Source organism: Tachypleus tridentatus, chromosome 12 (genome assembly GCF_004210375.1).
Source record: "Tachypleus tridentatus isolate NWPU-2018 chromosome 12, ASM421037v1, whole genome shotgun sequence".
Taxonomy (NCBI): domain Eukaryota; kingdom Metazoa; phylum Arthropoda; class Merostomata; order Xiphosura; family Limulidae; genus Tachypleus; species Tachypleus tridentatus.
In genome coordinates, this window is record NC_134836.1 from 64,123,705 (window position 1) to 64,190,374 (window position 66,670).

Genomic DNA, 66,670 nt, shown 5'->3' on the forward strand with positions numbered 1-66,670 from the left:
TAATGCAGAAAGACAATCATTATTATGGAATAAATTGGAATAGTAATATAAGTCATTCCTATACATGGATTTGGCGTACTAATAGGTTTATATTAGTTAGCTGGGAAAGATATGGCATTTATATCTGAATATGAAAGTAATATTTATCACGTATTGAGAAAATGAACAGTTAAATTTACATTTATTTAACGTGTATTTACCACTATATGACGATAAAACATACAAATCATATGTTTAACTGGAGATATTATTGTAACATTAAATACAGGACTGTACCGTATACCTTCTGGAGAACATAGATTTCCTATGGTTGATAGATTTGATAAATCAGTTTGATTTGTTCAATGTTTTTCGATATATTCATTCCCCAAACGAAGGAATATACTTGAACCGCAAAAAGGAAAGGCATTGTATTATAAATCAGACTGGATATGTTACACATTAATTTTATTATCTTGACGAGAATTGTCGGATTGTCGTATATACGATACACAGAGGTTTAGAATAGGAAAAGGAATGGCGGGGATTATTTGAGTTGTAATAATACATCATTGGACAAAACCAAATATATATGTTAAATTAATTAAATTATAATAGATTTTCAAACACGACAAAAAGGAAAACTTTTAAAAATGTTAGAGTTTGGTGGGATCGTTTGAAAGGCGTAATCAAAGCACATACCCAATTATTTCAAACAAAAACAGGTGGTAAAAATAAAAGGGATGTAGAACGTCTAGAAATCAAGCTATCTAAATTATCACTGAGTGATCATATGTATCATATGTATCAATCGAACTAAACGCTGTGAGATTTATAAACGAATCCAAAGAATCGGATACTTTGATAACCCTACATCTTATTTGTTCATATTAGTACAAACACCAAGTACACAAAATGCTGTATAAATAGTTTTAGAATGAAAATGGTTGGATAACTCAGAATTGAAACTAAGTAACTTATATAATTGCTGATCTTTATTATATTTAGAAGAAGTGATAAAGGAAATTAAGGATTCTTTCTTTGAAGGCTTACCAAGGTTACCAAGATTACCAAAGTTACCACGGTTATCAAGGTTACCAAATGTAAAAGGGTCTCTAGATGCTCCGTTAACGCTTACAGAAATAACCACTTCTTACCAAATCATTAGCAAAAGACAAGTCCCCAAAACTGATGGCATAACAATTTAATGGTTAGTAAAGTTTTGACCTGAGATTGGCATTTCTCTATTTGAAGTTTTAAGGAATCCCAAACCACAGGTGAATGTTTTACAAGTGTGAAAATCAATAATAATGTGAATACCTAAAAGGGATATTTCACGAAATCACTATTTAGTGATATAAAGTACTTTCGAAACCCATAACAAACATAATAATAAAACTTTATGAGAGTCAGACATACCCTGTTTTAGGTCGATGCATCTTTGATAATATACATGTTATACGTGATATAATAAACCTCACAAATCAAAACATCGAACGTTTAGCTATTGTAAATTTAGATAAAATAGAAGGTTTATTAATTTAAAAATAGTCTAGCAGAAGAGTTTAGCTCAAAGAAGTGATTTATTAAGTTATCTGCAGCACATGATTTAAAACCGCAAAAAACAGGCAGAGCAAAGTCGAGTCGGTTATCCTGCGAGATGCGTTACAGAAGTCCTCATCGCACAAACAAACTTCCTTACTCAGTCCAGCAGACAAATCTTGTTCAAAACACTGCCCCTTTTCTTTGGATCTTGCACACATCCAGGTGACGTTTAATGGTATCCCTGGAACATACAAACACAGGTAATAAAGATACACAACCTAGTACTGCACACATCCAGGTAACGTTTAGTGGTATCCCTGGAACATACAAACACAGGTAATAAAGATACACAACCTAGTACTGCACACATCCAGGTAATGTTTAGTGGTATCCCTGGAACATACAAATACGGGTAATAAAGATACACAACCTAGTACTGCACACATGCAAGTAACGTTTAGTGGTATCCCTGGAACATACATTTCAGCTAATTATCAATACAATTACTGATGAAATAATGAATGAGATTTCATCATACTATCACATAATTATTATTAAAAATACATAACAAGTATTGAGTGGCATTACATCATTCACTTCAATTAATTTTAATTAAAAGTACAGATCAATTATCAAGTGAGACTGCGTCATTCATTCAACTAACTATCATTTGCAGCATTTTTTTGTTTTATTTGATTAAATTAATGAAAACTGATCAACACTTTTCTGAATTTCTCTTCCAAATTATCTTTCATTAAAATAAATTGTAATAATGTACAGAAGTAACAAACATGAATTTAGTATTGTTTAAATGATTATCGTATAAAGAATTTGTTTTTACGAAAACTCTGAGTAGCTTCAAACGCAATCACGAAAAACGTTTGATTATTTTGATTCACCTGCTGATAGAAAAGCCCACCGAACACAAATTCCTCCAAGCATTGTACAGTTTTGACATTCTCTGTACAGTATGTGTTGGTTCGGAACTTCAGGGATTTTGTTCTTTCCGAAAAAAGGAAGAGTAAATGGATTGTCAACTTCTTCCATTTCCTCCATCTCTTCCAGCTGTTCCTTTAGTTGTTCTTCATCTTTCTCCCATCTCTCAGTCACACCGTCCCAAGAACACTGATGACAGTTGATGGCAAGAGACACAACTAAGACAAAAAAACCAATATAAACTAGTTTATAACACCATCCAAAGAACACTGATGACAGTTGATGGCAAGAGACAGAACTAAGACATATAATCCAATATAAACTAGTTTATAACACCATCCAAAGAACACTGATGACAGTTGATGGCAAGAGACACAACTAAGACATATAAACCAATACAAACTAGGTTATAACACCATCCAAAGAACACTGATGACACTTGACGACAAAAGACACAACTAAGACATATAAACCAATATAAACTAGGTTATAACACCATCCAAAAAACACTGATGACAGTTGATGGAAAGAGACACAACTAAGACATATAAACCAATATAAACTAGGTTATAACACCATCCAAAGAACACTGATAACAGTTGACGACAAAAGACACAACTAAGACATATAAACCAATATAAACTAGGTTATAATATCATCCCAAGAACACTGATGACAGTTGATGGCAAGAGACACAACTAAGACATATAAACCAATACAAACTAGGTTATAACACCATCCAAAGAACACTGATGACACTTGACGACAAAAGACACAACTAAGACACATAAACCAATACAAACTAGGTTATAACACCATCCAAAGAACACTGATGGCAGTTGACGACAAAAGACACAACTAAGACATATAAACCAATATAAACTAGGTTATAACACCATCCAAAGAACACTGATGACAGTTGATGGCAAGAAACATAACTAAGACATATAAACCAATATAAACTAGGTTATAACACCGTCCAAAGAACACTGATGACAGTTGATGGCAAGAGACACAACTAAGACATATAAACCAATATAAACAAGTTTATAACACCATCCAAAGAACACTGATGACACTTGACGATAAAAGACACAACTAAGACATATAAACCAATATAAACTAGGTTATAACACCATCCAAAGAACACTGATGACAGTTGATGGCAAGAGACACAACTAAGACATATAAACCAATATAAACTAGGTTATAATACCGTCCAAAGAACACTGATGACAGTTGATGGCAAGAGACACAACTAAGACATATAAACCAATATAAACTAGGTTATAACACCGTCCAAAGAACACTGATGACAGTTGATGGCAAAAGACACAACTACGACATATAAACCAATATAAACTAGTTTATAACACCATCCAAAGAACACTGATGACAGTTGATGGCAAAAGACACAACTAAGACAAAAAAACCAATATAAACTAGTTTATAACACCATCCAAAGAACACTGATGACAGTTGATAACAAGAGACACAACTAAGACATATAAACCAATATAAACTAGTTTATAACACCATCCAAAGAACACTGATGACAGTTGATGGCAAGAGACACAACTAAGACATATAAACCAATATAAACTAGGTTATAACACCGTCCAAAGAACACTGATGACAGTTGATGGCAAGAGACACAACTAAGACATATAAACCAATATAAACTAGTTTATAACACCATCCAAAGAACACTGATGACGCTTGACGACAAAAGACACAACTAAGACATATAAACCAATACAAACTAGGTTATAACACCATCCAAAAAACACTCATGATAATTGATGGCAAGAGACACAACTAAGACATATAAACCAATACAAACTAGGTTATAACCCCATCCAAAGAACACTGATGACACTTGACGACAAAAGACACAACTAAGACATATAAACCAATATAAACTAGGTTATAACACCATCCAAAGAACACTGATGACAGTTGATGGAAAGAGACACAACTAAGACATATAAACCAATATAAACTAGGTTATAACACCATCCAAAGAACACTGATAACAGTTGACGACAAAAGACACAACTAAGACATATAAACCAATATAAACTAGGTTATAATATCATCCCAAGAACACTGATGACAGTTGATGGCAAGAGACACAACTAAGACATATAAACCAATACAAACTAGGTTATAACACCATCCAAAGAACACTGATGACACTTGACGACAAAAGACACAACTAAGACATAAAACCAATATAAACTAGGTTATAATATCATCCCAAGAACACTGATGACAGTTGATGGCAAGAGACACAACTAAGACATATAAACCAACACAAACTAGGTTATAACACCATCCAAAGAACACTGATGACAGTTGATGGCAAGAGACACAACTAAGACATATAAACCAATATAAACTAGTTTATAACACCATCCAAAGAACACTGATGACAGTTGATGGCAAGAGACATAACTAAGACATATAAACCAATATAAACTAGTTTATAACACCATCCAAAGAACACTGATGACACTTGACGACAAAAGACACAACTAAGACATATAAACCAATACAAACTAGGTTATAACACCATCCAAAGAACACTGATGGCAGTTGACGACAAGAGACACAACTACGACATATAAACCAATATAAACTAGTTTATAACACCATCCAAAGAACACTGATGACACTTGACGACAAAAGACACAACTAAGACATATAAACCAATATAAACTAGGTTATAACACCATCCAAAGAACACTGATGACACTTGACGACAAAAGACACAACTAAGACATATAAACCAATATAAACTAGGTTATAACACCATCCAAAGAACACTGATGACAGTTGATGGCAAGAGACACGACTAAGACATATAAACCAATATAAACTAGGTTATAATACCGTCCAAAGAACACTGATGACAGTTGATGGCAAGAGACACAACTAAGACATATAAACCAATATAAACTAGGTTATAAGACCGTCCAAAGAACACTGATGACAGTTGATGGCAAGAGACACAACTACGACATATAAACCAATATAAACTAGTTTATAACACCATCCAAAGAACACTGATGACAGTTGATGGCAAGAGACACAACTAAGACATATAAACCAATATAAACTAGGTTATAACACCATCCAAAGAACACTGATGACAGTTGATAACAAGAGACACAACTAAGACATATAAACCAATATAAACTAGTTTATAACACCATCCAAAGAACACTGATGACAGTTGATGGCAAGAGACACAACTAAGACATATAAACCAATATAAACTAGGTTATAACACCGTCCAAAGAACACTGATGACAGTTGATGGCAAGAGACACAACTAAGACATATAAACCAATATAAACTAGTTTATAACACCATCCAAAGAACACTGATGACGCTTGACGACAAAAGACACAACTAAGACATATAAACCAATACAAACTAGGTTATAACACCATCCAAAAAACACTCATGATAATTGATGGCAAGAGACACAACTAAGACATATAAACCAATACAAACTAGGTTATAACCCCATCCAAAGAACACTGATGACACTTGACGACAAAAGACACAACTAAGACATATAAACCAATATAAACTAGGTTATAACACCATCCAAAGAACACTGATGACAGTTGATGGAAAGAGACACAACTAAGACATATAAACCAATATAAACTAGGTTATAACACCATCCAAAGAACACTGATAACAGTTGACGACAAAAGACACAACTAAGACATATAAACCAATATAAACTAGGTTATAATATCATCCCAAGAACACTGATGACAATTGATGGCAAGAGACACAACTAAAACATATAAACCAATACAAACTAGGTTATAACACCATCCAAAGAACACTGATGACACTTGACGACAAAAGACACAACTAAGACATAAAAACCAATATAAACTAGGTTATAATATCATCCCAAGAACACTGATGACAGTTGATGGCAAGAGACACAACTAAGACATATAAACCAATATAAACTAGGTTATAATACCGTCCAAAGAACACTGATGACAGTTGATGGCAAGAGACACAACTAAGACATATAAACCAATATAAACTAGGTTATAACACCGTCCAAAGAACACTGATGACAGTTGATGGCAAGAGACACAACTACGACATATAAACCAATATAAACTAGTTTATAACACCATCCAAAGAACACTGATGACAGTTGATGGCAAGAGACACAACTAAGACAAAAAACCAATATAAACTAGTTTATAACACCATCCAAAGAACACTGATGACAGTTGATAACAAGAGACACAACTAAGACATATAAACCAATATAAACTAGTTTATAACACCATCCAAAGAACACTGATGACAGTTGATGGCAAGAGACACAACTAAGACATATAAACCAATATAAACTAGGTTATAACACCGTCCAAAGAACACTGATGACAGTTGATGGCAAGAGACACAACTAAGACATATAAACCAATATAAACTAGTTTATAACACCATCCAAAGAACACTGATGACGCTTGACGACAAAAGACACAACTAAGACATATAAACCAATACAAACTAGGTTATAACACCATCCAAAGAACACTCATGATAATTGATGGCAAGAGACACAACTAAGACATATAAACCAATACAAACTAGGTTATAACACCATCCAAAGAACACTGATGACACTTGACGACAAAAGACACAACTAAGACATATAAACCAATATAAACTAGGTTATAACACCATCCAAAAAACACTGATGACAGTTGATGGAAAGAGACACAACTAAGACATATAAACCAATATAAACTAGGTTATAACACCATCCAAAGAACACTGATAACAGTTGACGACAAAAGACACAACTAAGACATATAAACCAATATAAACTAGGTTATAATATCATCCCAAGAACACTGATGACAGTTGATGGCAAGAGACACAACTAAGACATATAAACCAATACAAACTAGGTTATAACACCATCCAAAGAACACTGATGACACTTGACGACAAAAGACACAACTAAGACATAAAAACCAATATAAACTAGGTTATAATATCATCCCAAGAACACTGATGACAGTTGATGGCAAGAGACACAACTAAGACATATAAACCAATATAAACTAGGTTATAATACCGTCCAAAGAACACTGATGACAGTTGATGGCAAGAGACACAACTAAGACATATAAACCAATATAAACTACGTTATAACACCGTCCAAAGAACACTGATGACAGTTGATGGCAAGAGACACAACTACGACATATAAACCAATATAAACTAGTTTATAACACCATCCAAAGAACACTGATGACAGTTGATGGCAAGAGACACAACTAAGACAAAAAAACCAATATAAACTAGTTTATAACACCATCCAAAGAACACTGATGACAGTTGATAACAAGAGACACAACTAAGACATATAAACCAATATAAACTAGTTTATAACACCATCCAAAGAACACTGATGACAGTTGACGACAAAAGACACAACTAAGACATATAAACCAATATAAACTAGGTTATAACACCGTCCAAAGAACACTGATGACAGTTGATGGCAAGAGACACAACTAAGACATATAAACCAATATAAACTAGTTTATAACACCATCCAAAGAACACTGATGACGCTTGACGACAAAAGACACAACTAAGACATATAAACCAATACAAACTAGGTTATAACACCATCCAAAGAACACTCATGATAATTGATGGCAAGATACACAACTAAGACATATAAACCAATACAAACTAGGTTATAACACCATCCAAAGAACACTGATGACACTTGACGACAAAAGACACAACTAAGACATATAAACCAATATAAACTAGGTTATAACACCATCCAAAAAACACTGATGACAGTTGATGGCAAGAGACACAACTAAGACATATAAACCAATATAAACTAGGTTATAATACCGTCCAAAGAACACTGATGACAGTTGATGGCAAGAGACACAACTAAGACATATAAACCAATATAAACTACGTTATAACACCGTCCAAAGAACACTGATGACAGTTGATGGCAAGAGACACAACTACGACATATAAACCAATATAAACTAGTTTATAACACCATCCAAAGAACACTGATGACAGTTGATGGCAAGAGACACAACTAAGACAAAAAACCAATATAAACTAGTTTATAACACCATCCAAAGAACACTGATGACAGTTGATAACAAGAGACACAACTAAGACATATAAACCAATATAAACTAGTTTATAACACCATCCAAAGAACACTGATGACAGTTGATGGCAAGAGACACAACTAAGACATATAAACCAATATAAACTAGGTTATAACACCGTCCAAAGAACACTGATGACAGTTGATGGCAAGAGACACAACTAAGACATATAAACCAATATAAACTAGTTTATAACACCATCCAAAGAACACTGATGACGCTTGACGACAAAAGACACAACTAAGACATATAAACCAATACAAACTAGGTTATAACATCATCCAAAGAAAACTCATGATAATTGATGGCAAGAGACACAACTAAGACATATAAACCAATACAAACTAGGTTATAACACCATCCAAAGAACACTGATGACACTTGACGACAAAAGACACAACTAAGACATATAAACCAATATAAACTAGGTTATAACACCATCCAAAAAACACTGATGACAGTTGATGGAAAGAGACACAACTAAGACATATAAACCAATATAAACTAGGTTATAACACCATCCAAAGAACACTGATAACAGTTGACGACAAAAGACACAACTAAGACATATAAACCAATATAAACTAGGTTATAATATCATCCCAAGAACACTGATGACAGTTGATGGCAAGAGACACAACTAAGACATATAAACCAATATAAACTAGGTTATAACACCGTCCAAAGAACACTGATGACAGTTGATGGCAAGAGACACAACTAAGACATATAAACCAATATAAACTAGTTTATAACACCATCCAAAGAACACTGATGACGCTTGACGACAAAAGACACAACTAAGACATATAAACCAATACAAACTAGGTTATAACACCATCCAAAGAACACTCATGATAATTGATGGCAAGATACACAACTAAGACATATAAACCAATACAAACTAGGTTATAACACCATCCAAAGAACACTGATGACACTTGACGACAAAAGACACAACTAAGACATATAAACCAATATAAACTAGGTTATAACACCATCCAAAAAACACTGATGACAGTTGATGGAAAGAGACACAACTAAGACATATAAACCAATATAAACTAGGTTATAACACCATCCAAAGAACACTGATAACAGTTGACGACAAAAGACACAACTAAGACATATAAACCAATATAAACTAGGTTATAATATCATCCCAAGAACACTGATGACAGTTGATGGCAAGAGACACAACTAAGACATATAAACCAATACAAACTAGGTTATAACACCATCCAAAGAACACTGATGACACTTGACGACAAAAGACACAACTAAGACATAAAACCAATATAAACTAGGTTATAATATCATCCCAAGAACACTGATGACAGTTGATGGCAAGAGACACAACTAAGACATATAAACCAATATAAACTAGGTTATAATACCGTCCAAAGAACACTGATGACAGTTGATGGCAAGAGACACAACTAAGACATATAAACCAATATAAACAAGGTTATAACACCGTCCAAAGAACACTGATGACAGTTGATGGCAAGAGACACAACTACGACATATAAACCAATATAAACTAGTTTATAACACCATCCAAAGAACACTGATGACAGTTGATGGCAAGAGACACAACTAAGACAAAAAAACCAATATAAACTAGTTTATAACACCATCCAAAGAACACTGATGACAGTTGATAACAAGAGACACAACTAAGACATATAAACCAATATAAACTAGTTTATAACACCATCCAAAGAACACTGATGACAGTTGATGGCAAGAGACACAACTAAGACATATAAACCAATATAAACTAGGTTATAACACCGTCCAAAGAACACTGATGACAGTTGATGGCAAGAGACACAACTAAGACATATAAACCAATATAAACTAGTTTATAACACCATCCAAAGAACACTGATGACGCTTGACGACAAAAGACACAACTAAGACATATAAACCAATACAAACTAGGTTATAACACCATCCAAAGAAAACTCATGATAATTGATGGCAAGAGACACAACTAAGACATATAAACCAATACAAACTAGGTTATAACACCATCCAAAGAACACTGATGACACTTGACGACAAAAGACACAACTAAGACATATAAACCAATATAAACTAGGTTATAACACCATCCAAAAAACACTGATGACAGTTGATGGAAAGAGACACAACTAAGACATATAAACCAATATAAACTAGGTTATAACACCATCCAAAGAACACTGATAACAGTTGACGACAAAAGACACAACTAAGACATATAAACCAATATAAACTAGGTTATAATATCATCCCAAGAACACTGATGACAGTTGATGGCAAGAGACACAACTAAGACATATAAACCAATACAAACTAGGTTATAACACCATCCAAAGAACACTGATGACACTTGACGACAAAAGACACAATAAAGACATATAAACCAATATAAACTAGGTTATAATATCATCCCAAGAACACTGATGACAGTTGATGGCAAGAGACACAACTAAGACATATAAACCAACACAAACTAGGTTATAACACCATCCAAAGAACACTGATGACAGTTGATGGCAAGAGACACAACTAAGACATATAAACCAATATAAACTAGTTTATAACACCATCCAAAGAACACTGATGACAGTTGATGGCAAGAGACACAACTACGACATATAAACCAATATAAACTAGTTTATAACACCATCCAAAGAACACTGATGACAGTTGATGGCAAGAGACACAACTAAGACAAAAAAACCAATATAAACTAGTTTATAACACCATCCAAAGAACACTGATGACAGTTGATAACAAGAGACACAACTAAGACATATAAACCAATATAAACTAGTTTATAACACCATCCAAAGAACACTGATGACAGTTGATGGCAAGAGACACAACTAAGACATATAAACCAATATAAACTAGGTTATAACACCGTCCAAAGAACACTGATGACAGTTGATGGCAAGAGACACAACTAAGACATATAAACCAATATAAACTAGTTTATAACACCATCCAAAGAACACTGATGACGCTTGACGACAAAAGACACAACTAAGACATATAAACCAATACAAACTAGGTTATAACACCATCCAAAGAACACTCATGATAATTGATGGCAAGAGACACAACTAAGACATATAAACCAATACAAACTAGGTTATAACACCATCCAAAGAACACTGATGACACTTGACGACAAAAGACACAACTAAGACATATAAACCAATATAAACTAGGTTATAACACCATCCAAAGAACACTGATGACAGTTGATGGAAAGAGACACAACTAAGACATATAAACCAATATAAACTAGGTTATAACACCATCCAAAGAACACTGATAACAGTTGACGACAAAAGACACAACTAAGACATATAAACCAATATAAACTAGGTTATAATATCATCCCAAGAACACTGATGACAGTTGATGGCAAGAGACACAACTAAGACATATAAACCAATACAAACTAGGTTATAACACCATCCAAAGAACACTGATGACACTTGACGACAAAAGACACAACTAAGACATATAAACCAATATAAACTAGGTTATAATATCATCCCAAGAACACTGATGACAGTTGATGGCAAGAGACACAACTAAGACATATAAACCAACACAAACTAGGTTATAACACCATCCAAAGAACACTGATGACAGTTGATGGCAAGAGACACAACTAAGACATATAAACCAATATAAACTAGTTTATAACACCATCCAAAGAACACTGATGACAGATGATGGCAAGAGACATAACTAAGACATATAAACCAATATAAACTAGTTTATAACACCATCCAAAGAACACTGATGACACTTGACGACAAAAGACACAACTAAGACATATAAACCAATACAAACTAGGTTATAACACCATCCAAAGAACACTGATGGCAGTTGACGACAAGAGACACAACTACGACATATAAACCAATATAAACTAGTTTATAACACCATCCAAAGAACACTGATGACAGTTGATGGCAAGAGACACAACTAAGACATATAAACCAATATAAACTAGGTTATAACACCGTCCAAAGAACACTGATGACAGTTGATGGCAAGAGACACAACTACGACATATAAACCAATATAAACTAGTTTATAACACCATCCAAAGAACACTGATGACAGTTGATGGCAAGAGACACAACTAAAACAAAAAAACCAATATAAACTAGTTTATAACACCATCCAAAGAACACTGATGACAATTGATGGCAAGAGACACAACTAAGACATATAAATCAATATAAACTAGTTTATAACACCATCCAAAGAACACTGATGGCAGTTGACGACAAGAGACACAACTACGACATATAAACCAATATAAACTAGTTTATAACACCATCCAAAGAACACTGATGACAGTTGATGGCAAGAGACACAACTAAGACATATAAACCAATATAATCTAGGTTATAACACCGTCCAAAGAACACTGATGACAGTTGATGGCAAGAGACACAACTAAGACATATAAACCAATACAAACTAGGTTATAACACCATCCAAAGAACACTGATGACAGTTGATGGCAAGAGACACAACTAAGACATATAAACCAATACAAACTAGGTTATAACACCATCCAAAGAACACTGATGACACTTGACGACAAAAGACACAACTAAGACATATAAACCAATATAAACTAGGTTATAATATCATCCCAAGAACACTGATGACAGTTGATGGCAAGAGACACAACTAAGACATATAAACCAATACAAACTAGGTTATAACACCATCCAAAGAACACTGATGACACTTGACGACAAAAGACACAACTAAGACATATAAACCAATATAAACTAGGTTATAATATCATCCCAAGAACACTGATGACAGTTGATGGCAAGAGACACAACTAAGACATATAAACCAACACAAAGTAGGTTATAACACCATCCAAAGAACACTGATGACAGTTGATGGCAAGAGACACAACTAAGACATATAAACCAATATAAACTAGTTTATAACACCATCCAAAGAACACTGATGACAGTTGATGGCAAGAGACATAACTAAGACATATAAACCAATATAAACTAGTTTATAACACCATCCAAAGAACACTGATGACACTTGACGACAAAAGACACAACTAAGACATATAAACCAATACAAACTAGTTTATAACACCATCCAAAGAACACTGATGGCAGTTGACGACAAGAGACACAACTACGACATATAAACCAATATAAACTAGTTTATAACACCATCCAAAGAACACTGATGACAGTTGATGGCAAGAGACACAACTAAGACATATAAACCAATATAAACTAGGTTATAACACCGTCCAAAGAACACTGATGACAGTTGATGGCAAGAGACACAACTACGACATATAAACCAATATAAACTAGTTTATAACACCATCCAAAGAATACTGATGACAGTTGATGGCAAGAGACACAACTAAAACAAAAAAACCAATATAAACTAGTTTATAACACCATCCAAAGAACACTGATGACAATTGATGGCAAGAGACACAACTAAGACATATAAACCAATATAAACTAGTTTATAACACCATCCAAAGAACACTGATGGCAGTTGACGACAAGAGACACAACTAAGACATATAAACCAATACAAACTAGGTTATAACACCATCCAAAGAACACTGATGGCAGTTGACGACAAGAGACACAACTACGACATATAAACCAATATAAACTAGTTTATAACACCATCCAAAGAACACTGATGACAGTTGATGGCAAGAGACACAACTAAGACATATAAACCAATATAAACTAGGTTATAACACCGTCCAAAGAACACTGATGACAGTTGATGGCAAGAGACACAACTACGACATATAAACCAATATAAACTAGTTTATAACACCATCCAAAGAATACTGATGACAGTTGATGGCAAGAGACACAACTAAAACAAAAAAACCAATATAAACTAGTTTATAACACCATCCAAAGAACACTGATGACAATTGATGGCAAGAGACACAACTAAGACATATAAACCAATATAAACTAGTTTATAACACCATCCAAAGAACACTGATGGCAGTTGACGACAAGAGACACAACTACGACATATAAACCAATATAAACTAGTTTATAACACCATCCAAAGAACACTGATGACAGTTGATGGCAAGGGACACAACTAAGACATATAAACCAATATAATCTAGGTTATAACACCGTCCAAAGAACACTGATGACAGTTGATGGCAAGAGACACAACTAAGACATATAAACCAATATAAATTAGGTTATAACACCGTCCAAAGAACACTGATGACAGTTGATGGCAAGAGACACAACTAAGACATATAAACCAATATAAACTAGTTTATAACACCATCCAAAGAACACTGATGACGCTTGACGACAAAAGACACAACTAAGACATATAAACCAATACAAACTAGGTTATAACACCATCCAAAGAACACTGATGACAGTTGATGGCAAGAGACGCAACTAAGACATATAAACCAATACAAACTAGGTTATAATACCATACAAAGAACACTGATGACACTTGACGACAAAAGAAACAACTAAGACATATAAACCAATATAAACTAGGTTATAACACCATCACAAGAATACTGAGGGTTGTTGATGACAAGAGACACAACTAAGACATATAAACCAATATAAACTAGGTTATAACACCATCCAAAGAACACTGATGACAGTTGACGACAAAAGACACAACTAAGACATATAAACCAATACAAACTAGGTTATAACACCATCCAAAGAACACTGATGACAGTTGATGGCAAGAGACACAATTAAGACATATAAACCAATATAAACTAGGTTATAACACCATCCAAAGAACACTGATAACAGTTGACGACAAAAGACACAACTAAGACATATAAACCAATATAAACTAGGTTATAATATCATCCCAAGAACACTGATGACAGTTGATGGCAAGAGACACAACTACGACATATAAACCAATATAAACTAGTTTATAACACCATCCAAAGAACACTGATGACACTTGACGACAAAAGACACAACTAAGACATATAAACCAATATAAACTAGGTTATAACACCATCCAAAGAACACTGATGACGCTTGACGACAAAAGACACAACTAAGACATATAAACCAATACAAACTAGGTTATAACACCATCCAAAGAACACTGATGATAATTGATGGCAAGAGACACAACTAAGACATATAAACCAATACAAACTAGGTTATAACACCATCCAAAGAACACTGATGACACTTGACGACAAAAGACACAACTAAGACATATAAACCAATATAAACTAGGTTATAACACCATCCAAAGAACACTGATGACAGTTGATGGAAAGAGACACAACTAAGACATATAAACCAATATAAACTAGGTTATAACACCATCCAAAGAACACTGATAACAGTTGACGACAAAAGACACAACTAAGACATATAAACCAATATAAACTAGGTTATAATATCATCCCAAGAACACTGATGACAGTTGATGGCAAGAGACACAACTAAGACATATAAACCAATACAAACTAGGTTATAACATCATCCAAAGAACACTGATGACACTTGACGACAAAAGACACAACTAAGACATATAAACCAATATAAACTAGGTTATAATATCATCCCAAGAACACTGATGACAGTTGATGGCAAGAGACACAACTAAGACATATAAACCAACACAAACTAGGTTATAACACCATCCAAAGAACACTGATGACAGTTGATGGCAAGAGACACAACTAAGACATATAAACCAATATAAACTAGTTTATAACACCATCCAAAGAACACTGATGACAGTTGATGGCAAGAGACATAACTAAGACATATAAACCAATATAAACTAGTTTATAACACCATCCAAAGAACACTGATGACAGTTGATGGCAAGAGACACAACTAAGACATATAAACCAATATAAACTAGGTTATAACACCGTCCAAAGAACACTGATGACAGTTGATGGCAAGAGACACAACTACGACATATAAACCAATATAAACTAGTTTATAACACCATCCAAAGAATACTGATGACAGTTGATGGCAAGAGACACAACTAAAACAAAAAAACCAATATAAACTAGTTTATAACACCATCCAAAGAACACTGATGACAATTGATGGCAAGAGACACAACTAAGACATATAAACCAATATAAACTAGTTTATAACACCATCCAAAGAACACTGATGGCAGTTGACGACAAGAGACACAACTAAGACATATAAACCAATACAAACTAGGTTATAACACCATCCAAAGAACACTGATGGCAGTTGACGACAAGAGACACAACTACGACATATAAACCAATATAAACTAGTTTATAACACCATCCAAAGAACACTGATGACAGTTGATGGCAAGAGACACAACTAAGACATATAAACCAATATAAACTAGGTTATAACACCGTCCAAAGAACACTGATGACAGTTGATGGCAAGAGACACAACTACGACATATATAAACCAATATAAACTAGTTTATAACACCATCCAAAGAATACTGATGACAGTTGATGGCAAGAGACACAACTAAAACATAAAAACCAATATAAACTAGTTTATAACACCATCCAAAGAACACTGATGACAATTGATGGCAAGAGACACAACTAAGACATATAAACCAATATAAACTAGTTTATAACACCATCCAAAGAACACTGATGGCAGTTGACGACAAGAGACACAACTACGACATATAAACCAATATAAACTAGTTTATAACACCATCCAAAGAACACTGATGACAGTTGATGGCAAGAGACACAACTAAGACATATAAACCAATATAATCTAGGTTATAACACCGTCCAAAGAACACTGATGACAGTTGATGGCAAGAGACACAACTAAGACATATAAACCAATATAAACTAGGTTATAACACCGTCCAAAGAACACTGATGACAGTTGATGGCAAGAGACACAACTAAGACATATAAACCAATATAAACTAGTTTATAACACCATCCAAAGAACACTGATGACGCTTGACGACAAAGACACAACTAAGACATATAAACCAATACAAACTAGGTTATAACACCATCCAAAGAACACTGATGACAGTTGATGGCAAGAGACACAACTAAGACATATAAACCAATACAAACTAGGTTATAATACCATACAAAGAACACTGATGACACTTGACGACAAAAGAAACAACTAAGACATATAAACCAATATAAACTAGGTTATAACACCATCACAAGAATACTGATGGTTGTTGATGACAAGAGACACAACTAAGACATATAAACCAATATAAACTAGGTTATAACACCATCCAAAGAACACTGATGACAGTTGACGACAAAAGACACAACTAAGACATATAAACCAATACAAACTAGGTTATAACACCATCCAAAGAACACTGATGACAGTTGATGGCAAGAGACACAACTAAGACATATAAACCAATATAAACTAGGTTATAACACCATCCAAAGAACACTGATAACAGTTGACGACAAAAGACACAACTAAGACATATAAACCAATATAAACTAGGTTATAATATCATCCCAAGAACACTGATGACAGTTGATGGCAAGAGACACAACTACGACATATAAACCAATATAAACTAGTTTATAACACCATCCAAAGAACACTGATGACACTTGACGACAAAGACACAACTAAGACATATAAACCAATATAAACTAGGTTATAACACCATCCAAAGAACACTGATGACGCTTGACGACAAAAGACACAACTAAGACATATAAACCAATACAAACTAGGTTATAACACCATCCAAAGAACACTCATGATAATTGATGGCAAGAGACACAACTAAGACATATAAACCAATACAAACTAGGTTATAACACCATCCAAAGAACACTGATGACACTTGACGACAAAAGACACAACTAAGACATATAAACCAATATAAACTAGGTTATAACACCATCCAAAGAACACTGATGACAGTTGATGGAAAGAGACACAACTAAGACATATAAACCAATATAAACTAGGTTATAACACCATCCAAAGAACACTGATAACAGTTGACGACAAAAGACACAACTAAGACATATAAACCAATATAAACTAGGTTATAATATCATCCCAAGAACACTGATGACAGTTGATGGCAAGAGACACAACTAAGACATATAAACCAATACAAACTAGGTTATAACATCATCCAAAGAACACTGATGACACTTGACGACAAAAGACACAACTAAGACATATAAACCAATATAAACTAGGTTATAATATCATCCCAAGAACACTGATGACAGTTGATGGCAAGAGACACAACTAAGACATATAAACCAACACAAACTAGGTTATAACACCATCCAAAGAACACTGATGACAGTTGATGGCAAGAGACACAACTAAGACATATAAACCAATATAAACTAGTTTATAACACCATCCAAAGAACACTGATGACAGTTGATGGCAAGAGACATAACTAAGACATATAAACCAATATAAACTAGTTTATAACACCATCCAAAGAACACTGATGACACTTGACGACAAAAGACACAACTAAGACATATAAACCAATACAAACTAGGTTATAACACCATCCAAAGAACACTGATGGCAGTTGACGACAAGAGACACAACTACGACATATAAACCAATATAAACTAGTTTATAACACCATCCAAAGAACACTGATGACAGTTGATGGCAAGAGACACAACTAAGACATATAAACCAATATAAACTAGGTTATAACACCGTCCAAAGAACACTGATGACAGTTGATGGCAAGAGACACAACTACGACATATAAACCAATATAAACTAGTTTATAACACCATCCAAAGAACACTGATGACAGTTGATGGCAAGAGACACAACTAAAACAAAAAAACCAATATAAACTAGTTTATAACACCATCCAAAGAACACTGATGACAATTGATGGCAAGAGACACAACTAAGACATATAAACCAATATAAACTAGTTTATAACACCATCCAAAGAACACTGATGGCAGTTGACGACAAGAGACACAACTACGACATATAAACCAATATAAACTAGTTTATAACACCATCCAAAGAACACTGATGACAGTTGATGGCAAGAGACACAACTAAGACATATAAACCAATATAAACTAGGTTATAACACCGTCCAAAGAACACTGATGACAGTTGATGGCAAGAGACACAACTAAGACATATAAACCAATACAAACTAGGTTATAACACCATCCAAAGAACACTGATGACAGTTGATGGCAAGAGACACAACTAAGACATATAAACCAATACAAACTAGGTTATAACACCATCCAAAGAACACTGATGACACTTGACGACAAAAGACACAACTAAGACATATAAACCAATATAAACTAGGTTATAATATCATCCCAAGAACACTGATGACAGTTGATGGCAAGAGACACAACTAAGACATATAAACCAATACAAACTAGGTTATAACACCATCCAAAAAACACTGATGACACTTGACGACAAAAGACACAACTAAGACATATAAACCAATATAAACTAGGTTATAATATCATCCCAAGAACACTGATGACAGTTGATGGCAAGAGACACAACTAAGACATATAAACCAATACAAACTAGGTTATAACACCATCCAAAGAACACTGATGACAGTTGATGGCAAGAGACACAACTAAGACATATAAACCAATATAAACTAGTTTATAACACCATCCAAAGAACACTGATGACAGTTGATGGCAAGAGACATAACTAAGACATATAAACCAATATAAACTAGTTTATAACACCATCCAAAGAACACTGATGACACTTGACGACAAAAGACACAACTAAGACATATAAACCAATACAAACTAGGTTATAACACCATCCAAAGAACACTGATGGCAGTTGACGACAAGAGACACAACTACGACATATAAACCAATATAAACTAGTTTATAACACCATCCAAAGAACACTGATGACAGTTGATGGCAAGAGACACAACTAAGACATATAAACCAATATAAACTAGGTTATAACACCGTCCAAAGAACACTGATGACAGTTGATGGCAAGAGACACAACTACGACATATAAACCAATATAAACTAGTTTATAACACCATCCAAAGAATACTGATGACAGTTGATGGCAAGAGACACAACTAAAACAAAAAAACCAATATAAAAATAGGTTATAACACCGTCCAAAGAACACTGATGACAGTTGATGGCAAGAGACACAACTACGACATATAAACCAATATAAACTAGTTTATAACACCATCCAAAGAATACTGATGACAGTTGATGGCAAGAGACACAACTAAAACAAAAAAAACCAATATAAACTAGTTTATAACACCATCCATAGAACACTGATGACAATTGATGGCAAGAGACACAACTAAGACATATAAACCAATATAAACTAGTTTATAACACCATCCAAAGAACACTGATGGCAGTTGACGACAAGAGACACAACTACGACATATAAACCAATATAAACTAGTTTATAACACCATCCAAAGAACACTGATGACAGTTGATGGCAAGAGACACAACTAAGACATATAAACCAATATAAACTAGGTTATAACACCGTCCAAAGAACACTGATGACAGTTGATGGCAAGAGACACAACTAAGACATATAAACCAATATAAATTAGGTTATAACACCGTCCAAAGAACACTGATGACAGTTGATGGCAAGAGACACAACTAAGACATATAAACCAATATAAACTAGTTTATAACACCATCCAAAGAACACTGATGACGCTTGACGACAAAAGACACAACTAAGACATATAAACCAATACAAACTAGGTTATAACACCATCCAAAGAACACTGATGACAGTTGATGGCAAGAGACACAACTAAGACATATAAACCAATACAAACTAGGTTATAACACCATACAAAGAACACTGATGACACTTGACGACAAAAGAAACAACTAAGACATATAAACCAATATAAACTAGGTTATAACACCATCACAAGAATACTGAGGGTTGTTGATGACAAGAGACACAACTAAGACATATAAACCAATATAAACTAGGTTATAACACCATCCAAAGAACACTGATGACAGTTGACGACAAAAGACACAACTAAGACATATAAACCAATACAAACTAGGTTATAACACCATCCAAAGAACACTGATGACAGTTGATGGCAAGAGACACAATTAAGACATATAAACCAATATAAACTAGGTTATAACACCATCCAAAGAACACTGATAACAGTTGACGACAAAAGACACAACTAAGACATATAAACCAATATAAACTAGGTTATAATATCATCCCAAGAACACTGATGACAGTTGATGGCAAGAGACACAACTACGACATATAAACCAATATAAACTAGTTTATAACACCATCCAAAGAACACTGATGACACTTGACGACAAAAGACACAACTAAGACATATAAACCAATATAAACTAGGTTATAACACCATCCAAAGAACACTGATGACAGTTGATGGCAAGAGACACAATTAAGACATATAAACCAATATAAACTAGGTTATAACACCGTCCAAAGAACACTGATGACAGTTGATGGCAAGAGACACAACTAAAACATATAAACCAATATAAACTAGTTTATAACACCATTCAAAGAACACTGATGACACTTGACTACAAAAGACACAACTAAGACATATAAACCAATACAAACTAGGTTATAACACCATCCAAAAAACACTGATGGCAGTTGACGACAAGAGACACAACTACGACATATAAACCAATATAAACTAGTTTATAACACCATCCAAAGAACACTGATGACACTTGACGACAAAAGACACAACTAAGACATATAAACCAATATAAACTAGGTTATAACACCATCCAAAGAACACTGATGACAGTTGATGGCAAGAGACACAACTAAGACATATAAACCAATATAAACTAGGTTATAATACCGTGCAAAGAACACTGATGACAGTTGATGGCAAGAGACACAACTAAGACATATAAACCAATATAAACTAGGTTATAACACCGTCCAAAGAACACTGATAACAGTTGACGTCAAAAGACACAACTAAGACATATAAACCAATATAAACTAGGTTATAATATCATCCCAAGAACACTGATGACAGTTGATGGCAAGAGACACAACTAAGACATATAAACCAATACAAACTAGGTTATAACACCATCCAAAGAACACTGATGACACTTGACGACAAAAGACACAACTAAGAGATATAAACCAATATAAACTAGGTTATAATATCATCCCAAGAACACTGGTGACAGTTGATGGCAAGAGACACAACTAAGACATATAAACCAATACAAACTAGGTTATAACACCATCCAAAGAACACTGATGACAGTTGATGGCAAGAGACACAACTACGACATATAAACCAATATAAACTAGTTTATAACACCATCCAAAGAACACTGATGACAGTTGATGGCAAGAGACACAACTAAGACATATAAACCAATATAATCTAGGTTATAACACCGTCCAAAGAACACTGATGACAGTTGATGGCAAGAGACACAACTAAGACATATAAACCAATACAAACTAGGTTATAACACCATCCAAAGAACACTGATGACAGTTGATGGCAAGAGACACAACTAAGACATATAAACCAATATAAACTAGGTTATAACACCGTCCAAAGAACACTGATGACAGTTGATGGCAAGAGACACAACTAAGACATATAAACCAATATAAACTAGTTTATAACACCATCCAAAGAACACTGATGACGCTTGACGACAAAAGACACAACTAAGACATATAAACCAATACAAACTAGGTTATAACACCATCCAAAAAACACTGATGACAGTTGATGGCAAGAGACACAACTAAGACATATAAACCAAAACAAACTAGGTTATAATACCATCCAAAGAACACTGATGACACTTGACGACAAAAGACACAACTAAGACATATAAACCAATATAAACTAGGTTATAACACCATCCAAAAAACACTGATGGCAGTTGACGACAAGAGACACAACTACGACATATAAACCAATATAAACTAGTTTATAACACCATCCAAAGAACACTGATGACACTTGACGACAAAAGACACAACTAAGACATATAAACCAATATAAACTAGGTTATAACACCATCCAAAGAACACTGATGACAGTTGATGGCAAGAGACACAACTAAGACATATAAACCAATATAAACTAGGTTATAATACCGTGCAAAGAACACTGATGACAGTTGATGGCAAGAGACACAACTAAGACATATAAACCAATATAAACTAGGTTATAACACCGTCCAAAGAACACTGATAACAGTTGACGTCAAAAGACACAACTAAGACATATAAACCAATATAAACTAGGTTATAATATCATCCCAAGAACACTGATGACAGTTGATGGCAAGAGACACAACTAAGACATATAAACCAATACAAACTAGGTTATAACACCATCCAAAGAACACTGATGACACTTGACGACAAAAGACACAACTAAGAGATATAAACCAATATAAACTAGGTTATAATATCATCCCAAGAACACTGGTGACAGTTGATGGCAAGAGACACAACTAAGACATATAAACCAATACAAACTAGGTTATAACACCATCCAAAGAACACTGATGACAGTTGATGGCAAGAGACACAACTACGACATATAAACCAATATAAACTAGTTTATAACACCATCCAAAGAACACTGATGACAGTTGATGGCAAGAGACACAACTAAGACATATAAACCAATATAATCTAGGTTATAACACCGTCCAAAGAACACTGATGACAGTTGATGGCAAGAGACACAACTAAGACATATAAACCAATACAAACTAGGTTATAACACCATCCAAAGAACACTGATGACAGTTGATGGCAAGAGACACAACTAAGACATATAAACCAATATAAACTAGGTTATAACACCGTCCAAAGAACACTGATGACAGTTGATGGCAAGAGACACAACTAAGACATATAAACCAATATAAACTAGTTTATAACACCATCCAAAGAACACTGATGACGCTTGACGACAAAAGACACAACTAAGACATATAAACCAATACAAACTAGGTTATAACACCATCCAAAAAACACTGATGACAGTTGATGGCAAGAGACACAACTAAGACATATAAACCAAAACAAACTAGGTTATAATACCATCCAAAGAACACTGATGACACTTGACGACAAAAGACACAACTAAGACATATAAACCAATATAAACTAGGTTATAACACCATCACAAGAATACTGATGGTTGTTGATGACAAGAGACACAACTAAGACATATAAACCAATACAAACTAGGTTATAACACCGTCCAAAGAACACTGATGACAGTTGATGGCAAGAGACACAACTAAAACATATAAACCAATATAAACTAGTTTATAACACCATTCAAAGAACACTGATGACACATGACTACAAAAGACACAACTAAGACATATAAACCAATACAAACTAGGTTATAACACCATCCAAAGAACACTGATGGCAGTTGACGACAAGAGACACAACTACGACATATAAACCATATAAACTAGTTTATAACACCATCCAAAGAACACTGATGACACTTGACGACAAAAGACACAACTAAGACATATAAACCAATATAAACTAGGTTATAACACCATCCAAAGAACACTGATGACAGTTGATGGCAAGAGACACAACTAAGACATATAAACCAATATAAACTAGGTTATAATACCGTCCAAAGAACACTGATGACAGTTGATGGCAAGAGACACAACTAAGACATATAAACCAATATAAACTATGTTATAACACCGTCCAAAGAACACTGATGACAGTTGATGGCAAGAGACACAACTACGACATATAAACCAATATAAACTAGTTTATAACACCATCCAAAGAACACTGATGACAGTTGATGGCAAGAGACACAACTAAGACAAAAAAACCAATATAAACTAGTTTATAACACCATCCAAAGAACACTGATGACAGTTGATAACTAGAGACACAACTAAGACATATAAACCAATATAAACTAGTTTATAACACCATCCAAAGAACACTGATGGCAGTTGACGACAAGAGACACAACTACGACATATAAACCAATATAAACTAGTTTATAACACCATCCGAAGAACACTGATGACAGTTGATGGCAAGAGACACAACTAAGACATATAAACCAATATAATCTAGGTTATAACACCGTCCAAAGAACACTGATGACAGTTGATGGCAAAAGACACAACTAAGACATATAAACCAATATAAACTAGGTTATAACACCGTCCAAAGAACACTGATGACAGTTGATGGCAAGAGACACAACTAAGACATATAAACCAATATATACTAGTTTATAACACCATCCAAAGAACACTGATGACGCTTGACGACAAAAGACACAACTAAGACATATAAACCAATACAAACTAGGTTATAACACCATCCAAAGAACACTGATGACAGTTGATGGCAAGAGACACAACTAAGACATATAAACCAACACAAACTAGGTTATAATACCATCCAAAGAACACTGATGACACTTGACGACAAAAGACACAACTAAGACATATAAACCAATATAAACTAGGTTATAACACCATCACAAGAATACTGATGGTTGTTGATGACAAGAGACACAACTAAGACATATATACCAATATAAACTAGGTTATAACACCATCCAAAGAACACTGATGACAGTTGACGACAAAAGACACAACTAAGACATATAAACCAATACAAACTAGGTTATAACACCATCCAAAGAACACTGATGACAGTTGATGGCAAGAGACACAACTAAGACATATAAACCAATATAAACTAGGTTATAACACCATCCAAAGAACACTGATAACAGTTGACGACAAAAGACACAACTAAGACATATAAACCAATATAAACTAGGTTATAATATCATCCCAAGAACACTGATGACAGTTGATTGCAAGAGACACAACTAAGACATATAAACCAATACAAACTAGGTTATAACACTATCCAAAGAACACTGATGACACTTGACGACAAAAGACACAACTAAGACATATAAACCAATATAAACTAGGTTATAATATCATCCCAAGAACACTGATGACAGTTGATGGCAAGAGACACAACTAAGACATATAAACCAATACAAACTAGGTTATAACACCATCCAAAGAACACTGATGACACTTGAAGACAAAAGACACAACTAAGACATATAAACCAATATAAACTAGGTTATAATATCATCCCAAAAACACTGACGGCAGTTGACGACAAGAGACACAAATAAGATATAAAAACCAATATAAACTAGGTTATACACCATCACAAGAATACTGATGGTGGTTGATGACAAGAGACACAACTAAGGTATAAAAACCAATATAAACTAGGTTATAACACCATCCCAAAAATACTGATGGTAGTTGATGAGAAGAGACACAACTAAGATATAAAAACCAATATATAAACTAGGTTATAAAAACCAGTGAATTAGGCTGTACAAACACGGTTTGTTATTGCGGCTAAAATGCGGACTCCAGTGAATAATGGTTAATGCTAATTTAGTAGAACATATTGTGTAGTAAATGTTCCTCTCAAAGAGAAATTGTGAAAAGAGTAAGTTTTTAACGCTGAAAATGCTTGTATAGAAACACTAAAATGTACTTTTTGTTTTAGGATTTTTATAATGGTACTTGTACTTTTGTGATCCATGATTTGAATGTTTTAAAATTTTATATAGGAATTATTTTTCACGTTTTCAGTTAATTATGTTCTTAGTGTCGGATAGCCCGGATTAGTTTATTATCTATAGAGTTTGGTGTATTATGAACGTTGTCGAGTTGTGGTATTTTAATGAATGTTATTTGTTGTTTACAAACGTACATGTTACTTAATGTTGCACATTTTATAAGGATGTAACTATCATATCTTTACGTCGTTGTTTTATGTATTAGTTTTGATAGCTAACTCAAAATGTCTTACTGTGAAATATTTCCCCATGTAGTATTCAAGTAATTAGTGGTTTGTTTTTTTTATAAGCATAGCGATACTAGAGTCGAAAATACAAGTTTTTATAAGTTGTTAAAAGCTATATCAGGGCCAAGTGAGAAGATTCATTGTATTATGAGAAGCTACACTAGGATTGAGAATACAAGTTATTTTACTTTATGAAAAGCTACACTGGGTAGATAATTAAACTTACCTATGACATCCAATAACTATTAACTACGCCTTAAAAAAAAAGAAACTAAAGGTATATTAAAGCGAAAGCCACATTACATCAGCCATATCCAAAATGAACGAAACATTAAGAAAAGCTACAATATGAGATTCATGGCAACAGTTGTGACGCTATTTATATAACAAGTTACTTGATAACAACTGCTATTATATTAACTAGAATAGGTTTCTCAAGTTTTGTTCTTACCAACTTTACTTTTGTCACACTTAAGTAAGGTTGTTGTTTCTTTCAGTATAATATGCTCCCCGCTAGTATAGCGGTAAGTCTACGGATTTACAACGCTAAAATCAGGGGATTCGATTCCCCTCGGTGGGTTCAGCAGATAGCCCGATATGGCTTTGTAATAAGAAAACACACAAACACACACACACAGTATTATGTTTATATTAATATCAATTATTTTCAGTTATTATTTACTTAGAATAAGGTACTTATGTATTGAGCCTTTATCGATTTCGTATAATATATATGGATTTTCTATTAAAATTAAATCTAATAATTACACAGCAAAGATGTTTTGTTACGTTTACTATTTTTAACTGTCTCACGTTATAACTATCAATTTTAAAAAGTAACTGTACATTTTAAATGGTTACGTCTTTATAACTACGACAGGAAATATTGTAAACGATAAAGATAATTGTCCAAAACATTAAGTTTCCTAAAACATAGTAATCAATCTTTATTCAGAAATTTTGATAAATTCGAAAGCCTGCTGCTACAGAAGTAGGAACACAAAATGGAGGACTATAGATCCTCACCTTTGAACGTCACCATACGTTAGAAGGTTACTTCTATCTCCCACCAAAATCACATAGAACACTTAAGGCACTTACCCAATAAATCAACAAGAAAGAGAGAAACAAACGTTAGTTGTGATTTTCGTAACATTATTTTAAAATAATTGTCTTTGACTGTTATAAGTTAGTTTGAAAAGAAACCTCCACTGTAAAACAAATACCTAGCCAATCATAACGTTATTCTGACATTCTGTTATCGTCACCATTATATCAGGTGAACTTTAGCTACCATAGCATTGCAAAAGATAAAGATTAGTCTTAATATGACGTTTACTATAAATGATAACAGTTCGAAAGGTAGGCAAAAGACCCCATACCTTTAAACTAGTAACTAAATATTAATCCAATGAGCTGTGTAAAAATCCTATTGCTTTAAATTACTCAGTTATCTCTAGGGTCTATATCAGATCTCACACATCTGAATTATTCAGTGAAAAACTATTTCCAGTTTCTACGTCAGGTTCGATACATTTAAAGAATTCAATGTTAATTTTTTTGTTATAAGGTCTTACATTATTTATTATAAAATATTTCTAGTGTTTATACTAGATCCCCTAGATTTAAAATATCCAATAAAAATATTTTCAAGAACTATGTAACATACTAAATATTCAAATTCAATGAAAACTAATTTAAATTTTTTAAAACATCCCATAAGAAAATCTTATGTCTGTAAGATACTCATTTAAAACAATCCAAACAAATATTTAGTTGGTCCAATGTCTGTAACACAAACCTAATATATAAAGTGTTTTAATACTCCACTATCTTCACAAACAATCTAATCATATTATTTTCAAATGTTCATGTATTAACACTACGAATTTAAACAAGTAATTATGTTAAACTATTCCAGTACGTACACCAACGGTTTAACCATCTAATGTTTAACTATTTCACTACGTACATCAAAAGTCTAACCATAAGATGTTTAACTGTTCCTATATCTACACTACTAGTCTAACTATATAATATTTAAATGTTGCGTCATCTACATTACAACTTTAATTTCATAATGTTCGACTTCTGAACCTATACTGTCAGACTAACTACGTAATGTTCAAATGTTGCTGTATCTACACGACTAATCTAACTTTATACTTTTAAACTATTCCTCTATCTACATTACTAGTGTAACTTTCAAATGGTCAACTGTTGCTTCATCTACACCACTTGTATAGTTACGTATTGTTCAACTGTTGTGGTCTCTAAACTACTAAGCGAACTATATAATTCTTAACAGTTAGTGTATCTACACAACTAATCTAATATTATATTGTTTAACTGTTGTTATATCGACAAAACTAATCTAACTATATAATGTTTATCTGTCGCCATATCTACACTACCAGTCTAACTATATATTGTTTATCTGTTGCTGAATTTTAATACTAGTCTAAATTTATATGATGTTTAAGTCTTGTTTTATCTACAGTACTATTCTAACTGCATAACATTCAATTATATTTGTATATACCCTAGTACCCTAACTGTATAAGGTTCAGCTCTTGCTGCATCAACACTTCAATTTTACCTTTACAACGTTCAACTGCTGCTGTATCGATAGTACACTAGTAATCTAACTGCGTAATGTTTAACCGTTGCTGTACGTATACTATTAGTCCAACTACGCAATGTTTAACTGTTAGTGTATGTACATTATTAGTCCAACTACGTAATGTTTAACTGTTGCTGTATATATACTAGTAGTCTAGCTTTACAGTATTTAGCCGTTGCTGTATCTACACTAGTAGTCCAACTACGTAATGTTCAACTATTGATGTATGTACAATACTTGTTTATCTACGTAATGCTTAACTGTTGATGTATATACATTAGTAGTCTATTTACTTAATGTTTAACTGTTGCTGTATCTACGCTACTAGTCCAACTACGTAATGTTTAACTGTTGATGTATATACACTAGTAGTCTATCTACATACTGTTTAACTGTTGTTGTATCTAGCGAAGACTTTTATAAAATGTTATGGAAGAATAGTGTGAAATTGTGTTCTGAGGTTTTTAGGAACAATTATAAAACTATCTATGAAAACTTAACTTTGAAACTTCTCTGAGTTCCGAAAGGAAGACTAAACGATTGTTTTAGTAAATAAAACATTACTACCTAAGTCAACATTATTTGTCAGATATGTTGATCTATTAAAGGAGTTGGGATATTTGTTCTCATGAAAACAAGGAAAAAAGTTTTGAAGAATGAAAATATTAACAACATATTCTTTATAAACGTGGCAAATAATGAAAGGAATTTGTTGAGAAATAAAGGCCTTCAGATAGTGTGATTTTTCAAAGTGAATAGAAAACAAAGGAGGCACTGTTTGAAAAGTTGTGAAAGAAAGAAAATTAACAAAATGTCATTTTAAAAGTAAGGAAATGTTACCAAATAAGGAAAATGGATGGAGAGGCAGAAGCACCTGTCGTAGTGATATTAGACGTTAGTGCTAAAGTATGTACAGACGTTGAAACATCAGTGTAACGAATAGGGAGGTTGTATATGTGATGGAGATGGGAGAAAACTGTTAGTATGGACGAATTCAACTGTCTTTTTGAGTGTAAGTTTTACCTGATAATGACCGATATTATGTGTTGAAATGTTGGAAATATTAAATAAAAACTCGTCTACTGTAAAATTTGTTGTCATTGTAGCTTTCGTAGTGAATAATAGTACAAAAGCAACGTCAACAAATATTTTTGACGTGTGTTATGATAACAGACATTAAGTTATTGAACGTTTTAAAGCACATACTAAACAGGGTATTTTATTAGCAAAAAATATCTAAATTATGAAATTTTAACATTTGGAATGTGGAATTAAAATACAGAATAAAAGAATGAAATCAGTCTTTAAAAGGACTAAGAAATTGTAATAATATATACGTTTATATCTATATTAATAAATATATTCAACATTCAAGCACGCCCTCTGCATTCCTACACTCAATTACACAACCCCCTTCAAACATGTGGTCAGCTATCGGTCAGTTACCTCTTTCTTTCTTTGTGAACCTGGCGATGACCGAAGAATGTCGAAACGTTGTTCATTCCCCTACATAGTGCTTTCTCTATCCATACCAGCCGTTTTTACTTATATAATTTTCTCTACAAGTGGGTTTTCTCGTAATCACAGATTAAAAGCAACAGTCAGTCTTAAATGGTATTTGTTTATAGTGTATCTCTTTTCGTGGGCTAAGTTTAATGAGAAAGGAACTTGCGTTTTAGAGTTTACATAAAATTCAAGGGGTAGCCATTGTTTATTAGAAGTTTTTTAAAGTGCTTATTTTGGTATTAAGAGACAGGTAATTACAACAGATGTTATATACTCTATTAAGACGTCTGCGTACAAGGTTACGTTTAAGGAGGCCAGAATAAAACTGTGGAAACGAGTATGTAACCCTATATTATGTTTTCTTATTATAAAAAGATATTGTAAAAGTATTATCTAATCCGCTGGTTCGGATATCAAGAAAAAGAAATTTATCATTTCTTTGGGTTTCAAAATACATGCAATACACAGAACTCAAACGTAACGTGTACAGTATGTTTACCTCCACAGCCTGAGTCCTATCTTGTTGTACGTTCCATTACTATAATTTTTAAAATTATCTTTTTTTTTGTCGCTATATTGTTGACTTGAATGCTGGATCTTTAATTTTCTCACTCATTAAAGGTTGAGAGTTATGTCCGTTTTTGTTTATACCAGACCTTTATTCGCAGTTATCCTTCACCTGGTTTTCAACTTTTATCTTCGTCTCCCTGAAGAATAACTCACGCGATTTTTAAACGATCTAATTTTCCTTCGAAAATCCCACTGAATCCTCACCATTTCCGTGACATTCCAAACAGGAATCATCATCGCTGTATTTCGAATCAAAATGTCAAATCAGCAGTTAACTGAAGAACTCCTCCCAAACTTTTATCATTTATTGAACTTCTGTCACCCCAGTCATGATGTCTTGCCACAGCCAAGTTTACCAAGTTACATTCATCTCGACGATTGGTCTTCTGACTGTGTCCTTCAGTCAACCACGTGGTAACTTTCGTCTGGTCCTTCCTTTTCTCCATATCCATTATTTTAAACTTTCAGCAACCCCGTCATTTGGCCTGACATTGCCAGGAGGATATGGCGCTCGACTTGCAACATGTTGGTTGCCAGTTCTAATCCCCGTTCCACCGAAGATGCTCGTCCTTTCAGCCACGTGGGTGTTGTAATATTTCGGTCAATCCCATTATTCGTAACAGAATGTTTAGATACAACAAGGGGCCTGTTGGTCCGTCTCGGTTGTCCCATCCTCTAAGACAAACTAAAAGTATTAAATAAATTCATTTTAAAAAGATAATAGTGTAAGAGTTGGCGGTGTGCGGTGATAACTAGCTGCTTTCTCTATAGCTTTTCACTGCAAAATTACGAACGACTACTGCAGATAACCCTTGTGTATTATTGCGAGAATTTATAAAGAAAACATGCCAAAATATGTCATTTTTAAGTTTCCAGTTTTGCGGATTTTTGGCCCCATCTCTTGCTGAAGAGAGGGTGTATCCTCTAATGGACCACAGGCCTTACCTTCATAGACTGAAATGAAATAACAAAACAATTTGTTTTTTCTCATCGTCCTGCCCAACAGATGAATTCTGAGATCGAAAGGTATAAATCTTACATGTTAGTTTTACATGCCTCTGACTTTAAATCCTGAATGAAGTGTTAATAGTGAGTTCGAATACGCATAATTAATGTAAACACTTCTGATTTACCTGTATCTTGTTATTACTTTCTTCAAATGAAATCTGTATGCGATTTTTCTCGTCTTTAAAAACAACTAAAAGAAATTTAAAAAATAACGATTATTTTATGTGCCATTATAAAAATAAGACATTTTCCAGTCTCATAATTACAGTAAAATACCAGTAACTTACTATACAAGATTAAAATCAGAAAAAGAAACCGATGAGACTGGAAAACTATTCACATACTCTACATATTTCGACGTGTATCAATAAGTCACATTCACGAGTGTAATGTATTGCAAAAATAACCCTTATTTATATAATTACCAGTTAACCAATTTGCAAACAAAAGAATTTTGCGCCATCTACTGACAACATTTTCATCTGATATCCCTTCAGCTACTTTTTCTAACGAAATTTGAGTGGGCAAAAATTGTTTTTAGCTTAGACTAATTATTATTTTCACCATAAGAAGAGTTTAAAGACAGATATTTAAAAATATACAGTTGTCTTGTATATAGCAGCAAAGTAGTAATTAGTTGAACTTTCTACCATTTTACATTTTATTCTAGATAAATGAGCACGTGAAACATTTTCTTATCATCTTGATGACTGATAGAAAAGGCCAGACGTGTTTATCTTAGGCAATAAGAGGATTTAGTGCTGTTACCTCTGTTTACACAAAACTTCAAACTTGACGTGTTTATTCGATATGACGATAAATGCCATATGAACTTTTCGTGCTGACGAGAAACCCACTTGAAGTAAAAATGTATCTCAAGACAGCTGGTACGGGTATTAAAATAAAGTAGAGAACAATGTTTCAACCAGCCTTCTTGAGATACACATGAACTTTTGTACTGTTTACCATATATTGAGGCTTAAAACAAGTTTTTCTTTTTCCTAGTCAGGTTGCTTGCTTTATCTCAGAGAGCAGTTATAACATTGCAGTATATAAGCTCATGCACTGTATGTAAATAGTGTTTTATAATCAAACAGATGTAGTTATTTTGGAAGCAAAAATAATACACTTACTAATGAATACAAATGTAAAATATACTATTTTATTTAGCGCTAGCTACTCCTGCTAACAATCTTCAGGTATCTATTTCACACCTGCAAACCAAATTCCTAATTTTAATTGAAAATAATGTCCATAACTTTATTTCATTGTTTATTCAATCAAATATAGTTTATAGTTGGTAATTTGTAATATTTATCAAGTTTGTTTGTTTTTTGGAATTTCGCACAAAGCTACTCGAGGCCTATCTGTGCTAGCCGTCCCTAATTTAGCAGTGTAAGACCAGAGGGAAGGCAGCTAGTCATCACCACCCACGGCCAACTCTTGGGCTACTCTTTTTCCAACGAATAGTGGGATTGACCGTCACCGTCACATTATAACGCCCCGACGGCTGGGAGGGCAAGCATGTTTGGCGCGACTCAGGCACGAACCCGCGACCCTCAGATTACGAAGCGCACGCCTTAACGCGCTAGGCCATGCCAGGCCATTTATCAAGAGTAATGTGAAAAGAAAAAAAAAGTTCAATTTTGCAATGATCCAAAAGGTTATACTGCAGTTGTTTTTTTTCCATTTCCACCACTTAGAACGAGTAGAAAATACGATAATACAGTATTTTCAAGATATTTGAAAGTCACACTTCGTGCGATCACAACACAATATTCTAATTTTGTCGACAACCATATTACCCATTATATATAAAAAGATCGCAACAGTACAGTATCCTAACAACTAGCGACACCTATATTTCCAAGAATGTGAAGAAAATCATAGAAATATAGTATTATAATATCAGTTTAAGGCAAGGATGCGAGTTCAAGTTGCACTGATTCCAGTTAAACTTGTTCTTGTTTTATGTTATCGTCTACGCTAAATAACTACTTCAATAGACAACGATAATTAACAAATTTAACAAACAGATGTAAATAAAACACGTGAAGGCTAATTGGATAAATTAAATGAGAATTTCTGAAAAATAATATTAAAAAAATCCTGACTTTTTTCCTTGTATTTTTCAGTAGGCTTTTCATCTTGTTAATTTGACAAATTAATATGGTTAAATAGCTATACGACTCAATTTATATCTGCGAAGTTGTGTGGGTTGACATTTAAGTAACTGGAGGTTGAAATTAGAATTCAAGCCAAAATGTTACGCTGAATAAAAATATATAGAGCTCTGACTAACTTCTTGAAAAATGTAGGACAAGTAGCTTTGTTACAAAAATATTTTCATTTTCTCCACTTTATATTACGTAGAATTTATTGAGAAATTGCGCAGTAACACAACGGTACGTCCGTGGGTTTATATCGCAAAAAAAACATTTAATAGCTACGTACTTCGAGTGAGTAAAACATTCAGATTAATGGTATAAAACTGTATTGTTTCTGTAACACATTTACCGTTTTACATTTATATTAATGTCGATGTTTGTTTCTATATAGATTTTTCTTTATATATATATGATATATATTCTTGGCTGCGTGTTACGCAAGCCCCATCTGTTCTCTAAAGTTGTAGAGAATTCTTAAAGTGAGAAGCAACAATACTTGGTTACGAAAACGTGGATAGATCATTGTTGCCAAGTGAACTTTTGCGAAAATCGCGTGATTTGTATAAAACCAATCAGCCGAGAGAGAATAGAGGATATTATCGGACAACTAATTTAAGTACGCTATAGACCCAAGTTATAATTGTAATTAACATCTATTACTTGGAGAAATAGAGAATTTGACCAGGAACATTTCACACTGTTCAATTTCAGTGGATTACTTCAGACGTTATTATTTCTATAAGGACATTAAATATCTGTGCTGAAAGGAGTCACGTGTGAGACCAACCAAGAAAAAGACAACGAGGCGTAATAATATAAACTCAGAATTAATTTGCTCGTCATGGACCTGGGCCATCGATAAAATATTCAGTTCTAGACCAAATATAAGACTCGATATAATTTGTAAGTCTGTAAAGCTCTTGTAAATAAACCATCATTTGTAAAAACTATTAACAATAACTGTTATTGTAAATTCTATTATTTTTATGTTTGTATGTTAAACTATATTTGTGTCAAAAAATAAAGAAATTGAGTGTATCAATCTTGTTGGCAAATAACATAAATTTTATAGATATTAATAGTTAATTAACTACTAAGTTCAAATTCAAATTTGTGATTATTTGCGATAATAATACGTAACGTAAATAATGTAATGTAATGTAATGCTTGCTGACTACTATTGGACACTGCAACGTGATGCACCGGATATTGAATACAAACGAAAATCAGAAGCAAAACACTTAATTATGTTGAACTTAATAGCGTATTTGAAACATAAACGCAATTAAATACGTTATTGCCGGTAAACAGTTAACTGTCTATTTCTCAGAGTTTCTACGTGATGAAGCAAAACCAAAACTATATTTGTGCATACACACCAGGTACCTGTCACAATCAGCAAAAACTTTTCGGGAAGCAAAACTTTTCAAAAAATTGTTGTGCAGTGTTATCAAACAGCTACGCACGCTCTTGGAGCAGTAAGCATTAGAGCTGCAACGAACCAATAACGAAGAAAACGAATGCTATTAAGTTTTTCAGCTCTTATTGTGCTCAAACTCAGTCTGTCGTAATAAAAAGTGGAAACTTTTAACAGTAGCTGTAAACAAAAATGTGGAAGAAAATCATGTATTATTACAGGCTATTCTGGTAATTTGTTATATCTCCAATAGATAAGATTAGATCTCACTTAGAACAACCACGATATAAAATAATTCACAAAATTAACTGATGTTGTTGTTGTCTTGAATTAAGCACAAAACTACACAATGGGCTATCTGTGCTCTGCCCACCATGGGTATCGAAACCCGATTTTTAGCGTTGTAAGTCCGCAGACATACCACTGAGCCACTGGGGGGCAAATTAACTGATGTTCTGTTGATAATACTGAACTTTGGCTTCTCTACAACATACGAGGTCCGTTAAAAAAATACGCGGACTGACGTCATAAAACAAAATGTACTTTATTTAGAAGTTACAAGTCTGGGACCCCTTCAAAGTACTCTCCTTCCCAACAATGTTTCCACTTGTTGAAACAGTCCTGGTACGCTTCTTTTGTAATGTCCTCTATCTCCTTCGTCGCATTTGCCTTAATCTCGGGAATCGTCTCAAATCTTCTTCCTTTCAAGGGTCTTTTGAGTTTGGGGAACAAAAAAAAATCGCAAGGAACAAGGTCAGGTGAGTAGGGGGGTGGGGAAGAACAGTGATCGAGTGTTTGGCCAAAAACTCACGAGTTCTGAGGGCTGAATTTCTCAGCAACGCGGTACATCTTCAATTGTTCGGTCAAAATCTCGTAACAAGATCCAACTGATATACCACACTCTTCAGCAAGCTCTCTGACAGTCGGACGTCGATTTGCCCGCACCAGGGTGTTGATTTTGTCGACGTGTGGGTCGTCAGTTGACGTGGAAGGACGTCCAGGACGCTCATCATCTTCAATGGACTGTCGACCATCCTTAAAACGTTCATGCCACTTGAAACAAGCCGTACGCTTCATAGCAACATCACCGTAAGCCGTGTTAAGCATTGCAAATGTTTCAGTCGCAGATTTTCCAAGTTTAACACAAAATTTCACAGCAAGTCGTTGCTCCTTCAGGTCATTCATTCTGAAATCCGCCAAATGAAAAAATCGCACTTCACTTAAAACCGCGTAGCTAATACACAAATGAAGATATCTGCAGTTATTAATTATTATCTGGAACCTGATTCACAACTAAATATTGTTAATAATTACAATTAATTTGTTGACTGTGACAAAAGAGCACATCCTAGTGATTAGAGAACTGAATCGTAGATCTGAGTTTCTGTGGTTCGTACTCCGTTACTGCTCCAAAAGAAAGATTGAATTCTTTACTTTGGGCTTTTGGTACATTGTAAGAGTAACATGAGTTGATAGTTGTGATGCTGATTAACTATCTTCCCTTTCGCCTATCATCAATAATCGCAGATAAAGTTCGAATAGTTTTGCACGAAATAAAACAAAACATTATGTATTATAATTTATCTCGAACGAGTCTCCGATTTATTATGTTACTTACGTTGCAAATTACGATTTCAAATAACCGGGAATTTCTATTTAGAAGTTATTTGAATGTTTATGTGTCAAATTTATGATATTGGTTAACAAAATTGATACAATTTTCTCTCTCAAGACAAATATACAAACAACAATACAATTTATAGTAATGATTATTACCGATAATAATTTATACACAAAATTCTATAAAACAAACAATATTAAGTCCTCTATCCGGTCTGGAACTGAATACTTTGTCGACTGTTCACGATGCGCAAATTACCTTTATTTTGATACGCTTCTCTAGATGGAAATGTTAGCTAGCTTTATTTTTCTCCCGCCAAATATATTTAAGGTCCTCGTAGAAATACTAATGTACGATTTGTTTGTTTGTTTGTTTGTTTTTAGAATTTCGCGCAAAGCTACTCGAGGGCTATCTGCGCTAGCCGTCCCTAATTTAGCAGTGTAAGACTAGAGGAAAGGCAGCTAGTCATCACCACCCACTGCCAACTCTTGGGCTGCTCTTTTTCTAACGAATAGTGGGATTGACCTAACATAATAACGCCCCCACGGCTGAAAGGGCGAGTATGTTTGGTGTGACGGGGATTACTATGGTACGAAGTTTATTCACTGAAATTTATAATGTTCGAAATCTATTAACTTTCCTGGTCAAATATCTGTAGTTTTCGATTAATAAGCGTTTGTCACAATTATAGCTTCCGAGGCTTCTATTACACTGACTATATACCGACCAAACAATATCCTTAAACTGTCTCTTGGTGCTTCGATTTACAAAATTTAGGCAAAGTTCTAGAAGGATGAGTTGGCCTAATAATATTCGAAGATAACACTTTCTTAAAACATATTGTTGATTCTTACTATCGATAATCTTCTACAAATTTAAAGAATAGGCGGGACTTGCAAAATACGCAATTAACAACATAAGTTACACACATTTCTAACTATATATTAAACTGAAACAAACATAGATATGAAATAACGTTAAATCCGTTGTAACATTATTGTAAGTTGTTAAGGTATAACTATTTTGTTACATCTATTTTAATTAAACCGTTTATTCTTATTTTCATTGGAAATTATTTTGTTCAGACGTTTATCACTTCAAATTATTCATTTCTACAGTTGATCACTTTTCTTCCCACCAAGATATTTTAACCAATGTTTCTAAGCGTGCATTCTTTGAAACTCGAGACCATTTCTGCCTCGCGAAGGTCATCATTGAAGTCCCGTCCACTGTATACAACTGGACTGAGAAACCCAACAAAATAGTAGGTAGCAGATATTCTAAAGCTGATATCAGCATTGCATCACTAGATGATTCTTACAAACAAACCCTCACGATGTAAAAAGAGGAAAATGTGAAAGTTATTGTATCATCATTTCTCCAGGTGTCTTTATGAATACAAATATTCCAGAAAAATCAGGTAAAAGAAATAGTGAATAATTAGTTGAGTTTCAGAGATGTATAACCACATTTTATATCCTACATGAAATCTGAATTTCGTGCACTGTAACATCTCTATAAATAAACTGTAATAGGAACAGTTTTGACAGTTATTCCAAAAATATTCTAGCCAATGTAGACAAAGTTGGGTTTTGGCTTCTGCCTGTTTTTATAGTAGAATGATGTGTCAGGTTGTTGCTTATTAATGCCTTTTTTGGATAAAAGTCATTAAAGTTCTACCACTGTCAACTTTCTCAGTCGATCAGTATATGTCTGAATGGTACGATTAGGTTCCATCTTACTTAAATTGACGTGTGTCAGTTCGAATTGACTTTTGGAGAACAAATAACTTGGAGTGAAAAATTATCTAATGAAATCCATATGACAATTCATATTATATATATTCTGAAATAAATGAGTAACATGTGGCGATTAAACGCAAACTCAAACACCATGCAAGTGGTCAGTAACTCAACTGAAACAGACACTGTACATGGGATCAGTAAAAGCCAACTAAAACACCATACAGGTTATTAGTAAAAGTCAACTGAAATACTACACAAGTGATCAGTAAATGTCAACTGAAACACTATTGTCGGTAAACGTCAACTGAAATACTACACAAGTGATCAGTAAATGTCAACTGAAACACTATTGTCGGTAAACGTCAACTGAAATATCACACAAGTTATGAGTAAAAGTCAGCAGTTCCTTTCATAATTTCGTTTCTGTAACAATATTTATCACCTCCAACACTGGTAACAATACCCACCATTTCTCGAAAACACTCACTCTTGTAACAACGCCCTCTGTTTCTGGGTCATTCTCACACTCGTAACATCCCCAGGCGTTTTTCTAACACTTTAACTTTTATAATAGCCACTAGTAAAGTTGTAAAGCAAGGAATAATTCAGACTGAAAGTTAATGGATCGAAAATTTGATTTTCTTTGGGATTGTTTCAAACTGCTGAATTGTACATATCGCATTAAGTATCGCGTACCAGTAATTAGATCTCTATTTACATTTCAGAACGAGTCTTGCTGGACCGGTTGATGATGAAACATGATGTGTTGGACGAAGATTTAACTACCGTGAAGACTAGAGTGGATGAAGATGATAATAATATGAAACAAGTGTAGTTTCTTGTATGTAAACAAACACATTGCCAGTTCATAAGAAATTTCTACTTTTCAAAACACAACATAATTATTTATATTTTTATTTCATTATACCTTAACACATTCATCTACAGCTCGAACTAAAGTACTTTTTATTAAATTATGCCCCCAAACTTTCAGATTCAGCTTGAAATAACATTCTCCTTTTAAATGATACCCCCCCCCAAACTTTCAGATTCAGCTTGAAATAACATTCTCCTTATCAAATGATACCCCCCCCCAAACTTTCTAACCCAGTTTTTGAAATAACATTCTTATGCATTTATGCCCTGAATGTCTAAGAATTACTTGTTAAGAAATAACTCTCCCATTTCGTTGTGGATTAACATACTTTTTACCCTATTAGGTAACCAGTATTTATTGTTCTAGCTTCGACTGATGAACTTCTGACATTACAGGCTTAGTATCTTCGGTTCCTTCTTGGAATAATATACGTCTTGTCCTGTTACGGATTAAAAATATTGCGTTCCAGCTTGAAATGACATTATTCCTGTCCAATTGTGTTCTCAATACCTAAAGTTCAAACTCAGAATAACACACTTCTTGTCATGTTAGAAAATCAGTAATTTCGTTTCCATCTTAAAAACATGTATTGTCCACATAGGAAAATACAAATAATCAGTTCCTGCTTGGAATTATATAAATATAATATTATTAGACAACAAATTCTTTAGTCCCATCATGTGATAACAAACTTCTTTACGAATTATGCACATAACACCTACAGTTCCAGCTTGTACTGGTACGCGTCACGTCGTAGTAGACACTACTACCTTCAGTTCCAGCTTGGAATACTAGACATCTGGTCAAATTAAAAAGAAAAAAACAAAAAAACTTTCATTTCCGGTAAGGAGTAATATACTTCCAGTCCGATGAGGCAACCAACAAACCTTGTTCTAGCTTGGAACAATTTACTTCTAATTTTATTAGGCAACCAACAAACCTTGTTTTAACTTGGAATAACATAAATCTAATTTTATTAGGCAACCAACAAACCTTGTTTTAACTTGGAATAACATAAATCTAATTTTATTAGGCAACCAACAAACCTTGTTCTAACTTGGAATGATAAACTTCTTATTTTATTAGACAACCAACAAACCTTGTTCTAGCTTGGAATGATATACATCTAATTTTATTAGGCAACCAACAAACCTTGTTTTAACTTGGAATGATATACTTCTAATTTTATTAGACAACCAACAAACCTTGTTCTAACTTGGAATGATATACTTCTTATATTATTAGACAACCAACAAACCTTGTTCTAACTTGGAATGATATACTTCTTATATTATTAGACAACCAACAAACCTTGTTCTAACTTGGAATAATTTAGATCTAATTTTATTAGGCAACCAACAAACCTTGTTCTAACTTGGAATGATATACTTCTAATTTTATTAGGCAACCAACAAACCTTGTTTTAACTTGGAATGATATACTTCTAATTTTATTAGACAACCAACAAACCTTGTTCTAACTTGGAATAATTTAGATCTAATTTTATTAGGCAACCAACAAACCTTGTTCTAACTTGGAATAATGTACATCTAATTTTATTAGGCAATCAACAAACTTTGTTCTAACTTGGAATGATAAACTTCTTATTTTATTAGACAACCAACAAACCTTGTTCTAGCTTGGAATGATATACATCTAATTTTATTAGGCAACCAACAAACCTTGTTCTAGCTTGGAATGATATACATCTAATTTTATTAGGCAACCAACAAACTTTGTTCTAACTTGGAATGATAAACTTCTTATTTTATTAGACAACCAACAAACCTTGTTCTAGCTTGGAATGATATACATCTAATTTTATTAGACAACCAACAAACCTTGTTCTAACTTGGAATGATATACTTCTTATATTATTAGACAACCAACAAACCTTGTTCTAACTTGGAATAATTTAGATCTAATTTTATTAGGCAACCAACAAACCTTGTTCTAACTTGGAATGATATACTTCTAATTTTATTAGGCAACCAACAAACCTTGTTTTAACTTGGAATGATATACTTCTAATTTTATTAGACAACCAACAAACCTTGTTCTAACTTGGAATAATTTAGATCTAATTTTATTAGGCAACCAACAAACCTTGTTCTAACTTGGAATAATGTACATCTAATTTTATTAGGCAATCAACAAACTTTGTTCTAACTTGGAATGATAAACTTCTTATTTTATTAGACAACCAACAAACCTTGTTCTAGCTTGGAATGATATACATCTAATTTTATTAGGCAACCAACAAACCTTGTTCTAACTTGGAATGATAAACTTCTTATTTTATTAGACAACCAACAAACCTTGTTCTAGCTTGGAATGATATACATCTAATTTTATTAGGCAACCAACAAACCTTGTTTTAACTTGGAATGATATACTTCTAATTTTATTAGACAACCAACAAACCTTGTTCTAACTTGGAATGATATACTTCTTATATTATTAGGCAACCAACAAACCTTGTTCTAACTTGGAATAATTTAGATCTAATTTTATTAGGCAACCAACAAACCTTGTTCTAACTTGGAATGATATACATCTAATTTTATTAGGCAACCAACAAACCTTGTTTTAACTTTGAATAATTTACATCTAATTTTATTAAGCAGCAAACAAACCTTGTTTTAACTTGGAATGATATACATTTAATTTTATTAGGCAACCAACAAACCTTGTTTTAACTTGGAATAACATACCTCTAATTTTATTAGGCAACCAACAATCCTTGTTCTAACTTGGAATGTTATACTTCTAATTTTATTAGGCAACCAACAAACCTTGTTCTAACTTTGAATAATTTACATCTAATTTTATTAGGCAACCAACAAACCTTGTTCTAACTTGGAATGATATACTTCTTATTTTATTAGGCAATCAACAAACTTTGTTCTAACTTGGAATGATATACTTCTTATTTTATTAGGCAATCAACAAACTTTGTTCTAACTTGGAATGTTATACTTCTAATTTTATTAGGCAACCAACAAACCTTGTTCTAACTTTGAATAATTTACATCTAATTTTATTAGGCAACCAACAAACCTTGTTCTAACTTGGAATGATATACTTCTTATTTTATTAGGCAACCAACAAACCTTGTTCTAACTTGGAATGTTATACTTCTAATTTTATTAGGCAACCAACAAACCTTGTTCTAACTTTGAATAATTTACATCTAATTTTATTAGGCAACCAACAAACCTTGTTCTAACTTGGAATGATATACTTCTTATTTTATTAGGCAACCAACAAACCTTGTTCTAACTTGGAATGATATACTTCTTATTTTATTAGGCAATCAACAAACTTTGTTCTAACTTGGAATGATATACTTTTAATTTTATTAGGCAACCGACAAACCTTGTTTTAACTTGGAATAATGTACATCTAATTTTATTAGACGACCAACAAACCTTGGAATGATATAGTTCTTATTTAGGAAAACAGGAGAGGAATGTTTTAATTGAAAATAACTAATGTTGAAATATTTAGAATGTTCACAAATTATACACTCTTACTAAAAAAATGAAAAAAGAGAAAACAGTTCATATATTTAATGTAAATAATTCTCCTTAGTCTAAATATCCCAAGGTAATGATGGTATAATAATAAGAAAATCGACTTTGAGTCATCTCGTGTGATTATTTTTAAATGAGAGGATATTTGACTTCCTAACTTAAAAACTTGTGAACTACTGTACCAAAAAAAAAAAAAAAAATGTGTATTAAATGTATTTTAGAATTTTATATATTATAATCATTTTTACGTTCTGTTTTTGATGTTGCATCTCGGATTTTTTAAAAAAATTCAGAATAATATTGATTTGGTTTGATTTGGAATTTTGCACAAAGCTACTCGAGAGCTATCTGTACTAGCCGTCCCTAATTTAGCAGTGTAAGACTAGAGAGAAGGCAGCTAGTCATCATCACCCACGCCAACTCTTGGGCTACTCTTTTACCAACGAATAGTGGGAGTGACCCTAACATTATAACGCCCCCACGGCTAGGAGGGCGAGCATGTTTGGCAGAACGCGGATGCGAACTCGCGACCCTCAGATTACGAGTCGCACGCCTTAACGCGCTTGGCCATGCCGGGCCCAGAATAATATCAAGCTCAGTTTTGGTGAAAGGAAAAATAATGATACAGTAATAGATAAAGAATTAGTCTAAGTTCAGGTAAGTTAATCATCGGATTAATGGATTAACAAAAAGTAATAAGACGTCAACAAAGTATTGCATCTAAATAAAAATCATTTGACCAAAATATAACATTTTAACGGCCTGGCATGGCCAGGTGGTTAAGACACTCGACTCGTAATCCGAGGGTCGTGAGCTCGAATCCCCGTCACACCAAAATGCTCACCCTTTCAGCAGTAAGGACGTTGTGATGTGACGGTCAATCCCACTATTCGTTGGTAAAAGAGTAGCCCAAGAGTTGCCTGTGGGTGGTGATGGTTAGCTGCCTTTCCTCTAGTCTTACGCTGCTAAAGTAGGGACGGCTAGCGCAGAGTAGTTTTGCGCAAAATTCAAAACAAAACAAACAACATTTTAAGAAGTATCACTTGAACGAACTACAACATCTTAAGAAATTAAAGTTGAACAAACAACGACATCTTAAAAAATATAACTTGAATAAACTACAGCTTTTTAAGAAATATCACTTGAAAGAACTACAAAATCTTCAGAAAGAATACATCAACAAAGTATATCTTCTCAAGAAATAAGTGAATAAACTAGAGTATCTTAGGATGTTTAACCTAACTAAAATACCTTAAAAAGCAGTACTTAAATAAATTAGAGAATCTAAAAATATCACTTAATAAACTACAGCATCTTGAGAAATAATAATTGAACAAATTATAGCATTTCAAAAATAACACTTGAATAGATTACTACATCTATAAAATGTTATAGTTTAATAGGAATGTTTTCTAGATCTTACATGGAATATTTCAGCTTGGAAGTCAGCTACCACTAAAATAATTCCTAAGAAAGATAATGATTGGAGTTGCCCCAATAATTACAAACTAAACAGTTTATACAACACACTCAGAAAATTAATGAAAAACTTATAACCAGTAGACACATTTGTTATGTTGTGACGGTTATCAACAACATTTTCAGACATTTGTCCAAGACGAATCATTACAGGCATTTTAATATTTCTGATTCAGATCCTGTGATTTGAAATGTTTTGTTAAGAGCAGCAGTTTGAATTTACTCTAGTTAAGTTAAAAAAGAATAAAGTATATTTTCGTAAGAATACGTAATTTGTTTATAAAAATATATATTTTGTATATATGATAATTCATTTAACGGTGTGTTTTGTTTTGTTTTCCACAAGAGAGCAGTGGTTACTTGAGTTCCACATTGTCCAGTCAGGAGAATCGCCTCGTTGTGTCCTCATTTTAGACACTTCTGGAAGCATGAGACTGAATTTTAGTACTATTTTATTTTCCAACATAACTCGCAAAGGTGAATTTTTTTTTTCTTTTCTTATCCTTAGTATAAGCTTACCTACGAAGATTAGCAGATTTACCTAACGACTTTAGAACGTCAAGCTTAGCAAAGCTGGCTAAACCTAGCAACATTAACAAGCTTTACCTAGCAACGTTAGTACATCACGTTTAGCAAAGCTGGCTAAGAATGTATCTCAGGACAGCTGGTATAGGTATTAATATTGTTCTGATAAAGCAGAGAACAACATTTTGTCTTTCGTAGGTCGTCTTCAGGTTAACTATTTGCGAAGTAAATTTTAAAATTAAAAACACTTTTCCTTATCTGAAATATCGCAAATTTCCCTTGTGTAATTCCTAAAACCTCCTAAATGCATTGCAAACATTTTGTTTCTGTAAAACTTTACAGTTTATCTGTTAATTTCTCTACCTTATCTCAAAATTGAATTAAGAACCAGAGTTCTAACAGTTGTGAAGTGTGAGCGCAAAACTACACCAGTCAGATTATTTCAGTAAACACACGGACAGAAAACGCCACCAGGGAAAACCAAGATGTTGTTGTGATAAAAGCCAAAGTTAGTACCTACAACAAACCTTTAGATGGAGTAGCTGTAGAGGTTTTACTAACGACACCAAATGGAGAAACGGTGAAGCTTGAGCTGACAGAAACCGAAGGCAAGAATTGACATATTCAACAGTTCTTTAAAATAGTCTTATCTAGTGCAGTGCAGTTTCAGTTTCAAACTATGTTAAAACTTTCTGCGCGATCTTGAATAACAAAAAAATATCCACTTAGGTTTCATGCTTAGTCGAACCTTACATTTGTTACTATGCTTGAGTGTATTTTCAACTTAGTACATAATGTTGTTCTGTTTGGTGGATTTATAATGTATGTAATTAGATACATAAACTTTTGATGCATCTTAGATAAATGTTTATATCCTTCAGATATTCACGTAAAGCAATGTAAATATTATATTAGCTGATTCTGGATAGACAACTAAATCAAAATCACCCACCACCAACTTTTGTAACGCATCTATGGCTCCAAAGTGTAAAGCAAACTATATGCTTACCCCTAGGTCACACTCGTTTCATTATTTACCTGATAAAGATATATTTGGCATTTTATTTCAAAAACAAAATAAATAAAGTAGGGCTGTACGTTGAACTTCCAATAGCACCAAAGGCCTAGCGTAAGCGTATCTTCTAAAGCTAAGGAGCCAGGCGTTGGTTTTGGATAAGCGTGTCCAGACTGTGAATTTGAGATTTTGGAATTCGCCACCAGTTCAAAATAAAAGGCACTTCGCATTTTGGGGTTGCGGGTGCGTTATAAACGTAACGGTAAAATCCAACTACTGTGTCAGGCAAGAAAGATGCTGTTGTCCAGATATCAAAAATCCTATTATTTTGATAATGTTTTTAAATATATATATATACCAAAAATAGACTTTCTAACAGACTTCCATTGTCATGTTATGATTTGATATTTAAGTTATCTTTCTTATTGTCTACGCAGAAACGAGTAGTTGTAACAAAAGCCAAGTATGCTCTCTATTGAAAATATATTTTTATGGTTATTATTTGGACTTTGTTTGCAGCAGTGATATACATTTGGAATAAAAACGCAACCATTACTTTCACCAAACGACTTAGTGCTTATAGTACATTAGTTGAAATCACTGACTTGCATAATATTGGCCAAATGGAACGGAATCTGATTAGAACACAACATTTTAAAGTGAAGTGGACCGATAATAATGAAGCACATTGTATCCAAAATGATAAGGTCACTTGAGTTTCACAATAAAATATATTTAATAACTTTAAATCGTAATTCGATCAGGCTATCCGGTTCTCACACTAAAATGTATATTATAATAATAATCATTCGCAGTCTGGTCAGTTCATTTGTTTTCACACTAAAATATATATAATAATCCTCATTTATTGTTAGGTCAGGTCATTTGTTTTCCACACTAAAACATGTCATAATTCTCATTCATAATCTGATCGCATTAATCGTGTTTCACATTAAAGTCTTCGTTGGAGGACTAATATAGAGACACATCTATTCTGGAAAACTAGGATGGTCAAATAATTTTCCGATATGAGCATGATAAAAGCGTTAAACAGATATTTCATTCTAATAATTAGCATTTTATGGTAAAATGAGCACTCATTTTAGTAATCAAATTGGGCTCGGCATGGTCAGGTGGGTTAAGGCGCGCGACTCGTAATCCAAGGGTCGGGGGTTTGCATCCCCGTCGCGCCAAACATGCTCCTTTTAGCCGTGGGGACGTTATAATGGTACGGTCAATTCCACTCTTCGTTGGTAAAAGAGTAGCCCAAGAGTTGGCAGTGGGTGGTGATGACTAGCTGCCTTCCCTCTAGTCTTACACTGCTAAATTAGGGACGCCTAGCGCAGATAGCTCTCAAGTAGCTTTGTGCGAAATTAAAAAAAATAATCAAATTACGATAACTTTTAGCCAATCACGTTTCGCCTATTTATATCCTTTGGGATACCATCGAGAGATTATTGAAGGTTTTTCTAACACCAGATATATTTATAGCCAAATTCAGAGCGAAGAAGACATCTTCGAAATGGAATATTCACTCAACAGGACCACCCGTAGACTTCACTAAGCTATTCCCAGTACAGTGCTGCACCCTATTAAATATAGTAGTTGCAAACTCATTACTTTTTTTTATTGTTGCTCTGGAAATAAAAATACTTCATTTCAAAGCCGAAAGACATTGTCGGAATAAGATTTCTGAACTGCTTAAACAGGGGTCACAAACTACGGCCCGCGGGCGGATACGGCCTTCGAGGTAATTTTGTCCGGCCCGCCAGCAGCTAGCCGCTTGGAATTAAAAAAATGACATTTCATCAAATGTCCGACTGTCATAGCAAAATAAATCACACCGATGGTCGCTTTAAGCTGGCAAACACAAGACGTTATGATAAAAAGAAACAAGGCTGTCACGCGCATTTTTAACCAATAGGAAAATTCTTCTTTCGTCCTTGCTGCCCGTTTATTCGTATCGAGGCACGTATCTATGAATGTATTAGCGTTTCGAAAACAAGTACAGGCTTAACCTTCGTCCTATCCACTCGTCTTGTAAATTCAGCGGCCTAGGGTTACCGCTTCAGCAAGCTCATTTCTCTTAGTAGTCGGGTTATGCGCTTTTCGTAACTCGTTCTTAGGTAAGTGTCGTGGCAAAGGTACGTTTCAATATATTTTGTTTGTGCGTTCTTGGACCAGTACAATACATTTCTTACAGCGTTCTGTGTTTTTCATTTTCAGATCCTGTTTTTTTTTTTTTTTCACCCATCGTTATGGCTGCTTTTAAAAGAAGAATAGAGGACTCTGAGTGTCGTGTTTTCACTGAAGAATGGGGAGAAAAGTACTTCTTTGTGGAAACAAAAAACCAGAAAGCTACTTGTGTGATATGCACCGAAAGTGTTGTCGTTTTGAAAGAGTACAATCTTCGGCGTCACTATGAAACAAAATATCTATCAACATATTTGAAATTTTCAGGAAAGTTTCGTTCTGAGAAATTTAAATCCATGAAACGTGTTTTTGAATCTCAAAAGAATCTCTTCACGAGAAAGTTGGCTGAAAATGAATATGTCACTCGTGCAAGTTACAAAATGGTGCATAGGATGGCAGAGCGAGGAAAACCTTTTACTGACAGCAACTTCATCAAAGAGTGTATGATGGAAGCAGCAAATGAGCTGTGTCCTGAAAAAGCCAATTTCTTTGAAACTATCAGCCTTTCAGGAACTTCAGTTGTACGGAGAGCAGAAGAACTTGGAGAGAACATCGCATTACAGATACGCCAAAAAGCTAGAAACTTCCTATGGTATTCTCTGGCACTGGATGAGTCTACTGATCTCTCGAGTACGTCATAACTTCTCGTGTTCATTCGTGGAGTTAATTTGGACTTTCAGATTACAGAAGAGTTGGCATCAGTTAGCAGCATGCACGGAAGAACAACTGGAGAAGACATTTTCATGGAAGTGCATAAAACTTTGCAAGACTATAACCTTCAGTGGAATCAGCTTAGAGGTGTAACAGTTGATGGAGGAAAAAAACATGGCTGGAGTAAAGAAGGGTCTGGTGGGGCTGATCAGGAAACAGTTGGAAGATCTCCAACTCCCAAGAGCTCTGTTTATACACTGCATCATACATCAGCAAGCACTCTGTGGAAAAGACTAAGATATTTCTTGCGTACTGAAACCAGTCATTTCTGCAGTGAACTTCATTCGGGGTCATGCACTTAATCATCGCCAGTTCAAGGCGTTTCTTGAAGAAATTGATTCGTATTTTTGTGACTTGCCTTATCACACGGCGGTGAGGTGGCGCAGCTGCGGTAAAGTCTTGTCTCGTTTTTATAAGTTGAGAAGAGAAATAGATATATTTCTTATCAAGAAATATAGAGCCGATTCACTTCTGTCGGATCCAACCCGGTTGTCAAAGTTGTCATTTATGGTTGACATCACATCCCACATGAATGAATTGAACTTGAAACTTCAGGGGAAGAATAACCTTGTCTGTGATCTCTATAGAATCATTAGAGGATTTCGGAGAAAGCTGCCATTGTTTGAAGCACATTTGGAAGGAGTAAACCTCTCTCATTTTCAGTGTTTCAATGAGTTTCATGTTGGAATCACGGAAGATGTCAACCTGGAGTTTCAGAAAAAGATTATTGGTGATTTAAATACACATTTTTAGAGAGAGTTTCAGATCTCGACAGAATCGAAAGTGACATTCTCCTTTTTCAGAATCCTTTTGATTGTGTCATTGATGACGTGCCATTGGAACTTCAGCTGGAGGTCATCGATTTGCAAGGAAATGACTTGTTGAAAGCAAAACACAGAGAGGGTCAACTTATTGAATTTTACAGCTGCACGCCTGAAGATGATTTTCCAAAGCTGAAGCAGTTCGCATCTGGTATGGCATCAGTGTTCGGAACAACTTATATCTGTGAACAAGCATTTTCAAAAATGAAGTATGTGAAGTCGGTACATCGATCAAGGTTGACTGATGAACATTTGAAAGTAATTCTAATGATTGGATGCAGCAATTCAAAACCGAACATCGAAGATATTTTGAAAGCCAAACGCCAATTTCATAAATCTCACTAACTTTTTTGCGGCTTAGTAAAATTCAGATATGTACTATGTGCGATGTGACAATTGTTTTTGCTAATGTCACCTTCTTTGATAACCTTTTGGTAAATAAAAATGTTGGTTGTATTTCTGTTTGTTTTTATTATATGTGTGTATTGCATGCTACTCCCACATGGCTAATGTGGCATCCTAAACTTAGTGTTAAGTCTTTTACAGAGAGCTTTCGTTCTAACTTATGAGTATTGAACATAATGATCATGCGGCCCGCGATTCTCATTCCACAAGTAATCTGGCCCCCTGTGAAAAAAGTTTGGTGACCCCTGGCCTAGAACAATGACCACGACAAGCAAGCATGCCTGAGTCACAAGTCAGTTAGATTTTTACAGACTAAGTGAATGAAGCCCCATCAAAAGAAGAACGTTTTAATACACACTGAGACACTCACACAGCAATAAGAGAGAACAAAAAAACACATATAAACAAGGATATTCTACTCTAGCAGCTAGATACACAAAAGTTAGACGACTTTCTAAACAATACCACCAAAGATGTTCTCACCAACAGAAAAGTTACACCAACAGAAAGAGTTACTTACCAGCAAAGGGTCAGACGCTACTTACCAGTTCTTACCAGCAGAAGGGTCAGACGCTACTTACCAGTTCTTACCAGCAGAAGGGTCAGACGCTACTTACCAGTTCTTACCAGCAGAAGGGTCAGACGCTACTTACCAGTTCTTACCAGCAGAAGAATCAACGCTACTTATCAGTTCTCACCAACAGAAAGGTGTAACGCTACTTATCCAGTTCTCATTATTACATATAGTTTGTCTATATTGTTTTTAAAATGAAAATATAAGTTGTTTTCGCCCTATCTTTATTGCAACATAAAATAAACGTGAAAAAGGTTTATATTAGAAAGTTCTTTAGTTTTAAATTTTTATATATTTTTTCTTACAGAGCATGGGAAGTATGAAGGAATATTTGAAAGTTTCACTGATGCAGGCAGGTATGGGTTTGAGATGAAATGAAGGAAAGGCATGCACTAGGTCAGGTAAGTGTGTTTGAATAGCGATCTTATAGCCTGGTTGTTTTTCACTTAGACAAGCGATAAAAGTATATTCTTACTGTTTTATTTATAAGTTCTGATCTAGGGCACAGTTATAACGTTGTTAGTTGTTAACTACTATAGGCAGACATTCAGTTACAACATTATTAATTGCGACCTACTGAAGGCAAATATTCATTTACAGTGTTAATAGTTGTGACCTACTATGGACGTATATTAAGTTACAACGTTTCTAGTTGTAATTTAATGAGGCTAATATTCGGTTGCAACGTTACTAGCCACCATATTTAATACAAGTCAAATAGAGAGGTGAAGGATTAGGTGACTAAAACATCTTCATTCATTTAGATAACTACACGCTGTTATCCATGCATTGTGTCTTCTGAAACATTAACAAGACTATACATTGTATATCATGGATGTAGGCTTGTACATCATTTATAGAATTGTTTGTGTATTTATCAGAAACGTTAAGACATCCTCAAAACTCTTTCATAAAAAGTAACAAGTCTCTACACGTTATCTTTCACGTATAACGATATATCTAATGCTCTTTTTGATAATATTTCCTGTTACTGTTCAAGTTCCACTGATTGTAGCTGGTTCCTCTGTTATCAGCTGATCGTGGTAGTTCCACTGACTGGAGCTGGTTCCTCAGTTATCAGCTGATCATGGTAGTTCCACTGACTGTAGCTGATTCCTCAGTTATCAGCTGATCATGGTAGTTCCATTGACTGGAGCTGGTTCCTCAGTTATCAGCTGATCATGGTAGTTCCACTGATTATAGCTGGTTCCTCAGTTATCAGCTGATCATGGTAGTTTTACTGACTGGAGCTGGTTTCTCAGTTATCAGGTGATCATGGTAGTTCCACTGATTGTAGCTGGCTCAGTTAAGCTGATCGTGGTAGTTTGACTGGAGCTTTCCGTCGTTCTCAGCTGAAAATTACAGTTTCAGCTCCAATCAGCGAAACTACCACTACAACTCGCCATTTTCTACTTATTGCGAGTTGTTTTACAGTAAAAACTCTGGGTGGTTTCAGAGTTGTATAACCTACATTACATATTTCTCTATTCATTTCTTACTGTACTTACAATAAGAATCTTTTTCTGTTTTTGGTCTGATTGATCAGATTCACATCAATTATATCATGTGACAGAAATGTTGAACCAAATATCGAGTGGTAGCGTTTTCAAGGCTACACGAACAGCGTTGTTGTTGCCTAACTCAGTGGATGATTTTTATCTAGTTAGACAATGGAGAGAGAGCGACTTAGACTTTCTGGAACTGGAATGGACCTACTTAGTTCACAGTTCGTCAGATTATCTAGGTAAAACAGCAAGTTTCTTAATGATTGAGAGGATTGTAAGACATAAAAGTTGTTTATTTTAAAATATGTCTATACGTCGGATAACGATAGCACTTTTAAAAGAGACTCTGTGAATCCGAAGACTAAACATAAAACACATGGAATAGTTCTAAGAATGTTCAACCCAGCCATAATGTGGTTTAATCATTGAACTGAACAATAAAGCTAGTGTTTATACAATTCGAAAGAACAAAATGATCGTTATACAATTAGAAATAATGAACGTATTGTAACATTGCCGTGAAATAATAAAACTATTGTTAAAATACTGTAAAATTATAAAGCTATTGTTGCCCTCCAGTAGCACAGTGACATGTCTGTGGACCCACAGCGCTTCGATACCCGTGATGGGCGGAGCACAGATAGCGAATTGTTTAGCACTGTGATTAATTATAAACAAACAAGATATTGTTATAGTACTGTAAAATTATAAAATTATTGTTACAGCACTGTAAAACAATAAAATCTGTGTTATAATACTGGAAACAGTAACGGCAGTTTTCTAACACCTTCATTTTTTCGAGTGCTATATTATTGTTCCCAGTACTATAACATAAATCTTATTGTTCCAAATACTATAATACTAGCTTTATTAATTGAAAGAACCAACTGTTGTTGATTCGTGATGTGAGAGAAGTTTTTTGAAAGTTTTGTAAATGATAAAATAATTTAATTCTACTTTGTGTTTGTGTATTACAATATCATACATAAAAATACTTTATATCTTTTTTACTTTATTTCTTTATTAATGTTAACATTTAATGAGAAAACGGAATTAACAAATAGTAAATAACAAGCTTGCTTACTGTATGATAATTAATTGTGGCATATTTATTTCAAATCACGTCTGAAGAATTTTAGATTATTAATTGTAACAGCATCTAAAGCAGACAAACTTCTTTCATTCTACCACTGTATGTGACCTACTTTATCTAACTAGAGTAGTGAGTCAAACAATAGATTAGGGGGCTTAACGTAATCTTTTCTTTGCCAGCTGTGGTTAAAAAAAAGAAGATGATGAATCTGTGAAAATATTGCTTTAACTCTAACAAAACATAATTAAAATAGAATGAGTAGTGACAGAATCGATTCGACTGAATTCTACATATAAACAGGTGGACTCAGAACCAAATTTCAACGCTGAAAATTATACAGTCGCATTTACTGTCAAAGGAATACTTAACTTTCTAGTTTTTTACCCATTTTTATATGTAAAACAACAAAACATAAGTTTACTTGCTTTATTTTTTAATTACTACGTAGAAGGAAAAAAAATTATCTTATGTTTCAGGATGTTTTATTGGTGTAAGAATAAACCAAGAACTTGCAGAACACCAAGAAAACTTTGAAAAATGGCGTAAAATTGAAGAATGTGATTTGACGACAGGTAGTTTGAATTGTATGGATGACTACAAGAAACAAAGTGTTGTGATTCGTCTTACATTAAGCAATCACTCGCTTTATCACTTAGTTCATGTATCTTTACGTGTCGTTAACGAGAAGGGTCTAGATGGAAGAAGGTGGAAAACACTACACGTAACTATTCCTAGACACCAACATAGCTTGTAACAGTTGTAATTTGTTTGGCTGTGGTTACACTTTTGTTTATATTGTTATTATGCACTATGATTTATATAACAAGTATTTATCCAAGTTATTCCAAACTAATAAATTATGTAAAAACACCAGCAATTCCTTATAGGAGTAAGATAACATTAGACATTGAAGAACACGACTTGAAATTCATAGCACTGTTTAAAAAACAGCATAAATAATTTTTAATACATTAAACATAAACAGTAAACACAAACAACATAAGAGATGAAGTAATAAGTAACCAAGTCCCTTTCTGAAATAATTTTAGATATAAACAAAGTCGTTTTCCTTGTATTTTAAAATTAGTTACTGTTTTTTTAACGCTGTTATAGAAAGGCTTTTTTTTGCGTTAGGTTTGATTGGAGGACAAAACATAATAACCGTTAGATTTTCCAAATCTTTATTATAACTTTACTTTCTCGTCTGCTCTTGTCTTTCTGCTGTTTTCCGCTCATTTCATACTATTTATATATTTTATACCGAATTGTCTGCTCACTATATTCTCAACATGAATGAATTACAAGCGCAACTTCCGATACCTGTCTGCTTTAACTCTCTTATAATAAAGAAAACAACAATTGTACGGTATTTATTCAAAAAATGAACAAAATAATAATACCTACACTAAACAGTATCTTATATCATAACATAAACACCTCTTTAAGTATTTACAGTGTTTTTCACTACATACTAATACCGTTTTCAGTTCACATACTAAGTCTTTTCATGTAGTTTATACCAACATTTATAGTTCATTTGTGTGTCTCTCTTAAGGTAAGGTCTCGAATAATGCTACTCCTTGACAGGATCCCAGCTTATGGTCTCGATCTTGTGTTGCGCGAGATTTGTCTCTCCTTGTTTATCTGTGAAGATATCTACATACTGGCGCATTAGGTCTTCCAATGATTTTTTGTGTGACAGTCAGTTCTTCACTGACGTTGACATGTTTTGCCCCCACTTAGTAGCTTTATGTCTAGTAGTTTCTCATCTTCTAAGACAAAATCACTGTCTTCTGGTTCTGCATCTATGACAGCCACACCTGTTTGTTTTAATAGCTGCACCAGTTATGTCTTCTTCTCTTCCAAAGTACAATGTTGTCATGGTGTGTCTTGGTCTTCCCGTTCCCATTCACCTTGTAGTCCATTCCATTAAGTATTTCATCTACTTGGAATGACCTTTTCTATTGTGAGTTTGTTGTGGTATATTGTCCAACCTTGAAATGTCGATTTTTCGCTTTATTGTCGTAGAAATGCTTTTGACTGCCTTGAGCTGCATACAAAATGTCGAGCGAGTTGACAGGTTCTCTCCAGTCAGTTTCTGAACCTTACACATACTGGTATATGTTCCTTACTTGTGATTCGTCTTCTCCCGTTCCTAGCATTTTGACTATTTGTTTTTCCATACAGTAACTCGAACAACTTGAAGGGTGAAAATCCTTTACTTGATTTTGGGACTTCTAAATAACAGAATAATACAAGTAAGTACCTGTCCTAGTCATATGGTCTCTCTTCACTCATCTTCTTTCGTATTCTTTTTAAACTCCACTGACCTTCTTACAAAGTCCATTACATTTAGGATTGTACAGGGTGCTAAGGAGTTATCGAGTACTGCTAAGTCTGCGCATTTCCTGCATCTGTTCTTATGTAAACTATCACTCAGGAGTTTTCTTGGAAATCCGACTCTGCAAAATATCTCCAGAAGGACTTCTGCTACTCTCTATCTCCATCTTTGCTAGTGATATTGCTTCCGGATAACGTGACACACATATCCGACTACTGTCATGTACATATTTGATACCTTTGTCAGACACAAATGCTAAGCTAAACAGTCTTTTGTATCGTGAGACTGTTGTTAGAATGGAGATACTTGATTCGCAAGTTTATCAGTAATACCATCCTTATCATTATTCTCTTAATGTTTTAGTGTTTAGAATATCCCTTGATGGATGTTATTTGATTTATTTCAATTGCCAATAAAAAATTATCACCTGAGGCTTTTAGTTTTCATTTAATGAAGAGAGTGTGTTGAGAGAGTTGGGTGTGTGTGTTGTCTTATAACAAAGCTACATTGGACTATCTGCTGAGCCCACCCAGAGAGTTGGGACATTTAATTAGTATAAGTGATGTGTACAGTAAAAATATTTCCTTACATATCTGTGAGAAAATAACAAGACTGTTTAATAATTACAAAGACTAATGGTATATCAAAACGGATATCATATAATCTTTTACTCGTGGTAAATCGTTGAGGAAACACATTTCATTTCGTTAATATCTAGATATCTAAAGAAATGATTAAAAAACCGATTTCTTTCCATTATTGTCCAGCCATTTTAAGAAAAAGTTAAGAAACAACATTTTACTCTAGTACTGTTCAGCCATCTTAAGACATGGTTAAGAAATCATATCTCATTCTGTTAACTTCTGGCCCTATTAAGAAATGGTTGAGGAACCATATTTCAGCCACCAATTGTCCATTAATCTTGAAACATAGTTAAGGAACCATATTTCAGTTCATTTATGTCCAGTCATCTTAAGAAATGGTTAAAGAACTACATTTCAGTCCATTAATATCCAGCTATCTCAAGACATGGTTAAAAATCATGTTTTAATCTATTAATTTCCAGACATCTTAAGAAATAAAATTTAAATCCATTACTATTCAGCCATTTTGACCCGGCATGGTCAGGTGGTTAAAGCACTCGACTCGTAATCTGAGGGTCGAGAACTCGAATTCCCGTCACACCAAACATGTTAGCCCTTTCAGCTGTGGTAACGTTGTAATGTGATGGTCAATGCCAGTATTTGTTGGTAAAAGAGTAGCCCAAGAGTTGGCGGTGGGTAGTGATGACTAGTTGCCTTCCCTCTAGTCTTACACTGCTAAATTAGGGACGGCTAGCGTAGATAGCCCTCTAGTAGCTTTGCGCGAAATTTAAAACAAATCAAACCAATCCAGCCATTTCAAGCATGCCCGGACTGGCCTATTGACAATTCTTTGAGAAAAAATCAAATAAAAAAACAGGAAATGTAATCAATCTTAAAGTTACAAACATTTTATCAACGCCTAGTTTTTATTTGTTATTATTTGCTTTGATTTTTATACCTCATTCATGACGTCCCCGTGTTGCTAAATTATGGAAAACCTCGTCTCTCAACTAGACTTCAAGAGTGATTTCCGTTGACTAACTTAATTAGTTGTCCAATGATGGGAAAAACTGAATAAACCTAGACTAGATAATGTTGAACAAATTTTCACAAATTAGGACAAAAAACTTCCCAAAAAACGAAACGTGGGAGCTTAGAAAATCAGAGAAAATAAAACAACAGACTGAAGACAAACACTTCTAAATATGTGAAAATAACAGATTTGTTCTGTCTGTCGAGCAAGGGTAAGCCTATTCCTGAGCCTTAAGAGGGCAAGTCCACTGAGGAAAGAGGATTTGAAACAAAAAAAGGATTAACAAGAGGTAAGTGTTGTTACTGAAAAAAAGCAACCCAGAACAGGAGGGAAAATGTTAGGAAAAGCAAAGCGAGGAGTTTCCCATCTAGTCTACATTCAACCACTCTGCTCACCGTTATACAAGTTTGTGCTTTAATTACCACCAAAGTCAAAACAACAGTGTTTTTATGATAAAGAAAGCTTTCAATCGCAAGGATGAAACAAACTGCAAGTGGCTGACATACTGTGAGGAAATAAATTATTTATTTTGCTCATTCTGCCTGGCGTTTTATAAAAGTTCGAAAACAATTTTGTTCATCGAAGGAATGAAAGACTGGAGGTATGTGAGACCAGAAGAACAAAAGTGCCTTGTAGATAGCAGAACTTTACTTTGAATAATAACCACAGCTGAGATATCCACAGTTACTAAAGGTATACGTAGGTCGAGCAAACTTGGGATATTAGGAAAGTAGGTGTTTGGGAATTTTCAGATTTCGGATGCTTAAACTAAGTTACCTCTCACAAAACTCGCAAACTAACGTGGCAGGGGTTTAGTTTAGAGAGAGAGAAATCAGAAGAGTTCTCTCTCCAACTGGGGTGTTCAGGAACTTTGTAGTTCCTCTTCGTCCCCTACATGAGAAATGTTTTAAAATATCCGTGGAATTTTACTTTATTTTTAACATTTCAAAAAATGGAGTGGTGTATTTGTGAGTGAGAGGAAGGACAGGGAGAACTGGACGAAAGCAGCAGTGCAGTGTGAAGTGAGCTCGAGGACGGAGTACACTGGCGGATGGCGAATTGATTTTTAAAATTTACTGTGATTGATTAGATACCCTGTGACTGGGTAAACGGCCCTTTTCAGAATGAGGCTGGGACCTACAGGTCCGATGCCAGAGATTTTGCTGTGGGGAAACAGGGGTACCCGAGAGAAACCCACTTTCACGGCCTGGGCGCGAATTACCTCTCTCTCTCTCTATATATATATATATATATACACACATACACACACACACACACACAATTAGTATATACATACAGGCATATATATATATACATGTCTTAGGAACATAAAAGGATAAAAATCTTATACTAAGGTATTTTACTCAAATAATGTATACAGATTATCAAATATATAGTTAATTATTCAGTTAATTACCAACGAAATCTCCTTCTTCCAGATAACAACGTATATCCTCTCACTATGTTATGTTTGGCTTTTCTCTAACCAACACTTCTTAAATTTTGTACACCCACATTACATGTTGCTCACTTATGACACTTTTTTCCAGTCCACGAATTAATTCTTCAGTTAGTGCGATAAAACTATCAATTTATTTTATCATTATTTATCAATGTCATGGACTTTATCATCACGTAAACACTTTTACTGTCTGTGAGTTGGAGGGCATCTGAATGATGGTTTTCTCCATTTAAACATTTCATGACTGCTTCTTCATCTATCAAACAAGCTTCATCACAGGTTAGACCTTTAGAATATTTCAACAAATTACTCAGGTATTTTGTTTTTCATTGAAAACACAAACCCAATAAAATATGCGATAATGTCATTTTCATTGTCTAAAAATAGGTTAGACGGGCACAGTCTATGTCATTCATTTCAAATATTTCCTGGAATGGACTATCCCATACCTTTTTTAGTACTCCATACCGAATCCTTAATATGTTTTTGGAATATTTTAAATTCCATGCTAATTTTGCATTAATTAAACTTTTCAGCATATTCATCCTTGGATCTAACTTGGAGGAATAAAGAATACCATGGTTTGTATTACGGAGGTACAATTAAGAGGCACATAAACTGTAAAAATATTGACTTTCACGAGTAGCTCTACTTCAGCCCCATTATGGTGGTAATGGAAGTACGTTTATTTAATGTACTCGCACCCAGAAGACAGCACTTTATTTTTTATGTATTTTATTTTAATATGTATTCATTTTTCTTCCTCTTTCCACAACTTTTTGCAGGCAGTGAAGGTTTATATAGATATGGGACTTGTGAGTTTGAGCACCCACAACTCGCTCTCCTAATTTCTATTTCTATTATTTTAGTTTTGATTCCTATTGCTATTCTTTTTTGTTATTGTGTTTCTTTATGTGAGACGAGAGAATGAAGATTAAGACTGGTAGACGGTGTATCTCCATCGCAATGTGGGTCCTACTTCCTCATTCACCACCAAAACATAAGGTATGCTTTATATTCCACATAATAACCTGTGCCCTGGGGATCCTTTCAATTGGTGCAGTGCTTTTTGTTTTTCTTTTCATGATGACGAGAAAACCCTCTTGTAGAAAAAATTATATATTTATAAACGGTTGGTATGGGTAGAGAGAGCACTAAGCCGTTTTTAAATATATATTTTTTATTTTGGTTTCATCTTGTTTTTGTTTATAACAATATATATATATAAACAGTCAACGCAAGCACTACGCTGTTGATATCTCATGCTGCAACTCCCTTTTTACATAAAATTAAGATAAAATCTACGTCTCCCATTTTTTCTGTTTGTTTGGAACCGATAACAAGTGCAGTATAATTGATTTTCTTTCCAACCAGCAGATAGGAATCTCTGACTAGAGTGCTCTACAAACGTAGACTGTAAATTTTTGTCTTAGGTTACATTGTTTATAATAAAGATTCTTCGAATAATTTGTTATCTTGTTTGTCTTGTGGTTGGTTTTATTTTGCTTATACCAAGTTTATTTGTAACGGTTAAAAATACAACACTTCAAAACTGATTATTTGAGTTTCAGCGAATAAAATAAACCCTGAAATGTAGTCGTAATTAGCACATGCACAACTTAAAACGGATTGTAAAATCGAGAATCCATAATTCTAGTCCGTTACTTCAAAATTGTAAGCCACGCATTTAGAGTCCTCGTATTATAGGAGTGGTCTTCATTTTTCTGTATTCGATTAGAAGAGCCCAAGAGTTGATAGTAGGTGTGATTGGCTAGCTACTATTCCTATAAGCTATTAGTTCAAAAGTTTGAACGGCTAGCGCAAATAACCCGTGTGTTGCTTTCATGAATAGTTGAAAAAAACCAACAGAATGTTTTGTCTTAATTTTAGTTGGGTGCGCGGGCTTAGGTGTTTACTCTCTTGTAACACGTTTTTCCTCGAAAATAATACATAGAAATTGATTGTTTTCATCCAGGTTACTTGAAGATGTAATGTTGCTTGAAGTGATAAGATCATTTATTCACAAAAAACAGAGAAATGCAGTTTAATCATCTAATTACATTTTATGTGTTTTATCCAAATCCAACAAGAGAACTTTATTTTATCAATCCTTTAAATTTCGGGTGATACTTTATTATATTAAGCGAGAATGTTAAATTTTACAAATACAGAAAGCGTCTGATTTCTACTTTTCGTATGGGAAGATGTTAAACCTATGACCTTTAAAAGCCATTTCTGTTTAACAGTTATCGTGAGCTCTCATTTTACGTTTATACTCCATGATCATTTTCGAACTCTAAGAGATAAAGCTAGATCGCTTTAGGAATTTATTTCAATCGCTATTGTTTAGCTCGGACAATTGCAGTTTTTTCCTTTGCTATATTTCCTATTGTGTCGCTCTAACTTTAACGTTATGAGCGCAAACATCTACAAATTGTGAGAACTTAAGAAAATATAATACCCGATTATTTACAGATATTAAATATTTACGGTTTCCTAAATGCGACACTGCAAGTCCCTACAATCGGACGTATGACGTAAGCATAAAATGTATGCAAATTTAATGCGTTGATACACATTTACGTTCGCAAAAAAATTTCCAAGGTGGAGCAAAGTTTTTCTGGGGAGGAGGGGTTAGTTTTTTTTAAATTTCTTAGCAATATCTATATCACAAAGTTTGATATTTTAGTATGAACGCTAAACTAGAAAGTTTCCTTTAAACATTACCTGCGCATTGGTAATTGTGTTTAGCTCTTTTTGTCTCTACTAATTCCAAGAACGTACACTTTTCTTTCATCATATATGCTTACATTCAAAATCTGAAGAGAGTTGGGAAAAAATAAACTAAATAAAACTGGGAAAATTTGGTTAAAGTTTGGGCTGAATAATCTTCTTTTGACGAGTTTAGCAATCATACAAATAATCAATATTTATTACACACAATTTGTAACATTCAAAGTTTAATTACATGTCAAGTAAATCACAAAAACAAAATCGTCACCATTGATAACTTTACTCTAGAGGCATCACTTTTTGTGTGTGAAGTGACTGCGGCTGCTTTCCTCACAAAAGAGCCACAAATGTTAAGATTCTGTGAGACGCTTCCTGTCAGCCTATATTGTAGGGCTCCCAGCTGGATTAAGAGATTCATGTGAAGTCATTCTTCCATCTCCCCTCCAAGTATTTTCTGAAATGACGTTCCTGATTCACAGTCCACACAAACAAAATAAATATACAACAAATGTCATCAAACGCAAAAGTGAAATATCTTTCACCTTCAAGTTTGGTATGGTGTTTTGAATTTCGCGTAAAGCTACACGAGTGCTATTTAGGCTAGCCGTTCCTAATTTAGCAGTGTAAGACTAGAGGGAGGGCAGCTAGTCATCACCACCCACCGCCAACTCTTGGCTTACTCTTTTACCAACGAATAGTGGGGTTAACCGCCACATTATAACGTCCCCACGTTATAATGAGAGAGCATGTTTGGTACGATGGGGATTCGAATCCGCGACCCTCAGCTTACGAGTCGAACGACTTAACCCACTTGGCCATGCCGAGCCAGGGAAATAGTGGTGTGAAATTCTGAACTGAACAAAAAAATAAAATAATATACATGTGCTGAATGAATAAAGAAGTATATTTTTCATTTACTAGGAGTCACCCCCATGTTGATATATATATATATACACATATATATTTGTATTATGTACTATCGTCTGAGTAGCACAATATATATCCGTTTACTTTGAGCTGACTTTCATGTTCATTACTTTACGTCTCTCGGGAAGAAACCACTTAAGAAATGCATTTTTTTTATCTACCTTGACAAACAAACTGATATTAAATAATGACTCACCCCGTCCATTCTTTGGCGGCTTCAAAGTCTAATATTTATCTGTTACTATACGGAAAACAGAAATAATGAAATAGAAGCAAGCCATAGTTCTGATGTTTCACGTAGACAAGCGAATAAACCAAACAGTTATCGTCCAGTCAGTCTGACCAGCTGTGTGGGGAAAAATCTTAGAGATAATAATTAGAAGTAGACTCTTTACATTCTTGGATGTTAGTTCAAAATTACCTGAAATCCAGGCAAGTCTGTAAACGTGTAACCATTACTGTGCAATTAACCATTTAATGATGGCATGTTATCAACTGTATAAACTATAACCATCACTGTGCAATAACCATTTAATACGAAAGTTGCTATGAACCTGTTCTTTATCAGCAGCCAATTTACAGTTTTAATACAAAATTTGCGATGAACCTGTTTTGATTCACAACAGAACCACAGTTTAATGCAAAAGTTGCAATGAACCTGTTTTTTATCCACAATAAAACCATAGGTTTAATACGAAAGTTGCGATGAACCTGTTTAAAAATACAGACAAACAACAGATCATTTACTAGGAGTAACAGAAACAATGGTGGATAGAATTAACAAAGGTGAAAGCACTGTCGTGTGCTTTCTTAATATTGAGAAAGCATTCGACACTTTATGGCACAACGGTCTGAGGTTCATGTTAGAAATAAAACTGCCACATGGTATGATTCGCAGGCGGGTGTCCCCCAGGGATAGATCGTTAGCCATATACTATTGGTTATGTATGTATGCGATATGCCCCTTCAACACCAAATCTTCAAGTACTCATCACAATTCGCAATTGATGTAGCGATTTGGAAAGGTGCTCCCACCTTCTTAATAGCAGCCACAAACTTACACCCAAAATTAAACAATATCTAAAAATACTGTCAAAAATATAGAATTTAAATTAACATCGTCTAAAATAAGCTAATAGTATCTGCAAAACAAACTAAACATAAGAAAGATAAACCAAAAATATACATGCAGACTACAACATCAGCTAAGTTCCTAGAATTAACCTATGACCCTAAATTAACATGAATAAATCATATAAACAATCTTTAACAAAGAATCTGGAAAATAGTGAATTATGTGCGGAGTCTTAGCGGAAGAAACTACGGTACTTTACATAATCGAAATATACAACACCTACATATGACCACTAAAAGATTATTCAAGTTTGGCATGAATAAATCCAGTAAGAATAAAAAACTTCAGTCAATACAAAACACTATACTTACAATAGCATGCAAAGCACCCAGAAACACATCAACAAAATATCTACACAATTATGCAAACATGCAGGTCATACCCGATAGACTCCTACAAAATTCACTTAACTACCTGCGCGAACAGTATGGCAAAAAAAAAAAACCTATTTGTTATGTGAACTAGATCGCTTCCGCATATATGACAATAACAGATCTAAGCATCTTACACCAGTAAATATATAATTTACAAATAAACAGTTTATAAGGGCACCTAACACTGGACTAGTAAACCAACGCCAGTTTAGCACTGACCTAAAATATTAAAAAGGGTATTTATGCCAAATGTTCTTAGTTGGTGCTGTCTAGTGAACTGTGTGTTTGGATGAAATGAACTGTTCGTGTCAATACAAATTTGTAATGCCGAATTGAACCAAAACGCATGAACATTCTAGAACAATAATGGTGATACCCACGTGAACACTGTCCTGAAAGGGGTCTGAGTAAGTACGGTTTACTTCAAACTTCGTGTAGCATCACAATATTCAACAGAAAACATAACATCAGTAGAATAGGGAGGAAGATGTGTAAGTAGCATCTGACTCTGTCAGATTCATTCAATAAGACCTGATACCGATCGTTGCAGCGAAGTGAGATAAAGAAAACGCTTTTAAAATTAGATTTTAGAGCAATAATTGGATTAAAAAAAATACATTTTTAAATATGTAAGTTGTGTATTAAAAGTTTTATGTTTATGCATATTTTGTAATTTTTAAAATTAATTTTCCTTCGTTAAGAACGTTTTCGTTCTGGGTTATCACGTATTACTAAGTGTACCAAAAGATGGCGACACAAGCAGTCGTAGAATTTCAGAGAGTATCAACGGAAAATATATCTGATGAGAAATATTTTCACTTTTTAATATGAAGCTTGCCTTAGCAAATTATGAATCTAAAGCTAAGATTATTTCGATTTGGGTTACGAGACAAACTGTCAGATTTCTATATTATTTATCGCGACTCTAGGTATTTGGTAAGTGAGGATTTACAAGGTTATAAACTACACAGAGATTTGGAATGATAATTTTGTTTGATTTT

At 34.0% G+C, this 66,670-nt stretch overlaps 1 protein-coding gene across 2 annotated transcripts; it reads right to left on the reverse strand.

Moving 5' to 3' along the window:
- Positions 1-1,505: 1,505 nt before the first annotated feature.
- On the reverse strand, positions 1,506-28,941 carry LOC143235192 (uncharacterized). 2 transcript variants are annotated; one of them, XM_076473117.1, is made up of 3 exons: positions 28,790-28,941; positions 2,424-2,678; positions 1,506-1,765 (listed from the first exon to the last, which is right to left on the reverse strand). In XM_076473117.1, exons 1-3 carry the CDS (start codon positions 28,842-28,844, stop codon positions 1,566-1,568), a joined length of 510 nt encoding a protein of 169 aa, XP_076329232.1. In that variant the 5' UTR covers positions 28,845-28,941; the 3' UTR covers positions 1,506-1,565. The 2 variants fall into 2 exon arrangements, with proteins under 2 accessions (XP_076329232.1, XP_076329234.1); XM_076473119.1 differs by lacking the exon at positions 28,790-28,941 and adding an exon at positions 28,715-28,745.
- Between the last annotated feature and the right edge of the window lie 37,729 nt (positions 28,942-66,670).

Coding starts and splice junctions, on each gene's coding strand:
- LOC143235192 (XM_076473117.1), bottom strand. CDS start 28,844: ATGTTACGAAAATCACAACTAACGTTTGTTTCTCTCTTTCTTGTTGAT. Junction 2,679..28,789: donor CTTTCTTGTTGATTTATTGG/GTAAGTGCCTTA, acceptor TTTTTGTCTTAG/TTGTGTCTCTTGCCATCAAC. Junction 1,766..2,423: donor GTGGGCTTTTCTATCAGCAG/GTGAATCAAAAT, acceptor TGTATGTTCCAG/GGATACCATTAAACGTCACC.